A 72,089-nucleotide genomic window follows, 5' to 3' on the forward strand; every position below is an offset into this window, starting at 1 on the left:
GAATTTGTTTGAGATGTGTGAAAAGATCGAAGTTAGTATGTATGTTCGAGAAACCGTGTAATCGTTCGTATAAATGAATAATATAATAAAGAAACTGAGATGTGTATCGGATATTCGAGGAAATGGTGATCACCGAGAGTTTGCGTAGTTTAAGTACAAAAATGTTGCATTTGCGTGAGAGTTTGAGTCAATTAAATATTCGCGTAAGTTTAATCGAGAGTTTGCGTATTTTAAGCATAAATGTTCGTATGTATGTAAAAGTTTGAATTAAAAGTATATTTGAGTAGAGTTAACTGAAAGTTCGCGTAGAATAAGTATTGAGTTCGTATATGGATGTGATCGTTTGAAAAAATCGCGTTAGTTCGACTGAGAATTCGTGTTTGAATAAAAATTGATTGCGTAAGATAATTTGTGTAAAAGGTTTTAAAATATATGGATATTTGGCTAAAATGAATGCAAGAATTGCGTGTATGATTTGTACTCTTAATAATTTTCTTTGCTTAAAGGATGAAGCTCCTCAGCCAAGGTCCATAACCATCTGTTGTCTGCACTTAATAATAAGATTGAAAAAGTAAACAAACTCTATACAGCCACAGCAATGATCACGAATGATCGTTGATCTGTTCCTGTTTGATGTGGTCCCTATTGTTGAAATACATCGTAGGCTGAAATCGAGCCAGTAAACCAACAAATTGTCCATATCTGGTAAACAACCATCAATACCCATATGAGAGATCAAAATTTAGCTCAGACAAGAATGTGCTCTGTGTGGATTAACAGATTACCCTTGACGAAACCTTACACTACTTTACTAGGTCGGCAATTGTCGATCGTGTGAGTGGATTGCTCATGGTAAGAGAGATACTGCTATATTGGGATGGTCTCCCATATTGCAGTCTGGTATGGGGGTATTGTAACCTGCTTACAACCAACGGCCTCGCGAGGGAATCAAAGCTCCCACTGTCGCCGTATGAAATGAAGGCAAAGGTCTTCTTACCATGTAGAATACACAACACTCACCACAACAGAACAACAGAACACACACTCTACATCCAGCTGTAAGTCCCATGCAACACATGTTCGCAATCTCCCAGGATGGAGAGAATCCCATGCTTCAACAGCCCAACACGAGATGGATAGCATACCAATAAGCACCATAATGGTGTATCAGTAACCCTCATGTATGCCCCTCTACTCCCAGAGCCGAGGATCTCACTCTCCACTGATCATCTGCTCTTATCACCACCCACAGATGATAAGAGATTGAGATCTCAGCAGATCGATGTCGAGAGGTAGAAGTGGAGCTCGATTGAGCTAGAACATTAGTTCCCGGTTAACTATTAAGCAGGCAGAACATACGGAAGTTCGTGGAGTGCACACAATTATTATCCAGCCTGACCGGTGTAAAATAATTCGCCTGGAAGCAAAAGGCACGGTGTGTGAAGTAGTTCAACAATTTTAAGTGGATTAGAGAAAAGATGTCCACTTTTGTGAACTCGCTGCTCGGTAGAGCGACAATGGAGTAGAGGAGGAATTTACGATGAGATCGGTAAGCGCGAAAATCCAAAGCAATCCCAAACTGAGCTGTTCTTTTGTGCCGCGAAACTAAGTGTTCGATGATTTCCTCCCTATTAAGGCCTTTCTATTATGAACAACTCTGCGGCCGTCTGAGAAAAGGTCCTGGTACGATCACGGCTCGGTGTGCTAGCGTTGGAATGACCAGCCAGTCGCTGGTGAGCCCTCTTCTGTCCGGGCAAGCATGCTGTCCGATAATCGCCGTGGGATACACTCAACTCTGACGCCCATGCACACTAACAATTAAGAGTGAACGTAGGTTAAGCTGAATTAAAAGTAAGTACTAAAATACACCACTTTTCTTATTTGCATGTAAAACTTATGCTTTGAATTCAATATGGATGGACTCGATTCATTCTTCGTCAGTGGTTCCGCTAATTCGAACAACTAATTTGTCTCCGTCTCATGCGTCCTTCTTTTGGGGAGGTGACAAGCTTTCAAGATCTCTTTTCGGCCAGAGTGGAACCTTACACATGAATACTCATTACTCAAAAACGATTGCACCAATTTGCTTCATTTTTGCACAACAGGCTCTCATCAAACTATTGTTTTGAAAGCGAGTAACCGATCATTAGAAAAATTCTAAAGCCTGCGTTATTAAACTGGGTTATGGCTACGCGTCGGTCTGTAAAGTCTGGCTGAATTTGAATAAGTCTTGCAAAATGAGTAGTTTGTCTTTTCGTCGATTAAAAATCTTGCAGTGCCAGATTAATCTGGCATATTGGCAACCCTGCATAGTGGAGTGGATTACAAAGGAAGACGTTGTCTGCGTGATGGATGATTTTCCCGTTACAGTTTGATATTACATACAACCTGTTAAATCTGTCTGTGTTGCAATATTCCATATTCGACATGCATTTTGGCGAGGGGTATTTGAAGTAGAATTTTGAATTTTTGGTTACAAAAAAGCATGTTCAATGTTTGAAAACGTAAGCGTATTCTATCGAACATATTATACACGTTTTTGAGTAACTACCAATATAATGTTTTATTTATTTTAAAAATTACAATGTTTTCTTTATCTCAGGAGATTTATTTTTTAATAACTAAATTATCAGTAATGTCTTTAATAACACCAATATTAAAACGCTGCAAGAGAAAAGTTTGTATTGTATTACTAATTACTTTCTATCATATATAACACCAGCAATATACTTACTGAAGTGAGACCAGTTACTAGTGCTAACAGCGATCGCCTAGGAGGTCTGCAGTGACGTTTGCCTGATTCTTGGCAACAAAGATTTGGAAAGCAATCTAATGTGCTGTTACAGGACTTCGGATGAATATCAAATATAACAGGAGGGGGAGGCGTGCACTGCAGATATTGTGATACTGATTCAATAGCTGAAAACATAAAAGTTTTTCTTTGAGATTGAGCTTTTTTCATATTACTAATGCTTACGATATGCTAGTTGTCTAGCTGCGGGGTTATCTGACTCTTCAAATACAGGTTGAGACGTTCGGCAGTATTTTTTGTCTCCATCTGGACAACACACACGAGGCCAGCAATCATTGTCGGTTTGGCAAGTTTTAATTTCCCAAAATGTTTCTGTCAAAGGTTGCTTCGGGCATCGTCTTGGAATCCCGAAAATGGCTGAAAATCAAACAAAGACGTTTATTAGTCAAGTACTGTATTCATTATGGTGTATTTCATAAATTTCAACCAATTATTTCAAATCACGACTAAACTTTTAAATAATAAACTCTCTATTTGCGTAATATTTTCTTTTAAAAATCACTTTAATTTTCTTCTTCTACAATATTATTGAACTTTTTTTTCGATTTTTTTATCATTGCGTTAGATATTTTGATATATTCTTTGGGGGCTGTCAATTAGACAATGTGCAAAATACGTAACAGCTCATATTTCGTTATTATTTATTGGGATAGTTTAGACTTTTTATAATCATTATATGACAATACTTACGATCATGAGGAGGTTCGGGAATAGGTTTGGGAACACCTTGCACACATCTTTTACTCCCGAAAAGATTGCAGCACCTAAAATTATTGCCTGATTTTCTACAGTCCCGGTTTCGTCTGCATAGAGTTGGTATCAACTGAAAAGGCGCTTGCTTCTCCTGTGGGCATATCAGAGTTGCTTTTGCTTTTTTGTTTAAACGGGGTTTAGGGGGTTTTATTTCATCTATATCAATCTGAGCCACACTATTTACTATTGAAAGTGTATTGTTGTTGGCATCTGTAATGTTGAGAGAATCTGCAAATAGAAATATGTGTGATACATAATTAAGTTGTCAATCAGCGGTAAATGTTTATCTTTGCATTAGTATGTATTTTATCAACTAATATATTCTATGTTCCATAATTTCAAAATATTGGCATCTTCATATCGTAACAAAATCTTTTGTTTTATATAATATTGTGCTCTGAAAGATAAATCCATGGAATGTGATTATCTGAAAATATCGATATACCGTCGCAGCGATAATAAAAATCATCAAATGTTTCGGATGTAGCAAATATGGAACATTCGCGTTCCTGAAGAACAAACAAAATCCTAGCATATTTGAATTTTGACATTGGGTTTGAATAGCGCGTATATTATCTGCGGGTAACCACCGCCGCTAGATGTGGCTGAGCGCTGCAATAAGTAGCGTGGATAGATTGCACAATGGTCCGAAAAAGTGTTTTCTCTGTTCTCGTTGATTTTAGATTTCAGAGAAGTTACTCGTAGTTTAATTTTGCATCTTCAAAGAAAAAAAAATGAATAGGGTGGTCCTTATTTAAGTTAAAACTTTGACTCAAACTTTTTTGTTTGATGAAATTCGTAGCTGCGCTTTTCTGCAAACTTGTAAAAACGGTTATTTTGATCAAATTAGTCGATTTTGAGCTAAGTAAATGAATTCTGAAAGTTTGAACTTAGAGTGGGCCCGAAAAATCAGCTATTTTGGTCTACCTTTTTTGTTTCCAGTTTCTGCTGAACATTGCAAGTTTGTAATACTAGTGGTTTAGAAGTCATAAGGAAATTGAAGTGAAAAACTATGAAAGCTTAAGATGCCCATAACTCATGGAGTAGTTGTGATAATAATTTTCTTTTAGCGGCATTCGAAAGGCCATACATTGGGAAATGAAGATGCGCAAAAACTGTGAGTACGTAATTTTTGCCATTTAGGAAATGTACTGCTAGAACTACAACAACCAAAAATTCGTCTGTAACTCACAAACTTTCAAACTAAACGGCAGGTGAGCGAGACAGGGAAAAGGAGAGGGAGAGGGAGCTCCGAAGCGTGGCCAGCCCAAGGGAAGTATGCGTCGTCGCACAGAAAGATGTCCAAAGCCACGGCGAGATCTTCAACCGCCAATTGGGCAAAACGAGTAATCGCAGAGACACCGTTGAAATGTCGTAGTGAGCAGTGTTTTTGACGACATTAAGCTCCAACAGCGAACTAGCAGAACAGCTAGAGGCTGAGATTGACGAAGTGCATGAGCACAACCCTCCTCCGATGAAGTTGTAGTTCCGGCGGGGGATCGAGGCACAGGAGCAGTAGGGAAAGTTTTTAGTGGTTAAGCACGCCTTACGTGAGACACACCGTGCCAACACACAACAGGCTTTTGAAGCTTTTTGTACCCTACTAGGGGTTCCTGGGGTAATATGCACCACTTAAGGAAAATGTGCCGAAATGAACACTAAACAACATGCATGTAGTGTTTTAATACACGAATCTAGTTGGTTTGGGTTCACCCTACATGGTGTTGAGCGAATTTTTTTCAAACACTACTTTTGCGTGAATTAGGATTTATGCGGGGCATGATGCACCGCTTTTTGGGGCAGAACGCACCACAACATTGAGGGAAGACGCACCTAAACAAAGGGGCATGATGCACCACAACAATTAGGCAAGATGCACCATCGTGTTTTAAACGTAATTTTATTTATCGTAAAAACACGATTTTTTGATAGTTTTCGTGTATAAGATGATATAATTGTGCATAAATACATTAGTAAAGACTTCAAAGAACCTAACTTTCGTGATTGTAGTTTATTTTGGGCTGGAGCCCCAACCGATGGAGTGCATGTTGCCCCAACCGGGCGCTTAACAGAAAATGTTATGTAAAATAGAAATCGTTGTGTTATTTCGCCAAATCATGTAATCAACAACTTATCCAGTCTCTAATCATCTGTTTTATGGTGAAAGGTTGTGAAAATTATCAATTCACCTCTTTCAAAACAACAAGTGAAATGATCTGGAAAGTTACATCAGAATCGTGCTTTTCGAATTTATTGCTCTATCTCCTTGTTAAGTTTTCCAAAATGTATCAAATTCTCAGGGTGTCAACAATTTGCAACGTTTCATCGATCCGCATAGTGTTTTTCTCTCAAAACTCGTTTATTTCAGAGAAACTGACAGGGTGCGTTTTGCCTCGGCAGTGCATATTACCCCAGGAGCCCCTACACATAAAAAAAAAAACAAAAAACACCTTTTGTCGACAAAACGTCCCATGAACGACAACTTTCAAAAGAAATAAATGTCACGTCTACCCGACTATGGGTACCGTAATCCGGGGTAACATTGATCATTTTTTTTTATATTTCTTAAAAATCTTATTTGAAAATGCATATGTTGCAAGTTTTATATTTTTAAAACAAGTACTGATACCCAATGCTCGTGTCTGTATACTGTATTTTGTTTTCTGAAAGTTTGAAGCATATTTAAAAAAATGGTTTAAGTGATTTTTTTATTTAGCTGATATGGGGTAACGTTGATCACCCATGAAAACAATGTACGGTAATATTGAAAATATTATTAATTACTGAAATCATGGTCCCTGAAGCCGAATATGCTTAGCTTAGCTTAGCTTAGACTGACTACACATATCAATGGTTGCTATTCCGTGATTGACCGAAGTCAGTGAAAATGCACAAAGAATCAACTAGAAGTTCGGCTGGGATTGGCCATCATCTTCTTCAGTGTGCATAATTCAGTGCCTCTATTTATACAGGGTCAATAACGGCGCCGGCCACGTCCTTGCAGTCAGGTGGGATTGGGGGAAGGAATGTTAGTGTGTAACCTTTGCTATTTGGAAACCGTGTTTGCCTCTGCATCTCCACAAAGGTTACTGGGAAGGATTTTTGTTAATGGGGAGGATCGTTGGGTCAAAGGATTCACTTTGATAAGTGATTAGACCATGATAAATAGTTGTTTGTCAAATATAAATATGCTTTTATGAAAATATAATATTTTCATTTGATATGAACAATTTTTATGTAAAGGAAAATTATGCCGACACTTGAGGTGACGAACCATTCAAAGTTTGTTGAACAAATATCTAAATGTAACATTCCTACAGCTGTCAGGAACATCATAGAACACTCTTATTCTTATGCCGACACTTACAGTGGCGAACCATCCAAAGTTTGTTGAATAAAGTGAACCTTTCGCAAGTCTACACTTGTAGTGTCGAACCATTCAAAGTTTTTTTTTCATAATTACAAAAATAAAGATAAAAAGAAAGGGGTGTTTTGAAAACAAAAAAATGTTAAACATAAATAATTCATGAATTAGAGTTTATGTCGACTCTCACAGTGACGAACCATTCATAGTTTGTTGAAAAATCATATTTACGTCCTACCGTTGTATCGATTAAATGTGCAGTCATACATATTTTAAAGATTAGAAATAGTAGCATGAAACGAGCTCACCAATTGATACGTCATCCTTGACTGAGCAGCCACAATCCACATTCAGCTTAACTCGTTTGCTCGGCTATATAAAAGCACTCAGAGAAAATAGGCGCACGACCCGAGAGGGAAAACAACTGACGACTGCTCGGGCTTTCTTAACGCACTGCCAAGGAGCAATCGTCAAGGTTGAAGATCAAACAGAACTAACCGATCGCGGAACTTTTTCACTTTACTCGACCGACGCGCGACATGTTTGATCCTGCCCTCGTCACTCGCTCCCGCAGAAGCAAGCGTCAAGGTCGAAAGATCAAACAGAACTAACCGATCGCGGAACTTTTTCACTTCACTCGACCGACGCGCGACATGTTTGATCCTGCCCTCGTCACCCGCTCCCGCAGGAGCAAGCTTCAAGGTCGCAAGATCAAACAGAACTAACCGATCGCGGCACTTTTTCACTTTACTCGACCGACGCGCGACATGTTTGATCCTGCCCTCGTCACCCGCTTCCGCAGAAGCAAGCGTCAAGGTCGGAAGATCAAACAGAACTCCATGGTCCCTGAAGCCGAATATGAAGGCCAAACTCTTACAAGCCATTTACTTTTTGAGTTATTTCAAAATTTATGACCCCTTTAATTGTGAAATACGCCTAAAGGTAGGCAATTTCCTAAGGAAATTCTGCATTCTTCATAGTAATTTGTTTATTATGCTTAACTGAGCATATTAGTGACAGTTTTGACACCGGAATCGTTTTCGGCGATGTCATTTTTTGTAACAACCGCATTCCTCTTGCTCATATTGTATTTTTTGGTGAAATCCAGAATATGATCGCAGCTCAGTTTGGAGCTGCGAATTTATTTATACAGAACGAAGTATAAAACTCTCTTGATTTCTTATTCAACTGGCAGCAAAATAGATGAGAATTCACATTGCCTCTTAATATTCATTGCCAAGTTAGAGTAATGCACATTAGAATTGATGAAAATAAAACTGTTTTCAATCAAATTTCGACATCAGAAGTATCAATTTCACAAGATGTATAACATTTCATTGAAGTTCGTCAATAATGTCTAAGTGTGTAAGAGGTCAGTTTATCCGTTTTTTACATCTGGTAAAGCCACCAGGAGTAATCACAGCCGCCTTCCCATTGTTTCGACTTTGACATTAGCTTCGCGTCCAGAAAACTTCGCATCTTATGAGCAGGCGCGATTACGGTTTGGTGCTGCGAAGTCAATATTGTTTTCAGAACTCATGTGAGATATGATTCTTTGATCGTGTCATCCATAATCATAAAAATCATTATTTCCAAAAGATGAAAAATTTACACATGAATACAACTTTATTTTAACAAAAACCTTACTGTGTATCAGCTCATGAACAGAAGGAAAGGAATCACCATTCATGCATTGAAAATATTTCATTGATTTGACTTTTTTAAGAGGAGGGTCATTGCGATCAATGTTGCCCCGCTGATCAATGTTACCCCAGATTACGGTACATAACAAAATTATATCACCTTATGGTATTATAATATAAACATTTCATCGAACATCCCTGGTAACAAGTAAGCACTGTTATAAGCGGTATATGAACCGTTAAACAGTTCTGCAGTGCCAACTAGCATTATAAGACATTTTCAAATGCTTCTAGGCACTATGACCTTCAAGCCCTGAAATAAGCCGTATATGAGTATATAACGCTATGTTACAGGGCTTGTAAAAGTCATGAATTCATAAAATTTTATGTTTCATGATATCATGACATAAAGTCATGAAATCGTGACTACTATGCAAGAATTTGTATGCTCAGGGCGTTACACAAATCTAACTGTCATTTTCTTTACCTTAGTCAACGTGTCTCATGGCGATCGGTGATGTTTTCTAGTGAAATTTTAAAAAAAAGTTTGTTTTTGTTTTTGAAAAAGTTTAAGTTCTTCGGAACCATGTCATCATATCGATGGCATTCTTGGCGAAATTTCCGTGAGTTCCCACATTGTTCCAAAATGTACTTACTTCTTCCTGACTATGCAGAATCGAGTAATGTTTGACTTCGAGCAAAGATTTTGCTTGACAAGCTCGTCGGCGATTTTAACTGTTTGGAAGTGATGCATTCCTCACATCTCATAACAGAGCAGCTCACAAAAGTCCTTCGGTGGCCGAATGTTCCAGTTCCACTTTCAACATCCGCGTCGTTAAAAAGTGTTCCATCACTCATGTAATCCACCAGCATTTTGTGAGCCCAGGGACCATTTGCCAATTCGATTGATGCTCGAAACAACATTTTGCGTACAAATCTAACCAACGAATGTAAGCGTTTCTGCTGAAGATGTGGCACTCGTTATGTTGACGTTTTTGGAATGTTTTCGCGGTTTATTACGAAACTACCGACACAAAAACTGAAACTATTTTAATCTTCATTTTATTTGTTCACAAATGGCAATTATAAACTGGGATCTTAATTGACGTATAGTGCCTGTTTTCATGAAATGAGTTCATGATTCAGGGATCCTGCGTCATGATTTCATGACTTTTCAGCACCAAAATCGAAATCATAAATGACAGGCATCTAAATACATGAAAAGTGCTCATGTTTTCATGAACTGTGTTCATGATATCAGATCCTGCTTCATGATTTCATGACCGAAATTGCCACTTTTCGCATCAAAAATAGGAATCATAAATGACAGATGACTAAATTCATGAATAGTACTTATGTTTCCATGAATTTTATTCATGGTTCCAGCATACATGCTTCATGATTTGAGGATTTAAATTGACATTTTTCTTCGCTAAAAATTGAAAACGTAACGTACAGCCGGCATTACGGTAAAATGCTTCATGATTTCATGACTTTTGGTCATGGTGTATTTTCATAACATGAAAACACACCTTCCTCCCGAAATCATGACTCTTTCTCCCGTTTTAGAGTGCCGCATTTTTACCCGTGTACGGCTGCCAATGAGCCTATGCATGCCATAAAACGTTTGACTTTTACTGTGCACCCTGTTGTTGCCCGTGAGAGAGAGCGAGACAGCACCAACACACGGCGCACAGTAAAAGTCATAAGAACTAGAGTGCCTGTAAACAAGAGTGACGTCTTGTTCCAGTTTTGACAGGTCTCCTGCTCGATTGGAACGCGGATTTGTATGGAAATGACAGTTCGCCGCTGTTCCAATTTTGACATTGACGCCACTCTTATTTAGATCCACTCTGATAAGAACAAAAGAATTTATGGCACGTACAAAGGCTCATGCTTATAAACGGCTTAATATCTTGACGTTTCTATCCAAAAAAGCAAAATAGATTTCAACCAAAACAAAACAGTTATGAACGATGATGAAATTTGGGAACAATTTTTCCGATTCATATAAATACCAAAAAATACAATATGTTACCCAAGTTATGTTACCGTAGTTTACATGATTGCATGACTCTTGAATTGACGATTGCTGAAATGAAATTAATGCGTGAGTAGAGAAAATACTGGCGAAATGCCTTTGCTCAATATAGTTTTTGATAATGAAGTTGGTTTGGGAGTATCCTAACTCGAACAAATGGGAGGAAACGGGAAGGAAACAAATACAAAATGTACTTTTCGAGAAAACATATTCAGTCAGCTTTCTGGGCATTCTCTAACCAGGTAGTAAGAAATGTCCAAGAAAGAGTCCAGGTCTAAATAACAATCTGCATGGTCTTGCTGGCATTACCAGCATCTTAAATTTTTTTCTGCTGGATGGTTACTGCAAATAACTTTACTTTATATATGATGCTGGGCGATGTCAATCATTATTGCGTCTGTGCAGCAGTGGAAAAATGCCAAGGAAAATGCAATGAAAATCATCCGATAGGATCCTTGAATACGTAAGTTGGAGTCTGGAACAAGCACAAAAAAGAACTCCGAAGAGGAGCATAGAAAAAAAGAAGATGCAGAAAATAAACAACTCTTTTTTCTTCATGCTATAAAATTTTGACATCTCTGATTCAGTGACTCGGAGCAAGTAGGCAGTTTATCAGCCGAATAATTCGCCAAAAGTGGCTTTATAGCAGCCCTTAATTACGATATAGTTCCAATTAACCCTGTAAGCCATGCCTTTAAATCGACTATAGAACCGACTTGGGGCCGGTTTATTCGGCTTAATGGTTGCTTAATGGCGTGTTCTTTTTAGGGAGGGGGGTCTGTTCAAAGTTTACGGTTAGTGTAAATAAAAATAAAAATTTGAAGAGTTGACCACTAGGGTAAGGGGGAAGAACAATGCCAAAAATATAACCACGTGGTTTATGGAGGATCCCTTGCAGGTTACTTTGTTTCTTGTTTACTATAATGAATTTAAAATCTAACAGGCTAACGAACTTTTCACTTATTTATATCAAATTCTTTGCTAGTGTGATGGCTACACGGCGTGTCTGGTAGAACAATATTATCTCAAAAAAAAAAAAAATAGGCATCGCTAAATCTTTCACCATTCGAAAATATAGGTTTTTAGCTTTCATTTGACATGTTCCCCAAAAAAATCCACCGAGGGATACCGAACTTTTTTTTTATTTTAAATTTATGTTCCTTGAAGTACATTATTTTCAATAATTATGATAAAAGGCAGTTTTTTTTTCTCTCAAGCTCGATGGTAGCCCAAATTTCAAATGAAAGATGATATAACAAAGATATATAAGATTACATGTCGTAATGGACATAACTGTCCTATGTGATCTTGTAGATTAAATATGCCGTAGGACACTTATTCGTACAGTGAAGATACACTCAGTTGAGTCAACTAATTTTCATTCTTTCACAGATGGGCGGATAGCGGAGCTGTCCGCAAATTAATTTTAACTGATATGTCAGCAAAAAATCAAGTTTATTCAAAACAGCACCTTTGGGTGCCGCTGACATCAAACGTCACTTTTACTACAAGATGTCAGGTATCAGGTATCAGAAGGCCGGCTCCAAAGGCACGTTCCCCACCAGATGGGAGATTTGTGCCATCGCCATATTTGAGCCTATTTCATCATCTACCCGATGGGAGAGGAAAGGGAAGGGAAAGATGGGAGGAAATAGGAGTGGGGTCCCTTGAAGAGGGAAGATCGCATAAGCGAAATGAGAGCATGTAGCTCCATACCACAATGGGTTCGAACAGCGCCCTAAAAAGGGCACTGCAAAACGCATGAGCGTAAAGAGAGCCTATAGCTCATTACCACAGCGGGTTAAGAATAACAGGATGTCCTGAAGATTCAGGCTTCTGTATTCAGTTTCACTTAATAAGTGTTTACCAAGTAATTGGAATCGCATTTGCGCAAAAACTGGACAGTTACATATCAGGTGATACGAAGTTCCATAATCGGAGTCACAACTATCACACACAAATGAGTCAGCACGCTGAATATTTGCCATGTGATAGTTGAGTCGGCAGTGGCCTGTCAACGCTCTGACCAAGAGACTGCAATTCTGCTTTGACAGATTTGTTAAATACTTCGCCACCTTTGGAGATGGCTCAGTAATATACAATTTTGTTTGACGACACGACTCCAAACTATTCCAATATTGCATGTGCTGAGTTGCCGCCCAAGAATTTATCTGAAGCTTCACCCAGCACTTCGAAATTGGAATAGCCGGCTCAGGGCCAATGAAGTCATGCGATGCTCCATCGCGAGCTAGCTCATCAGCCAATTCATTTCCAGCGATGGAAGAATGGCCAGGTACCCATACAAGGTTTACAGAGTTGACTGAATTCAGTTCCTCAATTTGAGTTCGACATGCGATAACAAGCTTCGACCTTGAGTTGGCCGAAGCGAGAGCTTTTATAGCAGCCTGACTATCTGAACAGAAGTATATGACTTTACCCATTACGCGCTGTTGAAGTGCTGATTGCACTCCACACATAAGAGCAAATATTTCCGCCTGAAAAACGGTGCAGTTTCTACCAAGTGAGTAAAACTGATTCAGCCTTAGCTCACGAGAATATACTCCTGCACCAGCTCTACCTTCAAAAAGGGAGCCATCAGTGTAACATACTATATCGTTTGATATACTTCTTTCCAAATAGCCAGACGTCCACTCTTCCCGTGAAGGGAATTGTGTGGTAAATGTCCTGTAAGGAAAGTTACAAGCAATTGTGAGATCACTTGGAGCAAGGACAATTTTGTCCCAATTCACCAAAAGTGGAAACAACGAAGTGTGTGTAGATCTACGATTCACTGGATTTTTCTCCAGTAGATCCAGTACCCATAAACGGTAAGAGCAAGAAAGTGCTTCTTGTTTAAGATATATGTGTAGTGGCGCAACGTCGAAAAGGGCCTCGAGCGCTGCTGTGGGAGTTGTAGAGAACGCACCAGACATCGCCATCAAGCACATCCTTTGGAGATGGCCCAATTTTGATTGGATTGTTCTCACTTCGCCCTTTTGCCACCACACAAGACATCCATATGCCAATATTGGTCGAACAACTGTTATGTAAATCCATTTGATATATTTGGGTTTGAGGCCCCAAGTTTTACCAAAGGTTCGCCGGCATTGACCGAAGGCCATACAAGCTTTTTTGACTCTGAAATCAATGTGAGCTGTCCATGAAAGTTTGGAATCTAGAATGACTCCGACATACTTTACTTGATCAGTCACATTAATCTCAGTGCCAAAAAGACGTAAAGGTCGAATTCCATCGCGGTTTCGTCTTTCCGTAAAAAGAACAATAGATGTTTTATTCGGGTTAACCGAAAGGCCATATTGGCGACACCAACTCTCGACTACCTGAAGAGCACTTTGCATCAGGTCGAATAGGGTGCTTATGCACATACCAACTATCAGAGCTAGATAGTCGTCGGCAAATCCAAATGTTGGAAAACCGCAATTATTGAGTTGCCTCAATAGCGTATCTGCTACGAGATTCCACAAAAGTGGTGACAAGACTCCCCCTTGGGGGCATCCGCAAACACTCAATTTTCGAATCGCTGCTTGACGCAATGTCGAGAAGAGATGTCGGTTTTTGAGCATTTGATGAATCCAATTGGTAATCATTGTAGGTAGCCCATGGTTTCGTGCGGCTTCCAATATGGCATCGAAAGACACGTTATCAAAGGCACCCTCAATATCCAAGAAAACACCCAAGCACGATTGCTTCTGAGCGAATGCTTTCTCGATATCGTATACAACTTTGTGTAAAAGAGTCACAGTGGACTTTCCAGATTGGTAAGCATGTTGATTCACATGAAGAGGCATGTTTGCCAAATAAACATCACGGATGTGATGATCGATAATGCGTTCCAGACATTTCAGAAGAAAAGAGGTCAGACTGATTGGTCTAAAACTCTTCGCTTCCTCATACGACGCACGTCCTCCTTTTGGGATAAACTTTACAGTAATATCACGCCAGGATTTGGGAATGTACCCGGTAGCAAAACTGCTTACAAGTAGCTTTTTCAAAACATGTTTGATAGACTCAAATCCCTTTTGGAGCAGAACAGGATAAATCCTATCCGCTCCTGGAGATTTGAAAGGAGCAAAACTATTAAGTGCCCATTGAATCGATTCAGTAGTTACGATACTGCGAGCCGAGGCCAGAGACTCGTAACTACATGAAAAGACATTTGGTTCATCCGTAGATGCTATGTCCACACATCCGGGGAAGTGTGTATTGAATAAACATTCTAAAACTTCTTCATCGGAAGAAGTAAAGTCACCATTAGGTAAGCGAATTTCGTTCACTTGGAAATCCTTAGATTTTGCAAGAATTTTGTTCAACCGACTGACTTCACTCAAACTGGAAACATTTGTACAAAGGTTTTTCCAGCCGGATCGTTCAGCAGAACGAAGGGCCTTCATGTAAGCCTTGCGAGCCGACTTGAACGACTCTGATCCAGCTGAACGGCGTCTGTTCCAACTCCTTCTACATTGTTTCCTGAGTCTAGTCAGATCGGAATTCCACCATGGGGTCCCTCTTGTAGTCTTTACAGACCGCAGAGGACATGCTTCTTCAAAAGCTTCCATAATGGTGGATGTTGTAGTATCAACGGCATCATCCAGATCACTTGGATTTTCAATGGACGGAGAATATCCATGAAATTTGGTCGCAACCAATTCAATGTAGAGTTCCCAGTTTGTTGACCGGGGATTCCTAAAACGCAAAGTCTGCGCAGTTACATTTGAATGTTCAAAGAAGATGTAGCGATGATCAGATAATGATTCCTCATCTGATACATGCCAATTCGTCAACTCGTGACTGATTCTATTCGAGCAGAGCGTTATGTCTAACACTTCTTCTCTATTAGAAACCATGAAGGTTGGGCGATTGCCTATGTTAAGTAATCCAAGGTCTGTACTACTTAAGTATTCCATCAGACTGGAGCCTCTCAAATTGATATCCGAGCTGCCCCAGATGATGTGATGAGCATTGGCATCACTGCCCACAATCAGCGGAAGGCCTTTTGTTACGCAGTGTACGACAACTCGTTTGAAGTCATCCGTTGGGGATGGTTCATCATGTGGTAAATATACCGAACAATAGACGTATTTCCTGTTGAGGTCACCAACAGAAACATCGATTGTGACAGCACATACATCTCTGGTAGTTAACTCAGAAATGAGTGTAGCAACGATTGCTTTATTAACGAGCACGCATGCGCGGGGCATGGAGCGCGAGTTTGCCATTTCAAGCTTGCTAAAAGTAGCAAAAACTGGGTCCACAAGGTTACCTAGATAGAAGTTCCCTCTACGAAAGTAGGGTTCTTGAACTAGCGCCACTTGGGCTGCACCATTTTGCATGAGTCTGCAAAGATTGATCGTTGCTGTTCTTTTATGCTGAAGATTGATCTGAGCTAACCTAACCGTAGCCACTACCCAAACTAGGCAGGATTAAGCTTTTTGCAATCTCAGCACGAAAAAGACCAGCAACGAAAAAACCAGATCGGTATCTATTTAAAGTCGCCAAAGGCGAAAGAGCACAGAATACACTGTGTAAAACGCATAATGCGAATCCATATAGGTGATAATTTAAATTAAATGTCAACATATTCATAATCCCACCCTTATTAAGCCTCAAGATAGAGACTGAAGAAGGGCAGCCGATTATCTCGGAGAAACACAAGGTCACCTGCACCATTGCTCCGGGTAGCACAGGAAGGACTCAATACTGTGGAGGGCGCCCTGGTACCCCACAGGCTCCGTTTGCGGTTAGGTTTTATTTAGACCCCCCTAACCATTCATTCTTAGGCACGGTACGCATCACACCATAAATTAGGGGTCACCTGTGAGGTGGACTTTTACCACCGGAACAGGCAGTCCGTAGTGTTAATTCTTAGCCAATTGAAACAACCGCTACCGACACTACGCGGCTATCTAGGCTGCTCGGGAAAAGGAGGTTAATATTGATGATTAACTCCTGACGTGCCCAAGCAGCACTTATTCGTACAGTGAAGATACACTCAGTTGAGTCAACTAATTTTCATTCTTTCACAGATGGGCGGATAGCGGAGCTGTCCGCAAATTAATTTTAACTGATATGTCAGCAAAAAATCAAGTTTATTCAAAACAGCACCTTTGGGTGCCGCTGACATCAAACGTCACTTTTACTACAAGATGTCAGCATACGACCTTTAATCGAGATTTGCACAGCTGAGATCTGATTTAAGTGTGTATTTGATTCTAGTGTATAACTGTTTCTTTTTATGTTCATCATAATGGAAATCATTGACCCTCGACCTATTTGGGGTTCTTGTGCCTGTTTTTAACAGTTTTTTTCTCCCTCAATCTGGATCCTAACAATTCAAAAAGGTTTGAAGGCAAATTTAGATCCCAGGTTGAATCATCAAAGCTAGCTTGACCAACCAGGTCGGAATTATCAGCATGACCTGCCGACGTAGACGATTGTGGATGATATGATGAACTTGTTACTATTGTAGGTGTCGAGTCTATTAGCGGTAAGTCATCCTCGTGGTTATCAGGACAAGAAGTTTCCTCCTCATCAGCATCAATCTCGTCAGATGGTGTGGTAACTAACTTACAGTGAAATAGACCGATACGCAATGTGACCTATGCACGATGGTGGACCGAGTAAGACTACTCGCCTCTCCTATAAAGTAGGTATGGTCAAGCTTATATGAGCCTCACGCATACAGAGATATACAACAGTCTTAGCCACATTATCACATCCCCTTTTCTTTCAAATAATTTAATCCTTGAAATCTTGAGAAAAAAAAACAATTAAAAATATCAAGAAGTATTGAAACCTTCAAAAAAATTGAAGAAATTCTTAGAGTAATTCATAACCTCCGGACTCAAAGGTAAAGGGAGCCTATAGCAGATTTTTGCAAATAATGGAAATGACTAGGTGGATAGGCGTCGCAAGGGAGCGACAAGATTGAAATTTTATTAGGTGGTGAAAATTGAGCAAGCCATTTTAAAGTCAGTAAGCATCGAAGCGTTCTGTGTTCTACTTAGCTTCTCTAATGGAGTAAGATTGGCTTAAAGCTTTGAGCTTTGCTACCAACATAGGTCTGAGCATTTTTACCTAGAATTTCTCCGGAGATTTCCTCCAGGAATTCCTCCGGGGAATTCTTACAGGAATTCTTAAGAGAATTTCCTCCAGAGACTTTCTCAGGGGATCTCCTCCAGGAATTCCTTCGGAGATATCCAGCTAGAACTCCTCAGTGGATTTTCAATAGCATTTTCTCCTAGAACTTCGTCCAAGATTACCTCTGACTCTGAAGATTTATTCCATGAATTTCTACGGGGTTTTCCCTCATGAACTCCTCTGGGAATTTCCTCCAGAAATTTCTTCGGGGATTTTCTCCAGATATTCATCCGGAGATTTTTTCCCAGCATTCGTCCAGGTATTTCACCCCCAGAAAACCTTTGTAGATTTTCTTCAAAAATTCCTCCGGGGATTTAGTTTAGTTTTTTTTTCAAAGATTTCCTCCAGCAATTTATACATCCTGGGATTTTGTTTAGGACTTCCTCTGAGGATTTCGTCAAGAATATTTTTTTCAGAGCGTTTCTCCGGAGATTTCTTCCAAGAATTCCTCCAGAGATCTCCTCCAGAAATTAACCCCCTAGGGATTTCCTCCAGGAATTCCTCCGAGAATTCCTTTCAGGAATTCTTTCATAGATTTACTCCAGGAATTCCTCCGGGGATTTAATTAGGAAATTCCCTTGTTTTCCTCCGGGGGTTTTATCCAGAATCTCTTTTAGGATTTTTTTCTGATAATGTGTCGGAAGATTTCTTTCAGGAATTTCTTCGGGGATTTCCTCCAGGGATTCCTCCGGGGATCCCTAAAGACTCCTCTGGCGATTTTTTCCAGAAACTCCTCAGGAGAATTCAAATAGTAATTCCTCCGTGAATTTCGTCCAAGAATTCCTCTGGGTATTTTGTATAGAAATTCTTCCGGGAGTTTCGTCCAGGATTTCCTCTGAAGATTTTGAAAAGAAATTCCTTCGGGGATTTTCTCCACAAATTTATCTACGGATTCTCTAAGTATTTTCACCAGGCATTTCTAGGAAATTTCCTTCAGGCATTAATCCGATAATTTCCTCCAGGAATTCATAAGGATTTCGTCCAGTAATTCTTCCGGCGATTTCCTCCAAGAATTCCCCCGGATATTTCCTCTAGATTTTCCTGCTGAGATCACGTCCAGGAATTCCTCCGAGAATTATCCCCAGGGTATCCTGGGGATTTGCACCACCAGAAATATTTTCAGAATTTCTTCGTAGTTCCTTCAGAATTTACTTCGCAGTTTCTCTAGGAATTCCTTCAGAGTCCTCAAGATTTTTTTTCAGAATATTTGCCGGAAATTCCTTCGGAGGTCCATCTGGAATTTCTTCAAAGTTTGTCCGAGAATTCAATATACTACGGGAATTCCTTTGGAGCTTTACCGAGAACTCCTACGGGTTTTCCCATGGATTCTCATAGAATTCATTCAGTGTTCCTTCAGAAATTTTTCGGATTTCCTCCTTACATTTCTTGGAGCTCCTTCAGGATTTCCTTTGGAGATCCTCCAGGGTATTCTCCAGAGTTCCTCCGGGATTTCCTCCATAGTTCCTTTAGGAATTTCTTCGGAGTTTCTCTTAAAATTATTCCTCAGTTCCTCCTCCTTTGGAGACCCTCCATAAATTTCTTCAGAGTTCCTCATGGAATTTTTTCGGAGTTCTTCATTGGATTTCTCTGAAGTTCCTCCGGGAGTTGCTTCAAATTTCATCCGGGAATTCTTGTGGAGCTCCATCGGGAATTTCTTCGGATTTTCTCCTAGATATTTTTTCGGAATTCTACAGGAATTATTCCGAGTTCCTCTAGTAGTTCTTTGAAAATCCTCCGGAGTTTCACTACAAACTATCCTGAAGTTACTTCAGAAAATTCTCTACATTTCCTCAGGGAAATCCTTCAGAGTTCCTCAAAAAAAAAAAAAAAAAAAAAAATTCAAGAGTTTCTTTATGGATTACTCTAGACGGTAATTCCTCCGGAGTTTCTCCAGGATTTTGTTTAAAGTTCTTCTCTGTGGATTTCATTATGAAATTCTTCTAGGAATTCCTTAGGGAATTTTTAGGAGAATTTATGCGGGCATTTCCTCCAGGAATTTCTCCGGAGATCTGCACCAGGAATTTCTCCGGAGATTTTTTTTCCAGAAATTCCTACCAAGATTCCCTCCGGGGATTTCCACCAAGATCTGCTCCGGGGATGTTCTCCAGGAATTCTTCAGGGGATTTCCAATATAAATTCCTTCGGGGATTTTGTTCTGCAATTCATTAATAAATATCTCCGGAAATCATTTCTAAAAATTGCTTCTGAGATTCTTGCAGAAGTTTTATCCCGAGATTTCCTCCAGTTATTTTTCTGGGAATTTGCATCAGGAATTTTTCCGGGGATTTTCTCCAGGGATTTCCTCAAGAGATAGCATCTAGGGATTCCTTTGGATATATAGCCCTATAGCTCATCAGTGGATTTTCAATAGCATTTTCTACGATTATTTCCTCTTAAGATTTTTTCCTTGAAAATCTCCGGGTTTTTGCCCGTAACTTCTTCGAGGGTTTCCTCCAGGAATACCTTTGAGGATTTTTCCCAATAATTCCTCCAGGGATTTCCCCCAGAAAACTTTCGGCGATTCTTTCCAAGAAACGTCCAGATATCATCCAGAAATTCTTTCGGGGGTTTCCTTTGGGAATTTCACTGATAAATTCCTCCGGGGATATTCTTCAGAAATTCCTTCAGGGATGTTTTCAGAGAATTCATCCGGAGTTTTTCTCCAGGAATTTCGCTGGGGATGTACACTAGGAATTTCTCCGGAGATTTCCTCCAAGAATTTTTCCGGATATTTCAACGATTCCTCAGGGGAATTCCAATAGCAATTCCTCCGGGGATCAAGTCCAGGAATTCTCCCGGAGATTTCAAAGATTTATCCAGAGATATCCCCAAGAACTCCTCCGGTGACTTTCTCTAGCATATCTTTAGGGGCTTTTATTAAGAAATTCCTTCGGCATTCCCTCCAGAAATTCCTCCGCTGATTTCCTCCGGGAATTTCAAAGATTTATTCGAAAATATCACCCAAGAGCTCCTCCGTGTATTTGATCCATGAATTCCTCAGGGGAATTCCAATAGCAATACCTCCTGGGATTTCGTTCAGAACTCCGCCTGGATTTTTTTTTGGAGCTCCGCTGCGAATGCCTCGAAATTCTTCCGGGAATTTCTTTGGAGTTCATCCAGCTACTCCTTCGAAATTCCTTAGGAGCTCCACCGGAAATTCCTAAGAAGTTCCTTCCAAAATAAAAATGGAGTTCCTCCAGGAATTCCACCATACTTCCATCAGGAATTTCTCAGTGAGTTGTTCCAATAATCCCACAGGCAGCTCCACCAAGAATTAAACCGAAGTTCGTGCTGGTATTCCGCTAGGTGTTTCTACAGGAATACTTCTAGGAATTTTCCAGAATCTCCCCGGGAGTTCTTCCATAAATTTCTCTAGGAGATACTCTAAAATTTTTTGAGGCTTTCGTTCCCAGAAGTTCCTTAAAAAATGTTATCGGGGGTTCCATCAAGAATTCCTAAGTTCGCGTCTTCTAGATCATAGTTCATCCGGAAACTATAAGTTCCACCAGGAGTTCCAATATAAAAAACGTCAATAATTCCTAAGTCCGCCTGAAATTTCAGGATGAATGAACTTTGCCAGGAACTCCTTTGTAAATTTCGCGATATATTTAATGCGCATTCCTTCGGTGGTTACGTTAATTTCTACGGAAATTCCTCAAGGGATTCAGCTTGAATTTTGCTTTTCCAAGCATCACCAACATGTTTGTTTTTTGATCACGTTTAAAATTGATCAGGAAAAATACAACACCGGTGCATCCGTGGGCGGTTTGTTTTATTTTTACTGGTCCAAATAATTTTGACGTATTTGGAGTAAATTTTGACCAAAAAAATTGACCACCGTTTTTGTTGCCCTTAAGTTACCATGATAATTGAAAAGTTTAAAGTGGAAGACATTGGAAGACATTTTCCGTGCAATTGGAAGACATTGGAAAAAATCACCTGGCATCCCTGGTCGCATCATCGGCTCTGGTGGATCGGGAAGCTGAACCAAGCGACAACCCTCGCATGATTCACATGTATCTACTGCAGATTGATCTATACCAGGCCACCAGCATCTTTCTCGCAAACGACGCTTCATCAGGGACTGTCCAGGATGCCCCTCATGTGCTAGCTGCAGCATTCTAGACCGCAGGCTTTTCGGAATAACGAGCTTGGATCCACGCAAGATGAGTGAATTCACATATGTAAATTCGTTACGAAACGGATTATACTGTTTTAAATCTTCATTATTCCATGAATCGTTTACGATACATGCTCTAAGCTTTTGCATCTCCTGATCCGATGCTGTAGCCTGAATAACTTCTTCGATATCTACTGCAGCAGCCTCTTGGATAGTTCGAATAAAGATTTCAGCTTCTGGATCGAAATCATCTTGATTCAAAGGTTTTACCAAGGTGGACAACGATTCGGCTAAGACACGCCGAATGAAAACGTCACATTCATCCGTCCAATGAGTATCAGGGACGTGAGCTCCAAGTCTAGAAAATGTATCTGCTAAGTTAGCAGAACCTTTACGATAAACAACCTGTGAACAATTATCAGAATAAGATTCTATACTATACACAAATGTTTTAAATCTAAGCAAACCCTTACTTTGAACTTGAATGCTTGAATTCTCAGCATCCAACGCTCAATTCTTGCCGTTGGTCTTGAATTCGCCGTAAAAAGAGTTTCCAACGGTCTATGGTCTGTCTCCAGCTCAAAATGTATTCCAAGAAGATACATTCTGAAGCGCTCGACTCCCCACACAATTCCAAGAGCTTCCTTTTCGATCGGCGGGTACTTTTTCTCGGTTTCTGAGAGGCTTTTTGAGGCATATCCAATAACCCTAGGGTGATTGTTCTTAAACTGCAATAATACAGCGCCTAGCCCTACTCCTGATGCATCGGTGATTAGTAATGTTCGATCTTTAGGGTCGTAATACCCTAAGTGCTGGATAGATCCTATTATTCGCTTAAGTTGATCGAATGACTCCTGATGCTCTTGCTTCCAATCAAACGGGGTCTCCAGCTTGAGTAACTTCCGTAAAGGATAGTTCACAGTTGCCAAATTCGGAATGAAACGCGACACGTATGTCACTAAGCCGAGAAAGCTCCTCAGCTCTTCTTTTGTTTGTGGAGCTCTGAAGTGTAGTATAGCCTGAACTTTTTCATCCGCCGGTGCCACTCCCTCTGGTGAAAGTCTATGACCCAAGAACGAAATCTCCGTTTGCTTGAACTTGCACTTGTGGATATTCAACAGAATACCATACCGGTTCAAAACGCTCAATGTATGTTTCACTGCCAAATCGTGTTCTTCCTCCGTGGACCCAAAACTCAGGATGTCATCGATAAATACTACTGTGTTTTTACACTCTGCAAGAATGCTTTCCATCAGATTTTGGAACAGTTCCGGGGCACAGTTTACCCCAAAGAGAAGTCGTTTGTAACGATACAAACCCCAATTTGTAATAAACGTGGTTACATCACGACTATCCTCCGACAATTCCACTTGGTGAAAAGCTTGTCTAATGTCTAACGTCGTGAAAAGTTTCGCATCTCGAAATTTCGGCAACATGTCGTCAAAGACCGGCAAGGGATGGTTGAGCCTTTGGATAGCCTGATTGGCTCTTCGCATATCTACACAGAGCCTTAGCTCACCGTTGTCCTTCATGATTGGAACCAACGGTGATACCCATGACGTCGATTGGGTAACCTTCTCTATTATATCCAACTGTAACAACTCTTTCAGCTTAGCTTCAACTTGCTGCAGCAGTGGTATAGGGCAGCGACGGAGAGGTTGGATAACAGGCGAAACTGATCTATCGATTGGCAAACTTAGCGTTATTCCTTTCATCTTAGGGAATGGTTCTTTCATCGTGTCGACTCTGGAGATCAACGCATCTTTCGAACTAGGCAAACCAATTTGCAGTACTCCAATATGTTGAGCGGTTATCTTACCCAGCAAGGGTTGCTGGCCTTTTTCGATCACGTAAAAAGAGGCACTCGTTTTCAAAAGCTTCCCGCCATCGTTGATTTCCAGATCAGCATCAAAAACAGTGATTAGGTTCAATGGAACACGCTAATATGCCAAAAACCGTTTATCGTGATCAAATCTTTCATTTCGGATGTTGACGTCTTGCAGCTTCATTATTTCCCATGTTGTGTCGTCGATCAAATTATGCTTAGATCCCGAATCAATGAGCATGGTAACATCAACTCCCCCAATACAACACGTTATCAACTCATCAGATTCTCCAACATTGTATACCGGAAACTCTTCACGTTTTGGTTCCTTATTTTGCTGATCATCGATTTGGTACACTGGTCGAGAGTAGGATCGAGGATACTTAGATTGATGAGAGGGGCCTTGACTATTCACAATAGTAGCTTTTCGCTTTCGATCGAATGTTCCCTAATAAATATGAGGTGAAGGTATAACAACTTTAAAATTTTCCTTGCTTGTTATCAATATAAAAATACCTACACTGTTAAATGAGCTTTTAGTTTTGCAAACCGTTTGAAAATGTCCAATTTTCTTGCACCGCAGGCACGTTTTATTCAATGCCGGACAATGGTCAGCTTCTCTATGTCGAGTGTATCCACAACGCAGGCACCTTGGATTTGTCCCGTACTTTTTGGCTGAACTTTCGTAAAGTCGATTGACCCTATCGATTTGCTCATAGGGGCGATTGGCTAGACTTCCGATCGGTTTTGGGTTCATTTTCGACGATTGGTATCTAACAGATTGGTACGCGTTGATTATTTTGATTGCTTCATCGAGAGTTATGTGTTCTTTTTCCAGTAATTTTTGACGCAGGTCTTCGGAGGCATATTGTATGATTTTATCGATTACCGCAATTTGTCTACTCTCAGTTGCGGTCATTCCAAACGAGCACTTTTCAGCCCTCTGCTGGACTCTGAGAGCAAATTTTTCAATGGATTCGGCGTCACTGGGTGCCATTGACCAAAAAAGAAACCTTTCAAAGCTGTCGTGCTGTTTTGGAGAGAAATATTCGCTCAATATATCTTTCATTGACATGTACGGATCTTGCAATGGATCATCTTGTTCGTCACACCCAGGAATCCCATAGAAAGCACTCTGCAATTCTAAGCCGCCCATAGCAAGCAATTGCATTTTACGGCTTGGGCCATCCGTGATGTTCGAAGCTGCCATAACGGTTTCGAACCACCTAATCCATGATCCCCAAGCATTGCGTACTTCTGATTGCGGTAAATGTTTGAATTTGAAGTGTGGAAGATTGTACGATGCCGGACTGAACAGGGATACATGTTGCTGGATTATCGGCCCATTTGAACCATTCGAGACATCCCTCTCAGTTTGATTCGGATCATCCATGGTGACGAAAGCTGTGAACAATTTTTCAATAATGTTTACAACACTTGCTCAGATTTGTGTCACTCGAAGCCTCATGTCAGAATCTAATAGTACCATTTGGTTACATTTTCATACAATAGTCGAGAATTTAGTATTTACTATCATACGCAACATCGAAGAGCGCACATCATTACTTTTTTTTTCGTGTCATCTAAGACCAATGTACAACTTTTTAAAACTTTTTATTTTTATTTTGTGTATCTTTCGCATCATCCAAGAGCAATGTTCTCAAAACATTCTTTATTGTTTATTTCATATCAGTTTCGCATCATCCAAGAGCACACAACATATATTCGCATCATCCAAGAGCCAGATTTTAATAAACATTAGTTTTATTTAACTTTTGTATCATCTTATAGCGCACATCATTCATTCACATCATCCAAGAGTGACATTCTCTAAATTCAATTGATTTTGCAACATACGTATCATTCAATAACGCACATCATTCATTCGTGTCAATCACGACCATTATTTACATTTTTTTTTCTTCATTTAAGCAAACATTCGCATCATCTAAGAGCGACCTTCAATAATCACAATGACAATAGTTCAACATTCAAAACCGTGTTCAAAGTCAATCAAGAATTTCATAGTTATTTTCGATGTATTCCCTCAATAGATCCTCGCAACATTCCAAAAGCTTTGATCTATTCAAACCAATTTTCCTCCGTTAGTGTTACTTCCAACATATCTTTTAAAAGCTGGTGCTAACCAATGTACTTGAATTTATTTGCCAACTTTTCTTTTTATAGCTGGTGCTAACCAGTGTAAGTGAATTCAATGCTGTTCCACACAATCAGTTTTGTGTTGGTAGCTTCAACATCATATTACATATACCATCTCAATATGTTTTTACAACCCAAATCACACGACATAACATAACCTCACTTTTTCTGTTCTCCCATGTTGCTATTAATTGATATGTCTCAGCCATTTTTCTGATAAAGGGTACCTACCTTGGTCATGCTGACTGATTTCTTTGCAGATTTGCACGCATTATATATGGTGTTACTTTTGACTTACCACAATTTAACACATTCCTTAGCTGTACAGAAGCAAACAACTCATCTTCACACCAAACATTCCAAAATCTCACTTCCATTTTTTTCACTCTTCTGACCTCACCTTTCCCGCACACGTAGATTAAACTTGCAAACAATCATGCCGTAAATAATTCTGCCACACACACCAAACACTACCGATGCCAATACAGTCCAAGATGTAGCATTATTTCACGATACAGGTTATTCACCACCAACATCTACCCAGCCATTATTCCTTTAGCGACTCAACACACACCAGAATGCTATCAGTGCTAGTCTGATTTTATTTTACATGCATTAACACGCGGAGGCTCGGTTCACTTTTTTCAGCATTTTTCCAACATGGCGGACTTGGCGTCATTTCAATTTCGAACAAATTCAATGAATCAGCTTTTTCCCGACGGTATCAGCCACAGCCCTGTATTTTTTTTCTTTTCTTCAGAACTGCTTTTCGTTTTATTTTAATTTTATTCACTTTAACTCACGATTAATGAGAACTTCAGTCCAAGCCAAACCAAACAATGTATCCTATGTAGATTCTGACAAGATCACGCTTATTTCTTCTCTTTTTTTTACCTTGGTTAATTGAAACTTAATTAATTAAAAATCACTCAAATCACTCGCAAATCGCTTCTGTAAATAAATTTAAATTATCAACACTGCACCAGATCCCATCTTTTTCGCCATCTTGTAACTTACAGTGAAATAGACCGATACGCAATGTGACCTATGCACGATGGTGGACCGAGTAAGACTACTCGCCCAATGAGAATATATACCGAGGTGTGGAAAAGACATTTAGTGTGCGTGACATCCGTGTACGGTGCTAAATGTTTCACGACTACAAGCGAGTGAGCTTCCATAAGAAGTCGTGACGTAGTTATTTTTGTTTACGTTTTTTCTCCTTACTAATACATAGTCTTTGCTTCTTCTTCGACACCTTGATATATATTCTCATTGCTACTCGCCTCTCCTATAAAGTAGGTATGGTCAAGCTTATATGAGCCTCACGCATACAGAGATATACAACAGTCTTAGCCACATTATCACAGATGGTAAGACTTTTTCTGGAAGAGTGCACGACGACCTTATTGGAAATTTCATTTCCTTTCTTTTCGCACCATTTTTAAAAAGACACCGACACGTTAATGCTTCCAGTGGACGATTATGTCCTTTGAAGGAAGCACCACACTAGACAACGGACTAGCATGCAACAGTCGAAATACGTTCCTGACGAAAAGTTTTTGAACTGAAGCGGGAATCGAACACACACCCCTTGACTCAATGTGGCTAAATGTTTGGTAACACTAACCTCACGGCCACGAAGCCCACCGTGAGCTTTTACCCACTAATGAGGGCATTAGACACGAATAACAATACATATGAGCCACATCAAGAGCAGCATTTAATGGCAGCAAACACAATGATTTATTTTAGATAAATCATTGATTTGTGGATCCCTTCTAAAGTACACGGGAGAAAATTCTGTGGTAAAAATAACTATTTTAGCTGACTACGCCCATTCTTAAAACTACCAAGGAAATTCAGAACAATTTACTATGTTTACGGTACACCCCACCGCATTACTGGTACATTTGACAGAAATAATTTACAACAATCTGATTCCAACTACAGACATGGTAAAATCAAGCGCATTTCTGGTCTGCTGAAAATTGCCGGTGCGAGCGCTTAAGTTAACCCCCTAAAATGGTAGTTTTTACCGCACAATTTTTTTGCGTGTACTTCCTGTATTTGTCAATTACCAGTAGAGTGAAGTTTATTTGCTTGTGCCTTGGCAAGTAAAACCACAAATGTTACACAAGAAACTTCTAACCAAATCACAAATAGAGTTATCCTTTTCCACCTCGCAATTAACACTTGAATGAAGAAACATATCACGTCGTAAAATTATTTTTATAAGTAAAATCAACTCAACGGCCGAATGTGAGTAGATGTTTGAAAAGATGAAAAAAGCAAGTTTGACAACAACAAAATCAACCGGTTTTTAGAAATTTATCTTACCTGTAAATCATTGGCCAAGTGGCACAAGTATTGTTTGTTTTACAATTAATCAATGTGAAATGTACCGATTTCCAATAGCTTCAATTTCAGTATTGTTTATCCTTCGATGTTTAATAACCAGAACAAAGCAGTTTACGGGCACCAAATTGATAGGATATTCATAAGAAGGTATGGTTATCACACAAGCATAGGATAAATTAAAAACTAGTTCAAAGTCCGTTGATCTGTCAGGGAACATTCATAAACCACGTGGACTTTTTTTTGGAAATCTAGATCTCTCTCCCCGTCATGGCCTTTTGTCCATATACAAATTTTAAAATGCCACGTGGTTTATGGATAGCCCCTTGATCTAAAATTCATTATTGTAAACATGAAACATAATAGCCTGCAAGGGCCCTTCATAAGCCACGTGGTTATATTTTTGGTATTTTTCATCCCTTTTCCCTTTTCAAATTTTTTATCTTTATTTATACCAACCGTAATCTTTGAACAGAACCCCCCTTAAAATGAACACGCAATTTATGGACGGCTGCACAGTATGGTTAAGGGGTTGTTCATAAACCACGATATTTCTGGAGAGATAGCTGGTGGATTGCAGGATCATTAAAATCGCTTATTTCAGTCATTTATGTCAAATATTCCATCATTTGCGATACTTTAAAAATGGGGATGGTACAAAAAGGGGGAGGGCTCCCTGCAAATCTTAGGACAACTCTTCATATTGTATTTAAAGTTTAAAACATAATATGGCACATGAATTCCGCTGCCCTGAATATAAAACACTGTGTCGGTTTATTGATTAGATTAGATTTTTAAATAAAAAATGCAAAATGTTCAAGTATATTTTAAAAATGACCTGGGGCAGACACGAACATTCTGAAAACGCCATTATTTTTGTTTATTTTTATACTTTCAACCCCGGGGTGTCCGGTCTCTGTGCATTCAGATCGACTTTTTTTTTGTCGAACAGTGTAATCATCAATCAACAACTTTCACTTGGGTCTAGAAATAGAAAAATCGTGCAATGTAACTTAAATTTTTAAGTCTTGGCCGTATGAATAAAATAAACCTAAGCACAAAATCATGCTTCTTTCTTTCCGAAATTTCGCATAAACGAAAAGTACATATATCCCAAATCATATATAAGCGACATTTGATAGATTTCCAACACAATTTTGAGCTGTTTAAATCTTGTTTGGTTCTTCTGGATCAGGCCATCACCCGTTTTCCATCAATTGGGTCCTAAAATGTTTAATGAATTCTCGTTTTTATTCAATAATACGAAAGAGCATGTTATTGCAACTACTTTAGCAAGTTTTCCCGCTCAAATAACGGCTATATCATTTTTTAACTTCAATTTTAAAAATGGTTCCAAATATCAACCTTGACACTTGTGATCTTGTTTGACATTCACTTTTTCGACAAAAATGCCACAGGGCATATAGTTTTAACACTGGGGTTGTTCCTATCTGACATTTCGGAAGGGACACGGAAAACAAAATATACCCAAAATTCGAGTTTAAACCAAGGGGTGTGACAAAATCTCAAAAATCATAAAAAAATGTTTTTTGTACTTAAACCAATGAAAATCATTTACAAATTGAGTAAACATGTGTTTCTGTCCTAAACTTAAGCATTTGGTAATAAAATTGAGACAGGGCTTTAGGACCCTATTGCCTGACAGCGAAATTTGGCAGATTCTGTAAGCTTTAGACAAATTATTATTCTAGCTCATGCCTTTTAGATATACTGGTATTAGTTTAATTGAATTTATACTGCATAGGCCAGAACGATGGATAGAAAGTCCCCTTTGAAGATTTCAAATGAACAGTTCATGCTTTGAAGTTCATGTTCCAATATTTAGTCAATTAGTATTTTTATGGCTAATTCGACTCGATGAGTGTTGTAAACCTGCAAAAACAAACTGTTATAAATCGTAAACTTGAGTTCAGAATAGATAGAAAATTAAAACTTGATCAAGTTGGATTGAAAAAAAAAATCAGACGACTTATGTCAACATCAAAGTTTCTTATCCTTCTAGAATTTCTGAAAAGCTGGATAGCTCTTCAAGTGAGGACATTGGTTTTTATCATGTCATACATGAAACTAAATCTTCGAACTTTTTAGCGCAATACCTATTAGTAAATAATAATCTTATTTAGCACCGTACCATTTAATTCCAACTAGATTTTATATCCAAAGACAGATATGCGTATTTTGACCTCAACTGTGATCGTATACTAGACTAGACTATTTATAAGTCAAGTCTTGTACACGACTCTGAAGACGGACTTACAGTAGAGGTCGAAATAGGAAATCTGTCTAAGGATACAAACTGTAGTGGAATTAAATGGTATAGTACTAAATTCGGTTTTCATTTACTTATGAAAAGCAAATTGCGCGAAAGTTTTGTTGGAATATTAATTTAATGAAATAGAATCTCCCGGGAAATATTGGTTTCCCGAGAAACATGAGAATCCCGGGAAACAGATTATTATTTCCCGGGAAACGGGAAACTCGGGAAATCTCGTTTTGTAATTTTTAGCTGCATGCTTTCTTCGGCAAAGTTATTAGGCACATTACTTTGACGCATTTTCTATTAGGGTATTAGAAAAATTGGGCACCTAAAATACGAAAAAGCAGGATTCCCCATTCAAACTTTAATCGCGATGCGCACATCGTAGACGTAACCGGTCGCCTTCGGGTTTCCAAGAATATTTTGGAAAAATTGAGACATGTTTCGTTGAATTTTTCTTGTTTTCCCTCAGATTATTTTTTTCATCCAAATTTGCGTTTTTCATATAACGAATCACCGGACGGGTAATACATATTTAAAGAGGCTAAAGAGAAAATTAATTCAAATAGATATATTGCTAAGTCATTTTTGAAGAATCTTCTTGGGATGTGCATTTATCATTTTTTGTAAACACTCGCACCTTGTATAAGGTACAGTAGGGGAAGTGTATCAGAGGGGTATGTGGATCATTCGTCAATATTAAGCATAAATACTTGAATATGTTGAATGTTTTGGCACCATTGCTTCGTTTTAGGTTATATTATTACGTCCACACTGATACTATTGCAAAACTGGTACTACACGTACACTAACACAAGCAAACTTGTTAGCTGCAAAAATTAATTATGTATGTATGTATGTAGGTAGCCACCAATCCTTGCTTGAGTCTTGCTCTGCATGTGGCTCCACTCAACAGTAAGGTCAAATTTTATTACCAATGTGCATTCAACATATCGCTGTATGAAGGGCCAAAAGGGGGGTGGCGGACCCGTAAGTAGAAACACTTACGCGAAACCCGCGGGAAATAGAGAATCTCCTTCCAGCCATATGATCCAACAGATTGAGTATTAGAGTTTGCCATACTTGTCGAGCTTTCCACGGAAAGGTTTGTTAGAAGAAGGGCGCGTCAAATCTTTTACAACTGTTGGAGAAAAAAAGTGCTAGACGCGAACGACTAACACTTTTCCTCCTGACTCCGATTGGCACTCCACTTCATTGTCCAGTTGTAAATTCAATGATGCCCTGATGCTCCCTCCCTCCCCAAAACATGATAAATTCAATTATAGTGACATGTCATATAGTAGAATGGATTATAATATATATATATATATATATATATATATATATATATATATATATATATATATATATATATATATATATATATATATATATATTATAATCTATTCTACTATATGACATGTCACTATAATTGAATTTATCATGTTTTGGGGAGGGAGGGAGCATCAGGACATCATTGAACCCCCCTTTTGGCCCTTCATACAGCGATATGTTGAATGCACATTGGTAATAAAATTTGACCTTACTGTTGAGTGGAGCCGCATGCAGAGCAAGACTCAAGCAAGGATTGGTGGCTACCTACATACATACATACATAATTAATTTTTGCAGCTAACAAGTTTGCTTGTGTTAGTGTATGTAAGATTCTGTCCGTCCGTCTCTCTCCGTTGCCAACAACATAATCCCCGACCTTTGTTTATATCCCTCCTGTCAGTGCCATGCAATGCAAGGTTCATTAAACTCAAGGTATGCACCTTCAGATGACGATGCGATACATCACAAGGTATGCCATAAGAGGTACTTACTCTTAGTACTCTTAGCAGTATACTACAATCTCCCCTTTTCAATAAAAATGCAACAAACTTACTGGATAATATTTAAATACAAATTTATAGTGTTTATATCGTTTTGAACTTGAAGCTCAAATATTATTCCCTTTTGGTGCTATGGTTACTATTGCCTCTTCAATTTACATGCATCAATTGTACATGCGTTTCAGTCTCTTTTGTTGATTGAAGTATGAACTCCTAATCAGAAACAAGTTTTGTATTCAGATTTGTGTTATGTAAAAGCACGACAAAATCTGTCTATCTCTCTTAAATAGTTCTCAACAGTACCTTCCTCTTTTTTTCTTTTTTTTTTCTAAGCTTATGCTATCACAGGAAGGAAAGTATGTCATTCCAGAATTCATAAACTCCAAACAATATTTGAAACACAAACACACAGACATAGCTCATGTAAAATAAATTATTCATCGCTTCACAATGAAAACACCGCACGAACATACTCGACAAAGGTAGAGTTTAGTTCAAAGTTTGCCTGATGCGTATAATACTAAACAAACTCCCATGCAAGCCATGTACGTTCGTCCATTCAGTAACTTCAGGCAGATCAATGTAAAAACGATCTTACACTATCGACTTAGCAGGGTGAGTTCACCCGAGAACTTCATATACAAATTAAATTCATCATTACCACGTGTTCTAAATCCATCTATAACACTTACCGACATCTAAACGTTATACATAGTTTGCTATTGATTTCTATTGAGAAATAGTAATAATTTCAGAACGCATATGCATTTTGCTCTGAAGTTCACTATCACATCCAGTGGTGAAATACGGTGAATAAATTCTGTTAATATGTTGCAAAATAATGCTACCATAACTTGTATTTCCGTTGATTGCTTTATTTACTAATAATCGCCCAAAATAAACGACATTCGACATTTGTTTTACTCTGGTTCTACGATACATGAAATATAAGGGCACATCGGTCGTTATTTGTTCGAGAGCGTGTGAGCGTTGCACCTGCTTAACTTTTGTTTATTCGCGATTCATTTCCACCACTGATTACATCCACACAAATGGTACCAACACACTTGACCATTATAAACATTATAAGCCCCTTAGAATCAACTACCCTCTAAACTAGTGTAAAGTACAGCACCTTTCTGCCGTACAAGAGTATATTTACCAACACAAGCTTGATACTGTCCAACTTCCATCAATATTATTCAAACGCTATTAATATTACGAAATATTCGTAAAACAATATTCCTTAAGCAACTAAACGAGCTTTTCATTGCACAACTTATTGGAGTCCCAACTGAATGCATAATAGTGGAAGCATTTTGTTAAGGTATTTGTGATTGAATCCAGTAAATAAACTTTAGTATGAATTATTATCGAAACGCGTGCACATGTTGAAATTCTCATTGATACGAGTGCAAGCAACTGCTTTACATTCTGTTATTTTCATCCATTGATCCTTTGATCTAGTATATCGGTTTTCATTCAACAAAACATTTGGCATTTCGCTCGATCATTGACTTGTAATTAAATTCCATAATATCCAAAACTATAACTTCAAACAGGACGCCACCATCGTGTTAAGATTTTCTGTGAATTGATTCGTAAGTGTAACTGATTGTTTGATGCGTACATCAATTGGTAACCCCTACACAATACAAAGTCAACTCATGCTAATGCATCTACTGCGTGCCATCGTTTACACCATTGCTTTGTATTGTTTTTTTTTTGTATTTATGTATGAGGCTTTACTGTATCAAATCCTTTGGCTGCTTTCAGCAATACCCCGACTATGAGCAGCATTACAAATCTGTCAAATATTTTCAGTCCTTTTCGAATACAAGCTAATGAATATTTCAGCAGTCAATAACAAAGCTTGTATTCGGTCTTGCCTCGACCCAGATACGCATTTGTCCATCATACTAACGTTATTACCTTATGCTTTTCTGTAGTCAGTAGTTCAAAGAAAAACTCGAAACTTTCCAGCCCAAGAACACGTTGAACCAACAAGAAAAGGAATCACGAAAACAACCAACCGAGTTTAGTTGTACAACTTTGCAACATAACTCCGATGTTCTCTATTTGTTAACAACCTCATTAGGTTTTTATCATCATTGAGAGGAAATTCAGTCACGTTCACCTTACAGAATCATTGTTTTATAGAGGTTTTCAGGCAAACTGCCACGAATACCAGCGTATGGTCCATCTTACACAAGTCGATTTCCTGATAATGAAAACGTATCGATGTTTGTATGACGTTATTTGAGCTTTCGGTCAGCGTCAGTCCAACAAGAAAATGCATGCTCGGCAGCAATTCTGTTTGTGTTTGCTTATTCACAGCAAACAAAAGCAATGTTTTGACAGTTCCCACAACAAACAAATAGAATTTTGTCAACATTGCACTACTACGCAGACGGTTGGATTGGTATATAGAGCTTAGTAACATTTGAACTCACGAACACTCGCATACTCCCCTGAGAAACGTGCACACGCTCTCCAGACTCATCACAATGCTGTATTATTCAATTTGAACAATTTTCACCCAGATTCTGGGTGGTTTTTGAGACAAATTGCATATTGTTTTCCTCTGACTTTCACATCCACATCTACACTAGGGCACCCATACCATTAAGCGTGTTAACCACTATTACTGCAAACCATGTCTATCACCTACCGCAACGTCTTCGCAGTCGAAGTACGCATAACAATCACTTTCTCAGTTAACCAATCAAAACTCTTCCTATCCATAAAGGACAGATTACTGACAACTACTATACAATTTTTTTATTGGGTACAGTTGGAGTAGCACAAAATTCTATATTACCCACTGGAAACCAAGGCGGGTTCACTTCACTACTCTGGCTAATGCACACACTTTGCTGGCCACTCTTTCAATAACTCTTCCAGCTTCCAGCATAGGCACAAAACTTTAGTACAAGCGACATCTTGTCCTTGATCTCTTATTTCAATCTGATGACTTGTATGACATATTATGTCCAGAACTTAGAAAATGAAAAACATGCTATTTCGCAACCTATCATTTCGTCATCAAAAACAAATACATTGATCATTGAATAAACTGGAGATCCACTGCGTACTGCAAAATATTTCGACTGGACAACAGTCACTCCACATCGCCGGTACTCAAACAAAGATCGCTACTTGCTCTTCTGCATGACTCCAGTACAAACAAATAATAGTTAGTGACCCACTCTTACTGCCTCTACAAAACAATTAGAAAAATCATTCTCTGTCATACAGACGCCCACGCAACAGAAGAAAAATCTCCTAGGTCCTATGCAATTCAGTTGCATTCTTAGTGGTCTTCACACAATTTGAATAAGCTATCTGTCTAACAACACAAACAAGGACAATCTCCCTCCAATGATAGCATCCAATCCTCCAAAACTCAAACCCACTATGCTGCGCTTGCGCTCGTTCAATAACACCTTTATGACAACGCATTGCACTTCTGAACCTATGACCCAACTCTGAACTATAATTTGCATCGACTTTGTTCAATTGCAATCCTCCGTGGGAAACCGGGTGTTCTTTTTCTGCTTCATTTCATCAAATCTCTTCGATTCAAAACCCCAGATACTTCCTGATATGCATGTCGTGAACTCTTGCAAATTCTATACGAATGCCAACCAGCCATATGCATTCTCGGTATCTATTTATAAGCATTCTACCACTTCTCTCATTTTGAAATCCTGCTGATTTCCGCCATATAAATTTCATCAGGATAATTCGTGTTTTCAAAATATGCCATCCGGAGAATTCTACCAATTCTCGCAATTTACTCGGGAAATTCTTTCACATTTCCGCCAACGCCATGAGAACCAATCTTGTTCTCTCGAACTTTGCCCCCGGGAGAATTCTATCAATTCTCGCTTTTCATTAAAGGGAAATCCTACAGATTTCCGCCAACGCCATGAGAATCACACTGATTCTCGCAAAGTTCGCCCCGGAGAATTCTGCCCAATTCTCGCTTCAGAAACATTTCGCATGTTTTCTGGCACTTCCTCACACCAGATTTGCACAAATCGCGCATTACTCCGACTTCATTTTGTGAATTCAATCACCAACAGTTGATTTTCTGCTAATTGCATATTTACCTCATTTTGTTTTCTCCTCGTCGCCAGCTGTAAGATTCTGTCCGTCAGTCTCTCTCCGTTGCCAACAACATAATCCCCGACCTTTGTTTATATCCCTCCTGTCAGTGCCATGCAATGCAAGGTTCATTAAACTCAAGGTATGCACCTTCAGATGACGATGCGATACATCACAAGGTATGCCATAAGAGGTACTTACTCTTAGTACTCTTAGCAGTATACTACAGTGTACGTGTAGTACCAGTTTTGCAATAGTATCAGTGTGGACGTAATAATATAACCTAAAACGAAGCAATGGTGCCAAAACATTCAACATATTCAAGTATTTATGCTTAATATTGACGAATGATCCACATACCCCTCTGATACACTTCCCCTACTGTACCTTATACAAGGTGCGAGTGTTTACAAAAAATGATAAATGCACATCCCAAGAAGATTCTTCAAAAATGACTGAGCAATATATCTATTTGAATTAATTTTCTCTTTAGCCTCTTTAAATATGTATTACCCGTCCGGTGATTCGTTATATGAAAAACGCAAATCTGGATGAAAAAAATAATCTGAGGGAAAACAAGAAAATTTCAACGAAACATGTCTCAATTTTTCCAAAATATTCTTGGAAACCCGAAGGCGACCGGTTACGTCTACGATGTGCGCATCGCGATTAAAGTTTGAATGGGGAATCCTGCTTTTTCGTATTTTAGGTGCCCAATTTTTCTAATACCCTAATAGAAAATGCGTCAAAGTAATGTGCCTAATAACTTTGCCGAAGAAAGCATGCAGCTAAAAATTACAAAACGAGATTTCCCGAGTTTCCCGTTTCCCGGGAAATAATAATCTGTTTCCCGGGATTCTCATGTTTCTCGGGAAACCAATATTTCCCGGGAGATTCTATTTCATTAAATTAATATTCCAACAAAACTTTCGCGCAATTTGCTTTTCATAAGTAAATGAAAACCGAATTTAGTACTATACCATTTAATTCCACTACAGTTTGTATCCTTAGACAGATTTCCTATTTCGACCTCTACTGTAAGTCCGTCTTCAGAGTCGTGTACAAGACTTGACTTATAGTCTAGTCTAGTATACGATCACAGTTGAGGTCAAAATACGCATATCTGTCTTTGGATATAAAATCTAGTTGGAATTAAATGGTACGGTGCTAAATAAGATTATTATTTACTAATAGGTATTGCGCTAAAAAGTTCGAAGATTTAGTTTCATGTATGACATGATAAAAACCAATGTCCTCACTTGAAGAGCTATCCAGCTTCTCAGAAATTCTAGAAGGATAAGAAACTTTGATGTTGACAAAAGTCGTCTGATTTTTTTTTCAATCCAACTTGATCAAGTTTTAATTTTCTATCTATTCTGAACTCAAGTTTACGATTTATAACAGTTTGTTTTTGCAGGTTTACAACACTCATCGAGTCGAATTAGCCATAAAAATACTAATTGACTAAATATTGGAACATGAACTTCAAAGCATGAACTGTTCATTTGAAATCTTCAAAGGGGACTTTCTATCCATCGTTCTGGCCTATGCAGTATAAATTCAATTAAACTAATACCAGTATATCTAAAAGGCATGAGCTAGAATAATAATTTGTCTAAAGCTTACAGAATCTGCCAAATTTCGCTGTCAGGCAATAGGGTCCTAAAGCCCTGTCTCAATTTTATTACCAAATGCTTAAGTTTAGGACAGAAACACATGTTTACTCAATTTGTAAATGATTTTCATTGGTTTAAGTACAAAAAACATTTTTTTTATGATTTTTGAGATTTTGTCACCCCCCTTGGTTTAAACTCGAATTTTGGGTATATTTTGTTTTCCGTGTCCCTTCCGAAATGTCAGATAGGAACAACCCCAGTGTTAAAACTATATGCCCTGTGGCATTTTTGTCGAAAAAGTGAATGTCAAACAAGATCACAAGTGTCAAGGTTGATATTTGGAACCATTTTTAAAATTGAAGTTAAAAAATGATATAGCCGTTATTTGAGCGGGAAAACTTGCTAAAGTAGTTGCAATAACATGCTCTTTCGTATTATTGAATAAAAACGAGAATTCATTAAACATTTTAGGACCCAATTGATGGAAAACGGGTGATGGCCTGATCCAGAAGAACCAAACAAGATTTAAACAGCTCAAAATTGTGTTGGAAATCTATCAAATGTCGCTTATATATGATTTGGGATATATGTACTTTTCGTTTATGCGAAATTTCGGAAAGAAAGAAGCATGATTTTGTGCTTAGGTTTATTTTATTCATACGGCCAAGACTTAAAAATTTAAGTTACATTTTTCTATTTCTAGACCCAAGTGAAAGTTGTTGATTGATGATTACACTGTTCGACAAAAAAAAAGTCGATCTGAATGCACAGAGACCGGACATCCCGGGGTTGAAAGTATAAAAATAAACAAAAATAATGGCGTTTTCAGAATGTTCGTGTCTGCCCCAGGTCATTTTTAAAATATACTTGAACATTTTGCATTTTTTATTTAAAAATCTAATCTAATCAATAAACCGACACAGTGTTTTATATTCAGGGCAGCGGAATTCATGTGCCATATTATGTTTTAAACTTTAAATACAATATGAAGAGTTGTCCTAAGATTTGCAGGGAGCCCTCCCCCTTTTTGTACCATCCCCATTTTTAAAGTATCGCAAATGATGGAATATTTGACATAAATGACTGAAATAAGCGATTTTAATGATCCTGCAATCCACCAGCTATCTCTCCAGAAATATCGTGGTTTATGAACAACCCCTTAACCATACTGTGCAGCCGTCCATAAATTGCGTGTTCATTTTAAGGGGGGTTCTGTTCAAAGATTACGGTTGGTATAAATAAAGATAAAAAATTTGAAAAGGGAAAAGGGATGAAAAATACCAAAAATATAACCACGTGGCTTATGAAGGGCCCTTGCAGGCTATTATGTTTCATGTTTACAATAATGAATTTTAGATCAAGGGGCTATCCATAAACCACGTGGCATTTTAAAATTTGTATATGGACAAAAGGCCATGACGGGGAGAGAGATCTAGATTTCCAAAAAAAAAGTCCACGTGGTTTATGAATGTTCCCTGACAGATCAACGGACTTTGAACTAGTTTTTAATTTATCCTATGCTTGTGTGATAACCATACCTTCTTATGAATATCCTATCAATTTGGTGCCCGTAAACTGTTTTGTTCTGGTTATTAAACATCGAAGGATAAACAATACTGAAATTGAAGCTATTGGAAATCGGTACATTTCACATTGATTAATTGTAAAACAAACAATACTTGTGCCACTTGGCCAATGATTTACAGGTAAGATAAATTTCTAAAAACCGGTTGATTTTGTTGTTGTCAAACTTGCTTTTTTCATCTTTTCAAACATCTACTCACATTCGGCCGTTGAGTTGATTTTACTTATAAAAATAATTTTACGACGTGATATATATATATATATATATATATATATATATATATATATATATATATATATATATATATATATATATATATATATATATATATATATATATATATATATATATATATATATATATATATATATATATATAATATTTATATATATATATATATATATATATATATATATATATATATATATATATATATATATATATATATATATATATATATATATATATATATATATATATATATATATATATATATATATATATATATATATATAATATTATATATATATATACAGTTAACTCTCCCTTACTCGATATTCCGTATCTCGATATCGAGTTAGAGAACCATAGTAAAAGTTGGTTTTCATGGCTAACTCGATGGTCCCTTGGATCGTAGTTGCATTGGTTTTGTGTTCTGTAACTCGATACCTCCCTAACTCGATGGTCCCTTCAATATCGAGTAAGGGAGAGATGACTGTATATATATATATATATATATATATATATATATATATATATATATATATATATATATATATATATTTATATATATATATATATATATATATATATATATATATATATAATATATATATATATATATATATATATATATATATATTATATATATATATATATATATATATATATATATATATATATATATATATATATATATTTATATATATATATATATATATATATATATATATATATATATATATATATATATATATATATATATATATATATATATATAATACATTATATTATGTCATATTTTATTATAATACATACAGCCAACTCTGCATGATCGATATTAAATTCTCTATATTACTACATATTCTCGAACATAATGTAATTGGCCATTTTTGATTCCCTTTACGTTTAGTCTTGATTTGTTTGATAAACAAACACCGATTGAAATTCAGGACGCAAGCAACAGTTAAATCATTTTGATTATTGGTTTAATACTCTAGTGGTTAGTACTCTAGGTTTAATACTAGTGTATACAGGATCAGGACAGATTCTATTTTATTTTTTAGGTTTCCGCAGGTCAAAGAAACAAAGAACAAACAATATAAAGATATTATAATTATAGTTATTTATAGCATTTTTTTGTATTATATTCTTATATGTTGCATCACATATTATATTGTTTTTATTTATTTTTTTGTGTTTTATTGTATTTTGTATTATATTATCAAATTATATTCCCATATCGTACTAACTGTGCTAACACCACTTACAGCGATCCTGTAAAACTAATAGTGAAGTTTTCAATTTTATTATTTTACAGTAGAATTATTTTATTATGACTTTTAGTTGGAAGCAATGAAATAATCTAACACGCTCTGCGGCTAATGCGTGATTTTTTATATGATTGCATTTTCGTTTATGAAGAAGGATAGAAGATTGCATAGTTTTCATCACATTTATCGTATTGCTTTACTACAACATCATCCACAATTTTATGTTCTACAAAACAAATAACATTTTATTATTTAACAAGTAGCCAAAGACGTAGAGTGAAAGTCGGAGTCAGGAGTGAGATTTTTGATCATTTACCATTATGCCTTGGTCTCCAACAGTTGAAGGCGAATAGAATCCTCTATCTATTACTAAATTGTTTGACTAATATTCACATACATATTACATCCTGAATGTTCATGCTATGGAATTATTTTCTCTCAGGCACGAGAATTACTTACATAGGTTTAGTTTATTATTCTATTCCTTTGGGTCAAATTCTAGGAGCATCATGGAGTCCGATACCAAAGATACTAATTTTATCACTGCTCTTCATCTTTCAGCATATCGTTCATCTATACTAAATGTATTTCGTCCATTTTTGGGGTGTATTCCATGAGGTTGAATTCATCATATCGATAGAATTAATTTAATATAAACATCTATATCAATCATATATTAACACCATCACTATTCTTATATATCTCATAGTATTCATTTCATTTCATTATATGTTGGGAATTGGGAGGGAGCATCAGGGCATCATTGAAATTGCAGCTGGACGATGGAGTGGAGTACCAACCGGAGTCTAGGAGAAAGCGCCGTAACATCCTTGTAGATGGGTACTATTTTATGTTCCATTTTAGCCCTTCGTACAACGGTTTTATGAATTCAAATTATTAATTAAAATTGACTCTACTATCCAGTGGAATCGCATGCAGAGTAAGACTCAAGCTAGGATAGTGGCTACCTACATACATACACATTGTGTAGCGTTGTACTATATCTACTGTTCATAGGTAATAAAAAGGTATACAAATAATTCCTTTGGCTCATAAAATAACAGATAATTTTCATTCCTTATAGCTACTAGTCCAGTGGAGGTGCACGAATTACTTCTTTATAATTGGTTTGTTATACTAATTCATTGGCATGATTTCCAGAAGCATCATGGAGTCATCGGAGATACTAACATAAACACTGATATTAATATTTCAGCATGTCGTTCTATTCCGGAAATCGTTATTCGTCCTTAGGGGCAATCCATTAATTACGTAAGACAATTTTCGGGGTTTTTCAACCCCCCTCCCCCCATGGTAAGATTTTTTGTATGAAAATTAAAAATAAATTGTATGGCGCGTAAGAAATCTCAAACCCCCCCTCCCCCCATAAACCCTTACATAATTAATGGATAACCCCTTATTTTTGAGACTACCTAATGAGGTTCAATTTATAAAGACGCTATAAAGACGCAGTGAAACAGCATCTGAATGCATGCAGTATTATATCGGCCGACATATATTTTTCTTTGGAATATTTGTCCTTCTGATTATATTAGGCTGGTCGAGGGAAGAATGATAAAAATAAAAAAATAATTTGAATAAAAATCAACGATTTGTTAATAAAGTTTCCGGATACATCGAAAACAAAATTTCAGCTTCCATATGTTTAGGGAGGATAAACAAAATCATATAACATCAGACGCTTCGTTTCATTCGCTGTAGCCTACTATAGTAAACAAGGACAATTACATTAAAATCATTGTAGCAGCATGTAGCGCAAGGATGTTACGGCACATTCCCCTAGACTCCGGCTGACACCCTACTACGTCGTCCATCTTTGACTTCTCTGATGCCTTAATGCACCCTCTCAATACCCAGCATATAATAAATGAAATAATTATAATAAAATATTTAAAATTGAATTTATAGTTGTATAGGATATGAATATAGATGTTTCAGAATTTCCATTCTTTAAATGTGATAAATTGAACCTCATTAGGTAGTCTCCAAAATAAGGGGTTGTCCATTAATTATGTAAGGGTTTATGGGGGGAGGGGGGGTTTGAGATTTCTTACGCGCCATACAATTTATTTTTAATTTTCATACAAAAAATCTTACCATGGGGGGAGGGGGGTTGAAAAACCCCGAAAATTGTCTTACGTAATTAATGGATCGCCCCTAAGGACGAATAACGATTTCCGGAATAGAACGACATGCTGAAATATTAATATCAGTGTTTATGTTAGTATCTCCGATGACTCCATGATGCTTCTGGAAATCATGCCAATGAATTAGTATAACAAACCAATTATAAAGAAGTAATTCGTGCACCTCCACTGGACTAGTAGCTATAAGGAATGAAAATTATCTGTTATTTTATGAGCCAAAGGAATTATTTGTATACCTTTTTATTACCTATGAACAGTAGATATAGTACAACGCTACACAATGTGTATGTATGTAGGTAGCCACTATCCTAGCTTGAGTCTTACTCTGCATGCGATTCCACTGGATAGTAGAGTCAATTTTAATTAATAATTTGAATTCATAAAACCGTTGTACGAAGGGCTAAAATGGAACATAAAATAGTACCCATCTACAAGGATGTTACGGCGCTTTCTCCTAGACCCCGGTTGGTACTCCACTCCATCGTCCAGCTGCAATTTCAATGATGCCCTGATGCTCCCTCCCAATTCCCAACATATAATGAAATGAAATGAATACTATGAGATATATAAGAATAGTGATGGTGTTAATATATGATTGATATAGATGATTATATTAAATTAATTCTATCGATATGATGAATTCAACCTCATGGAATACACCCCAAAAAAGGACGAAATACATTTAGTATAGATGAACGATATGCTGAAAGATGAAGAGCAGTGATAAAATTAGTATCTTTGGTATCGGACTCCATGATGCTCCTAGAATTTGACCCAAAGGAATAGAATAATAAACTAAACCTATGTAAGTAATTCTCGTGCCTGAGAGAAAATAATTCCATAGCATGAACATTCAGGATGTAATATGTATGTGAATATTAGTCAAACAATTTAGTAATAGATAGAGGATTCTATTCGCCTTCAACTGTTGGAGACCAAGGCATAATGGTAAATGATCAAAAATCTCACTCCTGACTCCGACTTTCACTCTACGTCTTTGGCTACTTGTTAAATAATAAAATGTTATTTGTTTTGTAGAACATAAAATTGTGGATGATGTTGTAGTAAAGCAATACGATAAATGTGATGAAAACTATGCAATCTTCTATCCTTCTTCATAAACGAAAATGCAATCATATAAAAAATCACGCATTAGCCGCAGAGCGTGTTAGATTATTTCATTGCTTCCAACTAAAAGTCATAATAAAATAATTCTACTGTAAAATAATAAAATTGAAAACTTCACTATTAGTTTTACAGGATCGCTGTAAGTGGTGTTAGCACAGTTAGTACGATATGGGAATATAATTTGATAATATAATACAAAATACAATAAAACACAAAAAAATAAATAAAAACAATATAATATGTGATGCAACATATAAGAATATAATACAAAAAAATGCTATAAATAACTATAATTATAATATCTTTATATTGTTTGTTCTTTGTTTCTTTGACCTGCGGAAACCTAAAAAATAAAATAGAATCTGTCCTGATCCTGTATACACTAGTAGCATAGAGTATTAAACCAATAATCAAAATGATTTAACTGTTGCTTGCGTCCTGAATTTCAATCGGTGTTTGTTTATCAAACAAATCAAGACTAAACGTAAAGGGAATCAAAAATGGCCAATTACATTATGTTCGAGAATATGTAGTAATATAGAGAATTTAATATCGATCATGCAGAGTTGGCTGTATGTATTATAATAAAATATGACATAATATCTAGAAAGATTCGCGAATCAGGCGAAACTGACAAAATGTACACAATTTAAGAAAATATAGCGTTGAAATTGTAGCTCGATTGTCTATTCACTGCACTTGAACTTTTCCCCTATCGATAATTTAACTATTCAAAAAACGTAAATTTGTAGAAGACGAAACTTCACCTTATGTCAAACCACACACTTTATTGATTACGCCTGTGTTTTTGTTTATCAATGTGATGGGCGCATCTGAAATCGAAATCAAAACACGGCGAGAGTAAACGGCGACACTGCAAACAACAAATAAACAAGGCGTACATGGCAGGCTTAATTGAAACCAGAATGTAAACACGGCGCAAAAGTAATAGGCGACACTGAAAATAATATCGATTTCAGGCTCATAACAGTGGGCGATACTGGCATTCTTGAGTGCGTTTAAGGCGAAACCTTATAATATTTTTTTTAGTACGAAATAGCTAGGGAAATTGTAGGAGATGTGTGTGGTATTGATGAGGATTTTAAAACTAGGTTTATGAAATGTGTATTAAAGTGGAAAGGTTAAAGTTTGAGTATATTTTCTCCAATTGGGATTAAAAATTGCACATGAGAATTTCATTGGTTATTTTCTCAATGTTATTGATTTGTCAGATAGGCCCTTATCGCGAATCCCTCTAGATATAATGTATTATAATTTATTTAATATAATACAATACAACATAATATAGTATAACAGAATACAATACAGCATAAAATAATACATTATAATATCATAAAATATAACGTAATATAGCATAATATATTATAATGTAATGCAATACAATGCAGCAAGCTGAAAATCTTGTAAGAACGCAATTAACAGTGTAGGTCCGCAATTGATCAGCAACCCTACAACTTCGTGCACGGAGAAAACTGAAAATACTAGTTAGTGTAGGATATATTACTTTTTCAATATTATGCTCTTTTAAACTTTGAGAAGCTTACAAATTATACACCGAATTATTATATTTTATACTTCACCATGCTTATGCGCGATTAATTTTTTGCCGTGCTTATGTAGTGAACAACGCTACTCTTGGGACTTGTTCAAAATTTGTTCAGTTCGGTTTTATCATTGCATCGTGATGTTCAACATTTTCCGCAGAAACGTGTTTTAAAAAACTTCGGAAGTACATTATCGTCGTCACAATGCCGGTCTTTTCACAATTGTGCAGTGTTTGGCTCGCATCGGAAACAGCATCCTCGAAAGGTATTTCCCCAGGGAAGCTACCACAGGAGGTGGCCCAGAACTCAGAAATTGGAATTGAAATATGGATCCGATAATTTCGAGAATTAAGGTAAGCTCGGTAAACGTATTCATTTCGGAAATCCGTTATCATTTTGTCACACTTTTTTCCAGTTTATTTTATGGGAGTCCTCATCGATTTCGGCCGACTTGAGCAAGATGAAAGCAACTGCGGGAAATATGCGGAAAATGGAATTTGATCGAATCGAATACGTAGCAGCAACAGACAGAACAAGATATGATCAATATTGAAATAAATGAGTTACTTGTAAAAATCCATATCGTTCCATTGTTTGGCTTTTGTTTACTGCAATTAAAAATATGGCTAATTTTATTCATATCACAGGATTTTATGACATTAAGCATCAAACGCATAATTTCCGAATAATCATTTACCAATATAAATTCCGTTTATACTAGCCAAGCTTAATTCGTTAAAATGCATCGCAATGAGTGAATAGACCGAATATGGTTTTAGAATGGTATTTAAGCCATCTAGTATAATATTTTCTTAGCGTGTGCTCTGTAAAAAATAAATTGAAACGTACACATATACACACTACGGTCGTTCGATAAAAAGAAAGAAAAACGTGCTGCTCCTTCCTAGCAAATATACCAATACAAAGATCTAGCGCGGGCTCAGTATATATGAGAAAGAGAAAACATTTTGAACACTAAGATAAGCAATACCACTACCAATAAGCATGTTCTGTGATGATGCCTTGCCCGTACGTTGCATCAACTTGGACCCCGTGAGTGTCGCATAGCTCGACCAAAGCTACAAGATACAAAATGCATGGATCAAAAATGTGGTTGTAATAATATCCGAATAAAGCTTATTTTTTAAAGAAAATGAAACGCATCGTCAGCGTATAATTTCTTTGTTGAAAGTAGCCGCAGCGTATAGGAGACTGAATAAATTTTAATCACTCCTTCATGACCACTCGCATATTTCATCACTGAACGGCTTCTGGCATGTACAAATATCAACACATCTACATAAAAAGTTCAAGTTCAAGTTCACCGAATTCGCCACCCGGTTTCTCCCCACTAATCGGAGTGCTCGCCGTCCAATGTTATGGATTTTACTCCTAAATCCCGAACCTTGCTCGCCGTCGTCGTTCCTCTGTCCACGCTACACTATGATGCAACAGCATGTCACTCTTTTCCACTGTAGCCAAACCACTCACACAATCATCTCACTTCTTTCGAATTCTGTTCAACTCTTTTTTCACTTACACTTAGAAAACAACGGATGGGAAGCTAAATTACTTCGCAATTGTCCACCCGGAAGCCAAATCAGCATTAGACCTGTGCGCCGAAATATTTTTGGTCGGCGGCGGCGTCAGAGCATTTTTGTACCGGCGGCGGCGGCGTCATCGGCGTCACGCCGTTGACTATTTTCGGCGGCGGCGGCGGCGGCGTACATCGGCGTGGACAAAAATTGAACATTAAAAAAAGTCGAACATATAACTCATGAAACCGTATGCGTACAAATGCAATCGAAACTTGAAATAACATTTCCCATATCTGTCTTACAATCTTACTGTTGCTACTAAGATATATTATCTGACCTGATTATTCGAACTTTTTATTTAAGAAAATTGATGAAAAATAATTTAATTTTGTGCAAAATTTTGTTTGTATTTTTGTAGTAGTTTACTGGACTTTTCGCGTTACTTTTTGAATTAACTTATCTGATATCCATATCTATAGAATCGTTCATAATATTCCACAATAAATAATCACAGCTTTGGATATTGTCGGTATTTTATTTTCTCGGAACAGAAAAAATGTACAAATTTCTATCATTGTTTCTTGCGTGCTGTTTAGATTACTCGAGCAAAGTTCAACATCATGAAGAAAGCATGTTGAAAACATAACTTGTTTTCAGCAGTAAGATGATAACTTTGTTTGGTATTAATTTATTATTATCTTAGGTTCGATATCATATTTTGTTCTTCAACCATTTTTGTATTATTGTAACAATTTTACATAACTATAACTCAAAAGTGCTACATACTAATAAAAAATAAAGTCTTTATTTTGATGACTTCATTTCAATGCCAGTCAAAAAAATGTGTAACCTCAATGAGTTCTCAATGTCCTTAATGCGGAAAAAGTTTTCAAATTTTTAAATTGCTTTCACTGAGAGCTGTTAAATGTCGAAACCAACTGCAAGCAGTTCAGATATGATCACCAGAGAAAAACATTTTCCAATGACTTTTTCCGCGGGGATGGAAGATATTCGCATTATTCAATTGTCAGAGTCACGTGATGTTCATGACATTTAACATCACTGTCACTTATGGCAAAATCGTGTTTAATTTGATTTCTTAGGAACAGGTTTCTGCTTTCAGTTTTGATATTTTAATTGTTAAAATGATCAAAATGATAAGAAGCTGAGTATTCAAAATCTGCGACATCACAGTATCAACATTAGTTTCCAATATAACTAATGTTTATTCTGGTATCATTTCACGTAGTTAAAATGTTGTTTACATTAGATGCCCAGATTTTGTCAGCCTCTTTTTCAAAACTTTGTGAAGCTCTCCTTCAAAATGTAAACAATTGATCAATATTCTATATTTGCCTTGTTATGAATATTAATAGTAGCTTTAACATGACTAAAAAATACTTGGTGCAGTGAGAACAACAAGATTTCTGAAAAAGGGACGAAAAAAATCGGGTTAGTACTATTTCCAAAATTATATGATGAATAATTCTGTACTTCATCAAACATTGATCCAAAGCGGCGGGACGACCGTACTCAAGCATCTGAAATTGTTATCCCGTATATTTTCCTGTCATACTAACGGAAGATACCAAAGACACTTATTCGAAGAAAAATCCATGTCCATTAGGCTACATTAATGAATGTTTGCCCTTTACTGGCATAAACCAGATTTGCTGGTATGTCTGAAACATAGTATTTGGAAACTTGCAATCAGAAGACACAGTGTGTTTGTTTGACAAATTGAGACATGAATTTGCGAAAAAATACGCGTTCTAGTGAGACTCGAACTCACGACTCCGTGTACGCTAGACCGGCGCTTTAACCAACTAAGCTACAGAACACCTTATGATTCTGCGGAATAGAAAGCCAAACTGAATCCGAGTACTAACTATAAACACATCTCTTTTCGCAAATCCATGTCTCTTTCGGACTTAGATGCCAAACCCCCAACACGCTCACGTTTGTATCTCCCGATCCATTAGGCTGTCCCTTATTTTTCAAAAATGCGAAATGTTATAAGTTCGTCATTGTAAAGTGCTCGTTTTGGTAAGAAAAAAATCAGGTAAAAATTTTAAGTCCGTACGTGAACGCCAAGTGGTCCCCCAACGGCCCTGAATTCATTAGGTGTAGATGACCCCTTGAGCGTAATCGTGCTCGCTGCTCTAGTGCACGCAGCTTGAGTACGAAATACCACCAGTAACAAATTGTTCTGCTCGCGTTGATAATCAGCATAGAAGTTTGTTTTCTTTGGGATGATTTAAATATTACGTAACGCAAAATTTTTCAATTTTAGACCCCCTCTTTTACCACATAACAACTTTTGTATGAAAAAAAATGTTGTAAGGACCGTAACACTACGGAAGACCCCCCTCCCCCTGTTGCGTTACGTAATATTTGAACGATCCCTTAGTAGTTTTGAATTTTATGTCAGCGTGTAGTGTTATGAAGATATCCACAATATAAAATATTATTTTACTTAAAAGTCCATGATGATTATCGATTTGTTACTAGTGGCTTTTCGTACTCATGTTGCGTGCACTAGAGCAGCGAGCTCGATTTGTCGCACAGGGTTCATCTCTACCTAATACATTTAGGGTCGTTGGGGGACCACTTAGCGTCCACGTACGGACTTCAAATTTTTACCTGATTTTTTTCTTACCAAAACGAGCACTTTACATTGTTGAACTTTTAACATTTTGCATTTTCGAAAAATAAGGGACGGCCTAATGTCCATCCATTTTTTCAAGGTTTCCAATGAGAATGACAGAATAAATTACCGTCAAGCTACAATTCACCGTGCATTAAAAAAAATATATGCATTTCAATAAATTATATTTTTTTACAAATCATTATAAGCGAACTAGAATACCACTACGAAGCGTGCAATTATACTATAATTCAGGGAAAAATAAAAAAATCAGTGATGCATAACAAATAAATACTCAAAAATTATGTTTACAAATATCATGTTAAGGTCGCCTCGCACCATTCTATATCACCATTCACCGTGCGTATAGTTTTCGACATGATTTAATTATGTACCTTGAAGAAACGTTGTTGGTGGAGAAAATATGTTGCTAGTAGTATGCGCACTCACTTTTAAGGGTATTCAAATCTTATATTAAAATAAAAATCATAGAAAGTTGAAAAATAAGTAAATCACTAATTTTTCATCAAAATCGTTATAGGAGGTTTGACTGTTTTGTTCAAACCATTTCATATTTGCCCAAAAACTAAATATAAAGTAATTAAATCGCGATATAACAATAAATTCAATATTACCCAATAATTTCATGCATTTTATACTAAGGCACGGTAAAAGGAACCATAAATATTAAAAAGAATCAATTCACCGTGCATTTGTGTTTCGACTGAATCGCAAGGAAAAAATCTGATTTGCATAAAACCTCATGGCTCACCTCATACGATGAAATACATCTTACTAGAAGTATCTGCAGCGAAAACTTGTTGAAATAATGAAAAATGTGATACTCTAACGTTGAAATGAAAAATGTTAATTTTTGGCGTTTCTACTAAGAGTATTGAAAAATCGCATTACCAAACGGAATTCACATGATTTTGACTGCATACACTAGGTTTTTCAAAATGTTTTGTGACAAGAACTACCTCATTTCATCAGTTTTATCTTATTTTGCTGCCAAGAGAATAATTTGCGAATTTTGTATAAATATTCTGTAGGAAATTGCATATGTGCACGGTGAATGGGGGCCGCACGGTGACTGGTGACTTAACGGTACTATAGCAAACCCTGAAAAATATTTTTGAGAAATAATAGTAAAATATTTTTTTAGAGGAGTTTTCATGAATATTGATGGTATGACACCTTTTTAAAGAGAGAAGAGCAACTCACTGACTTATGGAAATATTCTTCAAAGATCAAAGAAACACTGAATTTCTTACGAGATCCCCTGGTGGAATATCTACAAATTTTATTAGAGGAATTCTTGCAAACTTTCTTTATAAACCTCTGAACATGCTCAAGAAATAGTTCCTTAAAAGACTCTGGAGAAATAATTATATAGAAAAATCTTTTCAAGCATCCGTGGGCATTTAGGGAAAAAATTGTAAGGATATATTAAAAGAATTTTAAAAATGAAATTTTGGAAAATAAGTGCATGAAGCTCTGCAGGAATACGTGTAAGAATATTCAACAAAATTCTGACTGAACCGCTGAAGTAATTCAAGCATAATCTAGAAAAATTCTTGTACGAAACTTATGAAGAAAACATCTCAAGATTACCGTGTAAGAACTTCTGGAGAATAGGATCCTAAAGCCCTGTCCCAATTCTAGTGCCAAACGCTTAAATTTAAGCTTAAAACAAATGTTTGCTCAATTTTTGAATGTTTTTCGTTTGTTTAAGCCCAAAAAACATTTGTTATGTTTTTTTAGATTTTGTCACACCTTTTGGCTTAAACTCAAATTTTGGGTGTATTTTGTTTTCCGTGTCCATTCCGAAATGTCAGATAGGAACAACCCCAGTGTTAAAACTACAGCCCCTGTGGTGTTTTTATCGACTAAGCGAACGTCAAACATGATCAAAGATGTCAAGGTTCATTTATGGACCTAATTTTTAAATTTAAATCTAAATGTGATAGGGGGAGATCCCCCAGTGCCGGACAGCACCCAATACCGGACAAAGTCGAAACATTGAGAAATCGTGGTCCAATCAAGATGGGGTATTAGTAGAAAAGAAAGCTATTATGTAGACTAATGTTTGCGTAGAATAACACATCCTTGAAATATGCATGCCTTTTTAACAAAGTAGAAGGTTTGAAAATCTATAAAAAAAATACGTATTCTCTTAATTTTGAGCCTATTTAGTAATTATTTTGAATACGAAAAAATACTTTGGATCACGCAAGCATGATCGAACATAATCCTAATTTGATAGTATGAATGTATTTTGTACCATAATTGAACTAAATATGGACAAATTACAATTTTCGTTAAGCACCTCTTGTCCCTCAGTTTCGGACAGCTTGATTTGTAATATGATATCTTTGTAATTATTGCGTCAGTGTCTCAAAATACTTTCATTTTTCATGGGTTCCGTCGATCATGGTATCAAACATGCAATAAAACTAAGAAGAATGAACATTCAGAACAACATCGTAAAATGTGCTATTTCTCATCATATATGGAAGAGGTTTTTAATAGGCATCTTGCAAACTAAGAAAGACTCAAATTATTATTGTAAATGTTGCAAATGCATTGAATTGGTAATAATAAACTATTCCTATAGTGTTCACATTCAATGATGTTCAAATTTGCAGAATTCGAGGCATTTCCAGATCGTGCCCGGTATTGGGTGCCACCTTTCAAGATCGATCAATTTGGTACTAAAATACATCATTCAAATTCATTGTCAAAATTCATATTTATATTTTCAAATTTATTTTTGTACACTATAAATATGATAATATTTATCATAAATGGGTAACACGAGCCCACAAAATCAATAGTTTTCGAATTTTTGAATTTAGTGGCTTAAGTGTCCGGTACAGGGGGATCTCCCCCTATAGCCGTTATTTGAGCTCGAAAAATTGCTAAAGAAGTTGCAGTAACATGCTATTCCGTGTTATTGAATAAAAACAAGATTTCATTAAACATTTAAGGACCCTATTCATCGGAGAAATCCCAGAAGAAACTCCAGGAATAATAAAGAAACATATTGAATAATTCCTGAGAAAATGCAATGCGGACTTACTGTTGGAATTCTTGAAGTGACTATTGTACGATTTATTAGAAAAACTCCAAAATAATCAATGGTAGGTTTCCTTAAAAAACAACTTGGAGGAATAGTTGAACAAATTTTGAAGAAATTTCTAGAGGAAATCTCACAGGACTTTTTGACAGAATAAATGTGCCGTATGTTATTTATTCTCCTAGTTCATTGTAGTTTTTTTAAGGCGATATTTTTCTCACACACTGGTAAGGTGATTGAGATTTTTGAATAAATTTATGCCGCATCGTTAGAACAGTTTTGAAGAAGTGCTAGAAACAACTCCTACAATAATTAATTTTGCAATTCTTAGAAAAACTCCAGAAGAAATTTCTTTAAAAAAAATCCTAAAGAAATTACAATGAGAATTACAAGAACTAGGTGTCTCAGTGACTCTTTTCGAATAAAAAATAATAGAGAAATCCATTCGAAAATTCTGGACAATCCTTGAACGATTTTACATGAATAAGGGTGAATCCATGATAAAAATTGAGGTGGAAATCTATCGATGTATACATGAGCTCTTAGAAAGTAAGGAATTTTTGGAGAACAATTTTTTGAAAGATACACCGAAGAAAATCTTAGTAAAATCACTAGAATAATTTAAATAAAATTTCACGAAAGACTTAATCTTAAAAAATCAAATCCTGGTGGAATCTCAAGAATTATTCACTTCCAGAAGGTATTCTTAAAAGAAACTTTGAAAAGATTCTCCATGGGATCCGGAGAAAAAATTCTGAAGGATCCACTGGGCGATTTTCGGGACAAATTTTTGAAAAAAAATCCTTTGAAACATTGATGTACGATTTTTTTTATCCTTAAACGATACCTAAATAATCTGGGTTATTTTTTTATTATTATAAATTATTTGAGTTAATGTATTTATCGGCGTGAAAACGCAAAATCGGCGGTGAGACGTTGATCGGCGTATGGCGCGCCGCCGATGTATCAATCGGCGTCGGCGTGACGTAAAATGGGCCAGCGGCGGCGCACAGGTCTAATCAGCATTCATTTGCATTTAGGAAAAACGGAATCAAAACACCATCAAGATGCCTACGTAAATCACTCCTACTTTCTAAACAATTCTTCACACCAAACTCAAATTTCTCGCTATCGGATAAAGAATTGGCTGAAGGGTGATAATCACCACCACTCGCGGAGACCACAACGGAGACGTCTGCTCGTGACGGAGTAGCAAACCGAACTGATAGCTGCAAAAATTAATTACTTTCAAAATTGTTTTCCATCAATCAAAAATCCATTGTATCTCTGTCTAAGATTGAATCTATTAGTTTCTTTCGACACATGGTGAGCATTTCAGTTCTAATTGAATAAATGACAATGAAAAATATGTTTATAAATAAATACTGATATTATTGTACATGGTACATTTACCACAACTTTTTAATGGGGTGGGGTAAGTGGATAAAGTATGATTATGGCAGACTGCTTACGAGAATTTTCATAAGTTTTCATATCCGCAAATGTTGTTTTCCCTTATTTTTTTTTTCATTCCCAGCTTAAATTTGTCAAATTGACCATAGAGAATTTGAAATCATCCACCTAAAAGTTTTTTAACCTTTCTGGTATAAAAAAGTATATATATAAAAAAAACAAAAATTTCAAAACTCACACGAAACTTTTCGTGGTCTATTTAAGCTGAGTTGCAAAAGAGCAAAATTTACTAATTCTCCAATTGAAAGCATAGTATCTTACTTTATTTGACTATATAAATTATTCTAGAGAGATAATACAAACATAAATAGAATAAACATATTTGGGCTTCGTGGCCGTGCGGTTAGTGTTATCAAGCACTTAGCCGCATCGAGTCAAGGGGTGTGGGTTCGATTCCCGCTTCAGTCCGGAAAACTTTGCGTCAGGAAGATTTTTCGACTGAGCCACTGGTCGTTGCATGCTAGTGCGTTGTCTAGTGTGGTGTTTCCTTCAAAGGGCAAATCGTCCACTGGAAGCATTAACGTATCGGTGTCTATGTCAGTTTGTTATTTAAAAATAAATGTAACTACTATTTTCAAACTACGAGTGTTTTTCAAAAACATCGTTATTCACAGAAAAAAATACATTATTCACGTTAGGTGTACATAACAATGAAGTTGACTATTGATTTTTCTGTATCCACTTACCCCACGTTACCTTAATGATTAATCGAGATTATATGATTTATATTTATATGATTTTCAACAATGCTCGAAAAATAAATTAGGGCTAGAATGCTCCAACACGCTATTTTGTATAAGTTCGACTGTTACCCACTGTCAAGGCGAAGCCATTTAGCCCATTGACACACTGTACCGCGCAAATTTAACTCAAGGCACCGGGACTATCGTGACCAATCATAAGCTAGGTTAGCAACTTGTTAGAGAACCAGTAAGTATCCATCGTTTAGCACTAGAACCAGTAGTAGCGTGTCACAATTAACTGAAAGCTTCGTGCTGTGTACTCTTAAGTAAGCTTTAAACCTTATCTAATGCACTTACTGATGGTTTTCTCGACAATCCTAGCGCTGGATTTGTTTGCTCTTTGCCTGCTTAGATTGCGACGTTTTTCACTTTTACTCTCGTTCAAGTCGTTATTACGGCACCACACATGGTGTAAAATCGACAACAAAAGAATCACTTTTACCAATCGGTTACAGGGCACGAGTTTCATTTTAGGTATTATTTTACATTTAACTCACACTTTGTATATTTTTTCACTCCTCTTTCTTGGTCGACAACACAGTTTCTCAATTTTAATGAATGAACTTCATTTGGAGGCCCAATCACGAGATTTATCTTATTCACAACTCACCCGCTTACTGTTGCACAAAATCCTTGATCTGTTTAATGGGTAGTTGTTAGCACTGAACTATCAGGCATCACAACTCTTCAATTTTTATTACAATTCCTCTCACTTTTGTAGTTGGGATCACACAGTTGTGGCAGATCGAAAATGTAGTTTCGACAATCCAACTTTCAATTTCACTATTAAAAACACCAAGTGGGCACTCACATGTACAGACTATTAAAATCTCGGTCAGGTACACGGCATTTTCCAACAGGTACTATTTGCTTCTTAAAACACTCAAGAGTTTATTTTTTTATGGCTACTGAGATCAGTAAAGAGAACTGGACTGGAGCCTGATGTATTTGCACTGCCCTAGAAGCCGGTTAGTAAATAAAAAAAAACTCTAGAAACTATTTCGCGTTTGTGTCTTGCTGCGGCAAAAGTCGAAGGTAGATTGAAATGCTAATTCTTTGGCATTGCGCTATTGAGCTGGGGTATGTGGTTTCGGTTCGGTTGCCGCCAGTGCTTACCTTACATGCATGATGGAGATCCACGTGCATCGGCCGCTCGTCGGCATAGGAAAGAGTGTGAAATTTGTACTATGGTTGCTTCGATTCGATTGTTTGGCCTTCAACACCGAGGATTAATTATCTTTTTTCGCGCTAAATAGTAGCCGACCGATCGTCTCTAAGGTAACAGCATTGAACCGTTTAAGTGACGGAAACCGCTGTGGCTGCTGTGTCTGGGCCTTTTATATGAATCTTTAAAAGTAAGGACACCGCATATGCAGCAAAATTGAAGTTAAAAAGTGTGACAAGATTTAGAGCTGATGTTAAATTTACAAGATCATGAATAAGGTCGGATACACTAATCTACAACACATGGTTTGAGAATGTGGCGAATAGATTAAATTTAAATTGTATAGTGTTCCAAGCAACACTTGCTCTCACGAGGCAAAGTTTGTTCTGCTCACTGTGATTTTTTTATTTGACCGTAACAAAATGTACGGAAATAGATTATTTTTAGCCCACCAATATTCTCGTAAAATGTTGTTTGTGTCCTGCGACATAAATAGTTCAAAAGATGATCCTATGCTATCAGAGGCGCGTTCACATTCTGAACCATGGGTAGGACAAACGTTGACAAATATTTTGTGCACAGAGAAGCAAAGACAAATTTTTACCCTGTGGAATCCTAAATTGAAAATTACTATATGTAAGGGGCTCAAAAGAAAAGGGTGCCAATCGTTATCATAAAACTAAGAAAGTTTTTGTCTTTACGGGGCTGGTAGCGACTGAGGTCCTTAAAATTAGGAAATTAGAGATGATATATTTTCTAAGATCTAAGATTTTTGTGAAAATTATTCGTGACATTACGACATGTATGTGTATGTTTTTTCATGTTTTATCTAGAAATTCAATTGGAAATTATTTCATGTATGTTCATACTTGACTCCGGAAATTTCTAGAGTAGTACATTAAGTAATTATATTCAAGGAAAATCTCCAAGAATATTCTTAGGGAACTTCTCAAAGAATATCGTTTAGGATACCTAAATAATTCAACCTGGATTTTACCAAGGAGTACCACAACAATTAAATTTATCCTAAGATTATTTCAGAAGCCACTGAAAATCCTCCACAAAATCTTTAAGATTTCCTAACTCATCCAAGATTATTCTTCTTCTTCTTGGCATTAACGTCCCCACTGGGACAGAGCCTGCTTCTCAGCTTAGTGTTCTTATGAGCACTTTCGCAGTTATTAACTGAGAGCTTTCTTTGCCATTTTCGCATTCGTATATCGTGTGGCAGGTACGATTATACTCTATGCCCAGGGAATTCAAGGGAATTTCCATTACGAAAAGATACTAGACCGGCCGGGATTCTTACCCAGACACCTTCAGCATGGCTTTGCTTTGTAGCCGTGGACTTTAACCACTCGGCTAAGGAAGGCCCCCTCATCCAAGATTGTATCCAGTGATTCATCCATCGATTTCCTTGGAACATCCTCTAAGATTCTCAGGCAAAAAATCTTCTAAAATTCAATCAATAACTTCTCCAGAAATTTCTAGGTTTTGCTATGATTTTAATAAAAGATTTCTCTGAAGGCCTTCAGCAATAGCTCTAGAGATTATTTCAAAGATTTTCACAGAAATTCCTCCACTAATTCTATGTCATTTTTATTTACTCGAAAAATTACATAAAATTAGTGGAGGAATTTCAGAAATTTGAAAGTTTGTTTTAGAAATTCTTTCAGAAAAAAAATCCTTAGTGTATTACTAAAGAAATGTAACCTCTGATAAAACCTGTGAGTTTTAAAAACATCCTTAATGAATAAGAATCTCTTTAAGAACTCCTGTACTTTCGAAGAAGTTTTAGGAGATTTCATGGATAAAATCCGTCAATCTTTCATAGTTAAAATCAATGGAATCTTCGGATAGTTACGTTACGTTAGTTACCATTACGTTACTGAATGTGTAGCGCGCCGATGTGTAGAAGAGAAGAAAGAGTGCTGGCAAAAATCGTTGGAGAGTGCAACCCGTAATCTAGAGAAAAGAGTGCGCGTCACGAAACAGCGACATTGCCGAAAGTTACGTTCCCTTGAATGCACACAGGCTCCGAAAACCCGTCGTTTACCACAAACTATCGACAATTTTGTGGTCAATCTCTCGTCCACTGAGTTCACAACAGAAGAGTTGAGTTTGCTCAACAAAGGTTTGAATTTTGCCGTTTCCCCCCAAAGTGCCCCCCTTGCCGATATAGTCAATAACATAGAAAGTGCCATTCAATATGATAACCATCACTTCAAAGCTGCAACCCGCCACAACGTGAAGCAATGTCTAGTGCGAACGGCTAGCAAAACAGAGAACAAAAATCGTCCTAGTTTCGATACGTGGTGCACAATTCGAAAATTAAAATCCCGTGATGTGGTGTACTCCCGTGCGGATAAGGGAAACGCGGTGGTGATAATGGATCGAGAGGACTATGATTCGCGTGTGCATACAATGATCGGTTCTGGGCCGTACGAAGAAGTGAAATTTAAGAACGGTAAACCGAAAGATCCTCTCAATAAAATGATCGAGGAAGTGAATCATACGCGGCAAAAAGTGGCCCATCTGATGGGCGAAGAGAAGCTTGAAAGAAAGCTTCATGTGCCGAATCCAATGGTTGCATCTTTGTACTGTTTGCCGAAGATCCACAAAGATCCCATTGCAATGCGTCCAATTTTGTCTAACATTCGAACGCCCACGGAAAAATTGGCAGCTTGGCTAGTCAATGAAATGAAAAAATACCCTGTAAAGCATGGAAAAAGCGTGAAAAATTCGGTTGACTTAGTGGAAAAATTAAAAGAGTTCAAGCTAAGAAGAGGTGAGATTTTAGTTTCGTTTGACGTCGCAGCACTATTCCCAAGCGTACCTGTCACCGAAGCTCTACTAAGTCTCCGTCGTCATTTGGAACGCAGTCGAGCTCAACCAAACCACATCGACGCGTATCTTTCCGTTGCTCAGGTGTGTATGAAGCAAAACTTTTTCACATTTAGAGGAAAGGTTTACAGGCAAACTTTCGGATTGAGCATGGGCAGCAAGCTATCGCCTTTACTAGCAGACGTCTTCATGAGTGACTTGGAGGTTGATGCTCAGAAGGATATATTGTTTCCCAGAGTCTGGTGGCGGTACGTAGACGACATTTTTGCCACAGTGAAAGAACGATATTTAGACCAGACCCTGAGAATGTTAAATTCCCAAAACAGTTCGATTAACTTCACGGTAGAAAAAGAGGTTGAGGGCAAATTGCCTTTCCTCGATCTGACAATCAGCAGGAAAGAAGATGATACAATAAAATTTGGTATTTATCGCAAACCTACGTCCACTGATCGCTATATCACTTCCGATTCCAACCACTTCGGCGCCCAAAAGCAGGCCGCTTTTCACTCAATGGCACACCGGCTCTACAACATTCCAATGGAACAAGACGAATTCGATAAAGAAGAAAACCAAATCCACGTGGCAGCCGAGATAAACGGGTATGACAGAACATTTGTTAACAAAATTCTCCGAAAACACAAACGCAAAAGACACCTAAGAAACATAACTACACTACAATCGGATACCGAACAAGTTAGAAGAGTCAGTCTGCCTTTCCTTCCGAAAGTAACCAATTCTATTAAAAACACACTAAATCGACAAGGCCTACAAGTTGTACACAAAAGCGATAAGACCCTACGCGACTTACTGTGCAACCTTAAGGACAAGATTCCACCGGACGAACAATCTGGAATATATCAGATACCTTGTGAGGATTGCCCAGCTGTTTACATTGGTCAAACCCGCCGGAAAGTCAAACACCGCCTGAGAGAACATAAAAATGCCGTTACGGGCGGTAAAACAAACGAATCCAGTGTAGCAGCTCATGCGGTAAATACAAATCATGAAATCCTTTGGGAAAGTGCGAAGCTCATCAAAAGCATTAGGAAAGCTTCACACTTAAACGCATGGGAATCCATGTTTATCAGCAACAATCAAGGACCGCTGATGAATGAAGACGATCCCCCCATCACATCGTGCCTATTCGATTTGGTAGACACGAAGCACCAGTAGCATTTCTCTTCGGACGTGTACGAGCAACGTACGAAATGCAGTCAGTCGGACATTGTCCCGTAGATGGGCTGAATCGCGCCCGAAACCGGTCGACAGAAAGGTAATTTTTAAAACTTTTTGACGATAGTAAGAACTATAAGTGTTATGTCTTGTCTCGCGTCGCGTTTCGTGAATGAACTTCGGATAGTATCACGCAATTTTCTAAAGGAATTCCTCGAAAAACATTGATCAGAAGAAATATGTGCAGAATTGATCGGATAAATTATTGGAAAAACTTTCTGTAGTATTTACTCGTGTAAAAACTAAAATAAAATTTTGGAGATTACATGGGAAGTTTTTGAGAAACTTTTGAAGAAATGTTCGGAAAAACTGCATTAGTAATACTTATATAAAATGCTGGAGAAATTCGTAGAAAAAAATTGTCCAAAGAACAACTCAAGAAATTTTTGATTTCAAGGATGAAGCGTGGATGAATTCTTGAAAGAATCCGTATGAACAGGCGGAGGAATTCTTGCAGGGTTTTTTTTTAAGCCTTTAAGCAATTTTTCAAAAATTCTGGAATTAACTTTATGGGCTTACTCGGAGGAAATTTCGTAGAAATCTATGGAAAATCTCCTAGAGTAACAACTGGAGAATTCGGTTAAATGATTAGGGAAAAAATATCTGGAGGACATGGAATAGTTTTGGGAAAAAATCATAGTAATTTCTGAGGAAATTACTGGAGGTAGTAGCTTTGGAGTTCAGGGGCCCAGATAGCCGTAGCGGTAAACGCGCAGCTATTCAGCATGACCATGCTGAGGGTCGTGGGTTCGAATCTCGCTGGTCGAGAAACTTTTCGTAAAGGAAATTTTCTCGATTCCCAGGGCATAGAGTATCTTCGTACCTGCCACACGATATACACATGCAAAAATGGTCAATCGGCAAAGAAAGCTCTCAGTTAATAACTGTGGAAGTGCTCATAAGAACACTAATCTGAGAAGCAGGCTTTGTCCCAGTTGGGACGTAACGCCACAAAGAAGAAGAAGAAGCTTTGGAGTTCTGTTAGATTTCCTGGGGCTAATTTTGAAGATGTTCTTATAAGTATCCTTTGAAAAGTTGTCTCTAGGATACCTTGAAAGTATTCTAAATAAAATCACTATGACAATCCCTGAAACTTATTTTTGGGAATCTGATACGAAATTCTTGAAGAGCCTCTTTAACTCGCCATAGTCTCTGGAGCCTGTACAATTTTGCAGCAGGATTCAATTCAAGCATTGTAAGGAACAGAGAGATTCAAAAGCAGAGTATCCTTTATATTTAAACCCTGCCCAACAAATTTATTGTACAAATTCGACAAAAATAGAATAAACTACTTACCGTTACAACCAGTTGGGTTGTTAACAAATAAATGAACAGCAAGAATTCTGTTAATTTTTGCTATTTTTTTTCTATGCATTAAAACGATCTGGCTAATTGCAAGATTCATGAGAAATGTTTCAAAACAAAATCTTTCAGAAAATATTCATAATCTGCTCTAAATATTTTATGCAAAATACCCCAAATTAATAATGCGAATTTGATCCAATCATTTTTAAACAATTAAATACCGTCGATGGGGGTGACAATGGGTCTAGGGGGTGAGATTGGGACAAAACGGAAAAATATGATTTATGGAATATTTCAACTACTAACGCTGATATTACTAAAATTAATAATTCATATGTTAGGGAACATATTATTACACATAATTCATTACAATATACATTTTTACAAATAGAAGTTTTTGTTTACTATATCACTAAACTTGTATGTTGAAACTAGATAAAATTCGCAACATTCAATTTCTCCTGTACAAAGTATCATGCATGTACTTTAACCTCTATCGTTGTATTAGTAGAAGGTTGAGAGTCCTTTTATTACACTTCACACGTATTTTCCGGAATCTATTTGATTTTACCACAAAAATTTCATTTTTTTCGGTACGGTGTCTAAAACATTAAAAATGGGGGTGAGATTGGGTCAAGCAAGAACGATAGTAAATGAAATTGCAAGTCTACTTTTTTGACAGTTTACGGTGCCAGGTGTTTTCTTTTTTCATTAAGATGTGTTTATTCTTTCTAAAAACAGCATCTCTGAAACATCGAACAAGTCTACTTGAAGATTCCATGCATTGAATACCACTGCAACGCATTTTGACAACTTCTCAAACCAGCAACTGTGTTTCGTGCGCAGCAACATCGTAAAATTTAATCAAATGGATTTTTTTTTAATTTGATTATTTATTAGTGTTTTCACAATACAGACAAATCTCACGGAAGTACAAATGAGTTGAATCGCTGAAACACCGGAATTATAACGTCAACATTTGCCTGAAATGTGTTGATCGTGGAATGTAGCACGAAATTTAACTATTTGCGAAGTTTTAAAATAATCACTGTTTTAGTACACCTTTGGAGAAACTGAATAGGCTTTATGGCAATGGGGATTAGACTTTGAAGACAATTTGAGGGAAAAAAACATGAAAATTTATGTAAACTTGACGATAAATGTTAGGTTCACATATTTTTTCTCGTAGTTCTTCAATTTACTACGAAGCCCACAAGTCATGCACAAACCATGTCCCGCTTCACTAGGCATAAGAAAACAATGGAAAACCTTATCGTGTCTTCCATTCTCCCTAAGAATAAGTACGATATTATTGAGGATTTTGCCCTCTAATAGACTCACACCGAAATAATTTTGTCACACCAAAATATTCTCCCACCATGTTTGTCATATATTGGATGGCGTCGTAGCTAACAAAACTAACACGTAACGCACATGTAACGCATTATGTTGAATTGTACATTGAATGCAAGTTGCGTGCTTCTATGAAAGTGCCATAGAAACTGACGTGTGAGTATTTATTTTTTCACGTTCAAAATGTGCATGAGAATCTATTCCTCAACAATAATATTGAGGATTTTGCCCTCTAATAGACTCACACCTAAATAATTTTGTCACACCAAAATATTCTCCCACCATGTTTGCCATATATTGGATGGCGTCGTAGCTAACAACACCAACAAGTAACGCACTGGTAACGCATTATGTTGGATTGTACATTGAATGTAAGTTGCGTGCTTCTATTAAAGTGCCATAGAAACTGACGTGTGAGTATTTATTTTTCCACGTTCAAAATGTGCACGAGAATCTATTCCTCAACAAAACGAAAATATATTGAACAGATGATATTGTTCGTTTTGTTGAGGAACAGATTCTCGTGCACATTTTGAACGTGGAAAAATAAATACTCACACGTCAGTTTCTATGGCACTTTAATAGAAGCACGCAACTTGCATTCAATGTACAATCCAACATAATGCGTTACATGTCGTTACTGGTTGGTTTTGTTAGCTACGACGCCATCCAATATATGGCAAACATGGTGGGAGAATATTTTGGTGTTACAAAATTATTTAGGTGTGAGTCTATTAGAGGGCAAAATCCTCAATAAACAGTTCAAATTATTTTTCAAGCTTTCTGTTGATCTTGTTGTTTTTTTGTTTTTGTTCAATCGTGGGTAGGACAATCCTTTGACTGTCCTACCCAGGTATTTTTGTGCGTAGTACATGTCCTACTTGTCCTACCCACTTCCCGCGCCATTGTATGCTATGCATCGTTGTACTTGGTAGGTATAGATCAGAGTCTCGAACGTATCATGTCAAGTTCGCAATGCCAGTTAAACAATTATAAAACCATACGTGACAACCCTGTTCCTGTCGAGCGATGAAATAATCATTTTTCAACACACAAATCAGGATGCTGTCGGAAAAACCACTTACTCTTGTAGAAATATGAATGTGGTTTGCAATCGCCGAAAAAAAAAACGCTTATTTTTATAAAAATATGAATTTGGTTTGCAATCACCAAAGCAACCACTTACATTTATAAAAATATGAATGTGGTATTTTTGATAATGGTAAATTTCTATGCGGGAACTAATTTACAAAACATTTGCAGCCCATTATCAACATATTTGCATTCCATTTACAACCCATTTACAACACATAAACAACCCATATACAGTCCATTTACAACACATATACATTTTTTTTTACAACTCATCTACAGCGCGTTTCTATGCTCATTAAAACCACACAAACAACTCATTTACAAGCTTTTCATAATTCTTTTATAATTTTTTTACAACTCATTTACAACTTATATCTAACCTATTTACAACATATTTACAACCCAATTACAACTTATTTTTAACTTATTTACATCTCGTTTACAACGCATTCACAACTCATTTATATCACATATACTACTCATTAGAGTGGTTCAAAAAATCGTTTTTGCTCCACACCGCTCATTCAATTCTAGATCAAATTCTGAGTGTCCTCCCAAAGTTTGAGCTCATTCGGATAAAAACTGAAACTGCACAAGCCCTTTAAAGTTTATATGGGAATTACTATGGGAAAAGCAAGCAATTCATTCAATCGGTCGTAGTGTTTGCCCATGTGCTCTTGAGGATTAGTGCTACGTTGATACTGTGAGATACATTCATCAGCTACAACTTTACCGAAGACCGTTTTCAAATCGGACGTCTCAGTAATTAGTTATTGATTTATATCCAGTCACAAATTCTTCAACAGTGCTCATTTCACTTCTGAACAGGCAACATTGCTGCATCTGGCGCGAAAGATAGCACGCACAAATCATGGCTACTATGTTTTACTGCATATATCCAGTGATGCCTGCAGAATTGCCCAATTATTATAACCAAAGTTTTACAAATCATACAAAAATCAATAACTAATTACTGGGGCGTCCGATTTAAAAATGGTCTTCGGCAAAGTTGTAGCTGATGAATGTATCTCACAGTATCAACGTAGCACTAATCCTCAAGAGCACATGGGCAAACACTATGACCGATTGAATGAATTGCTTTCTTTTCCCATAGTAATTCCCATATAAACTTTAAAGGGCTTGTGCAGTCTCAGTTTTCATCCGAATGAGCTCAAATCTTGGGAGGACACTCAGAATTTGATCTAGAATCGAATGAGCGGTGTGGAGCAAAAACGATTTTTTGAATCACTCTACTACTCATATACAGCATATTTGCAACTCATTTACAACTTATTTACACCTCATCTTCGTCTTCTTCTTTCTGGCGTTACGTCCCAACTGGGACAAAGCCTGCTTCTCAGATTAGTGTTCTTATGAGCACTTCCACAGTTATTAACTGAGAGGTTTCTTTGCCGATTGACCATTTTTGCATGTGTACATATTTTTTTTTTTTTTTTTTTTTTTTTTTTTTTTTTTTTTTTTTTTTTTTTTTTTTTTTTTTTTAGAAGGTGTTAAATTACATTTACGAACTAACCCAGCGTTTCACGTTCGATATGGAGGCTAGTCATATCGAATTCGTCCATCGTGCGCCAGAGTGTCGGACTCTTTTATACCGACTAAAGTCCACCTTCGCCCACGAGCCATTCCCCCCGGAACTGCCTCTTGGCATTACTTCATGGGGGAGGCTATTGTGCTAAGCACTGCACTGCTCCTTGCTTCTTACGCTCCTGTACTTCCCTTGCTCTCTTCGTACTGCTGGCATCGCGCCAGGGCCATGTTTCTACTGCCGCTTCTGTCATTGCTACGCTTCGTTGCTCTGCTGCGACGTGTTTGGGGCTGACATCTCGCCAGAGCCCTACGCAACTGTTGCGCCTGCTGTTAATCCGCCGATTCTTAAGTTCTCCAGGTTGGACCAGTTGGATGCCGAGGTCGGTCCAGCGATTCCGGTTGGAGGGTAGCTTCCGGTTCACTGGCGCCCCGACGACCCAAAACTGGTGGTTGTCACGATCGCTACTCGGCATAGTCCCCGACGGTGGAGCTAGCCTACTCCAGCGGAGAGTTCCCGACGTAGGAATGTCTCCCGAAACCGATAACGTTACGCGTTTGTTCCCGCATCACTGCTGCTGACCGGTGAAGTGCCGAGGTCGATCCAGCGATTCCGGTTGGAGGATGGCTTCCGGTTCACTGGTGCCCCGACGACTTAAGCCGGTGACTCGCTACGGACTACTCAGAATAGTCTCCGACGGTGGATCTATCCTACTCCGACGAAGATTTCTCCGACGGCGGAAGATCTCCCGAACCGATGCTTTCCGGGCTGATGCCGAGGTCGGTTCTGCGATTCCGGTGGAGGGAAACTTCCGGTTCACAGGCGCCCCGACGACCATTTGCCGGTGCAACTACGCGTTCTACTCAGTTAGTCCCCGACGGTGAACTTAACCTACTCCGAAGCTGACCGGGCTGATGCCGAGGTCGGTCCTGCGATTCCGGTGGAGGGAAACTTCCGGTTCACAGGCGCCCCGACTACCATTTGCTGGAGCTGTTTCGCGATCTACTCGGCTAGTCCCCGGTGGAAGGACATAGCCCACTCCGACGCGATGTTGGTCGGTAAGTGCCGAGATCGGTCCTGCAATTCCGGTTGGAGGATGACTTCCGGTTTACAGGCGCCTTGACGACTTATTACCGATATTACGCTACGCCCGCTCTACTCGGTCTAGTCCCCGGCGGAGGATCTAGCCTACTCCGGTCGCGCCCGTTGGTCTCCTTCATATGCTCGCTTGTGCTGTCCGCTGTGTAGAGTGCCGCTGCTCCTCTCGCCATCTTCGTTGTAAAAGAGACATCATCTGAACGATAGTTCTATTTACCGCGTCCCATTTCTCTTCGTCGGCACACATTCGTTGGACGATATTGTGCACATTAACGTCATTGCCGACGACGGATGTCATCTCGGCTCGCTCATGCTCGAAGCGCGGACATTCGAAGACCACGTGCTCAGGGGTTTCGTCAACATCGCCGCACCCGGTGCATAACGGCGATCTTGCGTGTCCAAACCTATTGAGGTATTTCTTGAAACAGCCATGGCCAGACAAAAACTGCGTCAAGTGGAAATTCACTTCTCCGTGTTTTCTGTTTACCCACGTCGACAGGCACGGAATTAGACGGTGGGTCCATCTACCGTTCTCAGCGCTATCCCATTGCTGTTGCCATTTCCTCATGGTTTCATCCCGGGCTCTTTTCCGAATTCCCCGCGTGCGTCGGTCCCTGTAGCACTCGCTGTCCTCTTCGAGTTGAAGGCTTATAGGGATCAATCCTGCAATCACACAGACTGCCTCCGATGATATCGTACGATACGCGCTCGCCACACGCATGGCCATCAGTCTGAACGTACTGTTCAGCCGGGAGCGGTTCCTCTTCGTCTGCAGTGCTGTCACCCACACGGGGCCAGCGTATCTGAGTACCGACGTCGACACGCTCGCCAGTAGTCGCTTCTTGCTGCTGCTGATCGCTGAGTTGTTGGGCATGATCCGGTATAGAGCTGATATCACCTGCACGGCCCTCTCACATACATAATCGACATGGCTGTTGAAGCTCAGCCGATCATCGATCATTACTCCCAGGTGTCTGACTTCCCGCTTTGAGTCGATGGTACACTGTCCAACCGAGATTCTCGATTTCTGCACTGCCTTTCGGTTGCTTATCATCACAACTTCGGTTTTGTGATGGGCTAACACAAGCTTCTTCCCTCGCATCCATTCTTCCACGGCGTCTACTGCTTCGGTAGCAAGTATCTCTACTTCCTCTAGTGATTCGCCGATGACTACGAGCACCACGTCATCCGCGAAGCCGACGATCTTCACACCCCGGGGGAAGCTCAGCTTCAACACTCCATCATACATAGCGTTCCAGAGAGTCGGGCCAAGAATAGAATCCTGTGGGACGCCCGCTGTGACTGTCGTGCACCTTTTCCCAGCGTCTGTTTCGTAGATCAGTGTACGATTTTGAAAGTAGCTCCTCAAAATCTTACAAAGATACTCGGGGACCTCCAATCTGTGCAGCGATTCGGCGATCGCAGGCCAACTGGCACTGTTGAAGGCATTTTTTACGTCTAGAGTGACCACACCGCAGTACCGATTTCCTCTCTCCTCTTTTGCTTCCGCGCCGTATCCATAGCTTCCACGACCGTTCGGATGGCATCAACGGTGGATCTACCTTTCCGAAAGCCGAACTGCATGTCGCACAGGCCGTTTTCTCCCTCCGTGTATTTCGTAAGCCTGTTTAGGATTACTCGCTCCATCACTTTGCCAACTGTGTACAGCAGACATATCGGTCTATATGCTGAAGGATCTCCAGGAGGCTTGCCTGGTTTAGGCAGCAGCACCAGCTTTTGTCGCTTCCAAATGTCGGGGAAGTTACCCTCCTCGATACATTTTTGCAGTACGATCCTGAATATATCTGGATTTTCTTGGATTGCTGCTTGCAGAGCTACGTTGGGGATACCGTCTGGTCCCGGAGCCTTCCTGGTTTTTAAGGCTTTCGCCACCGCGATCAGCTCATCGTTCGTTACCTGGGCTTCTTCTTCGTCGTTATCCTGAGCTCCGTAAGGTGTGGACGGCCAGCTCGTCGGTTCGTGCCGGGGGAATAGCGCTTCAATGATGGTCTTCATCTTCTCCGGACACCTATCGGGTGGTACAGCTGGGCCCTTCAACTTCGCCATTGCAACTCTGTAGGCGTCACCCCACGGGTTTGAATTGGCGTTGCGACAGAGCTCCTCCAGACAGGCTTTCTTGCTGAGCCGAATTTCCTTGTTGAGAGCGGTTTTCGCCGCCTTGTACGCTGGTCTTCGATTTGCTCTTTCAGCGTCGTTGCGGGCTCTCTGCATCATTCTCCTAGCCCGAAAGCAGCTTGTACGCAGGTCGGCAATCGTCGAGTTCCACCAGTAAGCTGGGCGGCGACCATGTCGCGGTTTACCTTCCCTCTGCATGGTTGCATCGCACGTTCGTGCTAATGCCGCTGTCAACTCATTCGCAGTAGCGTGTTGAGCATTGCGCTCCAATCTCAACGCCTCAACAAACACCTCCTTGTCAAACTGCGACGTTTTCCACCTCCGCTCTTTCGAAGGGATCGCACGCGCTTCCAACTGCCGTCCGCTACCAATATTGTACCGAAGCGCTTGGTGGTCACTGTGCGTATACTCCTCACTCACTCGCCAGTTCAAACTTCCTGACAGCCCAGGGCTACAGAGAGTTACGTCAATAATTGACTCTCGACCATCCCGACGGTATGTGCTGGTGGTACCATCGTTGGCAACATCGACGTTTAGCCTTGCCAAGGCCTCCAGTAGACTGCTCCCTCTTGAGTTGGTGAAGCGACTGCCCCATTCTATGGCCCACGCGTTGAAATCGCCGGCTATGACGACTGGTCTGCGGTCTGTGAGCTCTTCAGTCAGCTTGTCGAGCATCTCGTTGAACTGGTCAATAGACCATCGCGGGGGTGCGTAGCAGCTACAGAAGAAGACTCCGTTAATTTTGGCTATAACAAAGCCTTCATCTGCACAATGTACCACTTCCTGGAAAGGATATCTTCCCACCGTCCATATCGCCACTGATTTTGCGTTGTCTGCTATCCAGTTCCCATCGCCGGCCGGGACACGGTATGGCTCCGAGATGATAGCCACATCGCACTTGTACTCCGCCACAGATTGCCTCAGCAAGTGTTGTGCTGTGTCACAGTGGTTGAGGTTAATTTGAATTACCTCCACTGTGGTTTGGTAGCAGTCGCCTTTATGAAGGCCGGGCATCGCAGGCCTCCTGTAACGTGGTTGTTATTATCTCCGTTAGCGCAGATCATGCACTTTGGAGGCTTCCGGCAGGCTTGCGCCTTGTGGCCTTCTTCTCCGCACCTTCTGCATAAATTACCTCTGTCCGGCCCCTTGCAGAATCTAGCCAGATGGCCGTACTCGTGGCATCTATAGCATGCTTCCGGTTTCTGAGAGACGCTCAGTGGACATACCGACCAGCCTACTTTAATCTTCTCCGTTTTAAGTGCCTTGACGGCCGCTTCAATCGGAAGCCTAATTGATGCTATTAGCATTCCGGATGGCCCCTTCCTTATGCGGATCTGCATCTGCACTTCTCCTAGCATGCACTGCTCTTTCATGGCAACCCTTACATCGTCGTCCGTAGAGATTGCGTCCAAGTTCTTGCATTCAAGGACTGCCTCCGGACACACGGCTCTCACTTCTACCGTATTACCCATGGCTTTCTCGGCGAGCTCTTTGTAGGAAGAGCTGCTGGCCATCGGGTCTCGTTTTAGCTCCAGGATCATATCTCCGGTGCGGGTGCGCCTGACTTTCCGCACGTCTGCACCCAGCTGTTCGAGCTCCGGGTTTGTCCGCATTGCACGGAGAACCTTCTCGTACGAGTCATCGCTTGCCTTGACTATAAGCGCCTCGCCTCTCTTCCGGCCCTTGAAGAGGCTTTGTTTTTCGGACCTGCTCTTGGTTTTCGTCTTCCGATTTTTTGCCTTGACGATTTTCCATGGGGTATCGTTGTCTTCCTTGGTGGTTGCTGCGTTCGCTGGGCCTGACTCGTTGACGCGGGTGTCCTTGTGTTTCTTGGAACCACCCGGTCTTGCATCTCCTGGTGATGCTCTTGGCCTCTTCGGTGTGAAGGGCACGCTCTCCGTCCTCTGGGATTTGTCCCTCTTTGCGTTGGTTTCCCTCGCAAAAGTAATTGGCATCGCCGTTTGTTGAATCGGCACTTGCCTTATTTCTAAGGCAGTCTTGGCCGCCGACAACTCCTTCTCAGTCGATTCCACTTTCTGTGCAACGGCCGCCCATTCCTTGACAGCTAGTCCAAGGGTTCCTTGGATCTTCAACACCAAAGTCTTGATGTCTTTGTGCACATTACTTCTTTTATCGACGAACTCGTGCAATTCGTCCACCAGTTTCTTGGCTGCTACAACTCTCGGTAGCTTTGGCACCTTCGACCACGCTGTACCTGCTGCTCCTCCTGATTGCGCTGCTGTTGCCCTAGCTGCGATGGTGGTGACCGTACTAAGCCACCTTTAGCGGAAGGGTTCGCCGCGCCTTCTTCGATCTCAATTATACTCTCTTCCATTCTTCAGGGTCCCCCCTCTGGGCCGCTATCATTTCCCGCCGTACGTAGTCGCCTTTCATAATCCCATGGTTATCTTTGCAAGCAGGGAGGCCATGCAAGGGTTGACACGATCCCTTATGAGAATCGTGTTCAGAGCCGGATCGGCGTAGATCGGGGTTTAGTCATCCGAGCCTAGTACTCATCACTTAAGATGGACGGGATCCGAACGTATCCAGAGGCCTGCCAAGGTTTTACCGGGACGGGGGCAATCGCACCATTAGCCTACTCGCCGTTTCAAGTTGGTATCACCCATCCTTACTCGGGGAATAGAATAACACGACTGTCAGCTCTGTGTCGCAATGTGGTGTGTAATCCGTAATCCGTGTCCTGTCCGTTGTTCTGCGCCGTGACCAGTATACCATAATCAGGATTTTACTGGCATCCATCCTGATGTGCCGGTTGGCACTCCAGAGGGCTAAGGTACTTTGAAAGCGGTACCAGGTCGCTT

The 72,089-nt window shown here is 38.4% G+C and overlaps 1 protein-coding gene across 1 annotated transcript; it reads right to left on the reverse strand.

Moving 5' to 3' along the window:
• Positions 1-2,536: 2,536 nt before the first annotated feature.
• Positions 2,537-56,535, reverse strand: LOC5565332. The gene is made up of 5 exons (XM_021850882.1): positions 55,790-56,535; positions 3,503-3,793; positions 2,978-3,169; positions 2,735-2,919; positions 2,537-2,664 (listed from the first exon to the last, which is right to left on the reverse strand). Exons 1-5 carry the CDS (start codon positions 55,959-55,961, stop codon positions 2,608-2,610), a joined length of 897 nt encoding a protein of 298 aa, XP_021706574.1. The 5' UTR covers positions 55,962-56,535; the 3' UTR covers positions 2,537-2,607.
• Positions 56,536-72,089: the final 15,554 nt, after the last annotated feature.

The sequence above is a fragment of the Aedes aegypti genome, chromosome 1 (assembly GCF_002204515.2).
Source record: "Aedes aegypti strain LVP_AGWG chromosome 1, AaegL5.0 Primary Assembly, whole genome shotgun sequence".
NCBI classification, from domain to species: Eukaryota; Metazoa; Arthropoda; class Insecta; order Diptera; family Culicidae; genus Aedes; species Aedes aegypti.

Excerpts from the sequence above, each read along its gene's own strand:
- LOC5565332 (XM_021850882.1), bottom strand. The coding sequence starts at position 55,961 with ATGAAACTCGTGCCCTGTAACCGATTGGTAAAAGTGATTCTTTTGTTG. Across the intron at positions 2,920-2,977 it reads AGCTAGACAACTAGCATATC|CTATTGAATCAGTATCACAA; the intron begins GTAAGCATTAGT and ends TTATGTTTTCAG. Across the intron at positions 2,665-2,734 it reads TAGTAACTGGTCTCACTTCA|CGTTTTAATATTGGTGTTAT; the intron begins GTAAGTATATTG and ends TTTCTCTTGCAG.